Source organism: Musa acuminata, chromosome BXJ1-4 (genome assembly GCF_036884655.1).
Source record: "Musa acuminata AAA Group cultivar baxijiao chromosome BXJ1-4, Cavendish_Baxijiao_AAA, whole genome shotgun sequence".
Lineage (NCBI taxonomy): Eukaryota > Viridiplantae > Streptophyta > Magnoliopsida > Zingiberales > Musaceae > Musa > Musa acuminata.
Window position 1 is genome coordinate 33,784,903 of NC_088330.1, and position 71,436 is coordinate 33,856,338.

Below are 71,436 nucleotides of genomic sequence, written 5' to 3' on the forward strand. Positions count from 1 at the left end.
CTATAAGCTTTCACTCAGGACAAAAAGCTTTGAAACCCACCAAAGCAAGTCCAATCTTGAAATCAACTGATAGTTGCTAATGGTACAGCTCGTTTAGGAGACAATAAGATCCAAACACTGAAACAATTTATACTACAATTTCAATCTAGAATTTCATTATAGGGTTAGCTAAGGTCCAGCTTGACTTTGATAAGAGATCTGATGTATTTGCTTGATACCACTTCTGTTCCCTCTTGGCCTATTCGGAATATTATTTGTGATATTTAATGTTTGCTTCAAGATCATAATATAGTAAACCTAACTAGTATCTTACTTGCAAGGGCAGCAACCATGATTCCTGCAAGCAATCTCCTTGACATCTTACGGTACACCTCTTGGTTCCATATATATGAAGCTACACAATGTATAGTTCATAGGAGTTTATTCTGCCCAGAGAGCTACAACAATCAAACATAGTTTCCAGGGCTCCAAAAATAAAAAGAGATCATGGAACAAACAAAAGACTAATAAGAGTGAAATTGATTGCCCGAACAATGTATGTTATTTACAAAAACCTAACTGTTCCTCAACAATGACCAGATGTTTTATCGCTCAAAAACAGCTAAAAAAAATCTTTAAAATAAACATGCAATTCCTATCAAACGGACTACCGTAGCGTATTATAAAAGCAGGGAACTGACTTTTTGAACACTTTGCTAAGTCTCTTCATTGACACTGATGGGCATCTTCAGCTATCCAGACTGGTGACTTATGTAAGTTGTCCATTGGCATAATATTGACAAGGATCATCTTCTTGTTCCTGTAAATTGGAAGATACTAGCTTATCATCGTGTAAAAGAATTTGTAGATAAATTTTTATACATAAGATTCCCATCACAATTCATAACTATGATGTCACGTAGGTGGAACATCAATAGCAAAAGCAAACAATCACACTGAACAAAATTTACTTTAGAAGCCTCAAGTACTTGTTCTGGGAGAACAGGTAATAGAAAACCAACAGCCACCCTCCCCTTTCGGGGCAAATGAAGAAGATAGCATTTGAAAGTGCAGAGAGAGATTCATAGTCATATAACAACAAAAATATCGTACAAACAAGGATGGACATGCTGCTCACATGATATGTTGCATCCCATGCTGAACATGAAGCCAATTGTCTGTAAGATTTCAAGAACAAGTTGAAAACAAGCTGAATCCATTTTTTAATGTTTTCTATGTTCTGTTATAAATCATCTGATCTTGGCCTTGATACTTGATATTCAGAGTCATGCTTTTAGCTTTGCATCTTAGCAATGATTATTTGTGCATAATTTGCTTTGATTATTCTTTGTACAGGTGGTTTAACCTGTTAACCAAGCTCATAAGCTTTCTAAGAGCTACAGTTTTGAGAAACTAACTTATGATTTGCTATAAGAAACCAAGAAAACCAAGTGAAATGATGGAAACTTTTCCTTCGCAAAACCTACATTTTAACAAGAGACACTTTGGAGGCCCTCTTTTTACAAGTTCACAAAGGTAAATAAATGTGCATCATCACCAAAACAAGCATCAAAAAAGAAATAGGAAGAAATGCTCTAAATCATACTGCAAATTTATTAGTTCTAGTTTTCAAAAAATCCTTTCGAAATTACATGCTTGTGTCTGCTATAACCATCTAATCAAAGAGAACCTTCTGTTAGATCAGAATAAAGGAATCATCATTCTCTACAGATAATTAGACGAGTCACAAGGCCATATTCTTAAAAGATGAAAATTTATGGAGAAAAAATTATTGTATATCTAAAAATTTCATAAGAACCAAAAACGGTAAGCATAGAAATGTTTAGACTTCATTTTATTTTACAGATCTTCTCACAAAGGATTGAAATTTTGTACCATACTGATGTATCGAACTTTGCTCAATACGATACGGTACGGAAGTACCGAGCGATATGCTAGGGCATATCGAGCGATATATATATATATATATATATATATATATATATATATATATATATATATATATATATATATATATATATATATATATATATATATATATATATATATTAAAAAATCTAAAAAGAAGGCGTATGCTGCCTTGGCGATGTCGCCTCCTTCTTTTCTCCTCGTCGCCTCAGACGAGGAGAAGAACGCGATCTTCAGCGAAGAATGCGACAAAGATATCAAAGGCCACAGACATCTCTGGCCTTCGACAAAGAATGCGGCAAAGAAGAAGCCATAGAATCGCAAACAAGGTGATGAAGGAGACCGCTTCTTCCGCTGCTCTAGCCGCTGCTTGGCCGTTACCTCCTGGATTGAGATTGTTGAGGGAGGGCGACGCCGGATCAGGATGCGTCGAGGTTCTCCTGATTCTCCCTCTTCTTCGAATGCTCTCCCTTTCTTCTTCCTTCTCCCTCGACGCTTCTTCTTCCCTCACCGCAGCCAGGCTGATACCGCCTAGTAGCGGGCGGTCTGCGTACCAGTCTGCTGGTAGACCGGTACGTATTTCCCGATACAGGCGGTATCATTTGAAATTTAAAACATTGCTTCTCACTAAGAATGCTTGGTATAGTAATGCTTGTATGCTGAAAAGAACATAAAATTAGAACTTAGGATTGCGCATCAAACATCTACAATCTGAAAAAGGGCCTGCGGCAACAAATGAAATTAAGGAAAACAATGATTCAATGAATTGAATACATTGATCTCCCTTCAGTTTATCTAGCCAGTCAACAACATGAATTTAATTAGTAGAGGAACATACCTGATAAGCCTTTACCATCTTTGGACATTGACTTTCCTGGTCTATTTCCACTCTTAGTCCCATTTGAGCAATTTCAGGTGTAATGACAGGCTCTTTCTGCTCAAGTTCAGCTACCTTGTACTGGTTTTCTAGATTTCCTTCCAGCAAGTATCTTATTGATAAACTTCCCCATTGTCTCAAGGATTGATCACAGTCATCAACAACACACTGTTTCAACAGCAAAGGGATCCCATCTTGCTTCCTGATCTCATCTTGAACCTGCTTCCTTCCATGCAAAAAATTGCATAGGACAGAAACTACATCTCTCCGGAACCCTTTGTAAGGGCAAACTTTTGAGTCTGTGGATGTCTGCATTGCATGGTTCTTAACAATATTTGGCGGCTCAAGTTCTCGAAGATATCTTAAAAGAAGTTGTAGAAGACCTGCAGATAGCAATGAGTCTGCAGGGTCCTCCAACGCTGATGAAGAATGATCCTTCCACGCACATATATCCCTCAAAATGTAGAATGAACACCAAAGAACATTAATTGCAAGATCATCAGTGAGACCAGCAGATATGCTTTGGGAACTAGCATCAACAACTGAGTAAGCTTCTTTTAAGAGTTGCAGAACACCAAGTGCAAAATAGCTGGAAATGGTATCAAGAACATCAGGCCAGGCAATCAGGTGGTAAGAAAGAAGTCTGAGAAGGAACACTTGTTCCTTAGTAAAAAGCTTGTATGTGAAGTTAGCACCAAAGGAATCATCCAAGGTATTCACTGAGCTTAATCTCTGGAACACAAGGTTGAAATAGATGTCCTTGATGCATGCTTTGCCTAAAAGAAAATAGAGGCAAATCTCTTTACGACAACCTGCAAAAAAACAAATCAAATCATGGTGCCAATAATAAATACAAATTAAGCAACTTTGTAAATATTTCTCATAATACAGCAAATAAAGATGCAAAGAACATAATTAAAGCTAGTGACAGGAGGTCCATGATTTGAGGAAAATTAACAACAGCGAAAACGACTAGCTCCGGCAACATCAATTTTGAACTTTGTTTTGCATCAACGCGCTATGGTTAAAGGGCACAGGTCTAAGCAATTTCACGGCATCAAACTTTCTAGACCTAATGACACTCAACAAAGATAAAACACAAAAATGCTTCTAATTAAAACTGTGTTGAACTGTGTCCTCATGCAATTCGGAAAGTTACAATTCTTGAAAGACTTGAAATTATGTACAACAAGATAAAAGGTCATGTTATCTTTCACCGATTACTGATAAACAAGAAACAAGATGTGATCAGCAAGACTTGTAACATTTTTAAGAGATGAGATCGAATCGAAAGATTTTAAGTTTTGAGAAAGAAAGGGTAACAACTGACTTGGTGACATGGTGTTGACAATGTCCAAGAGAATCGGTAACCCCCTCCCTTCCTCACAAAGTTCTCCCAATCTCCGGCGCCCTCCCGTGGCGGAACAGCACATATTCAAAACCTTGCAGAGGCTATTGCACACCACAGGGTTGCGCATCGCGGCAATCTCGCGGAACCAGACGGGGAAGAACCGCGCCCAGACGGCGGCCTTGTGCGCCTCTCCGGCCAAGGCGACATTGCCCAGCACCTGAAGCACCGTCTGTAATATCTCAGCCGAAATCTGGTGGCCGCTGAGCAAGACGGAGGCGATCCGATCGAGGCCGCCGGCCTCGAGGAAGGCGTCCTGGTTAGGTCGCTCGCAGCAGAGGTTGACGGTGATGCACAGGCGGGGGAGGAGGAGGAGCGCGGGGGAGGACGAGAGGCAGCGGAGGACGGCGGGGAGGGCACCTTCAGCGGCCAGGCGGGCGCGGCCGTGTCGGCTCCTCGAAGCGTCCAGGAGGGCTAGCACGACTTCCATACGATCGTCGGCGGCCGGGTTCTCCATGGCGTATCCTCTGCTTCGCTTGCGCTTCCAACTCGTTATGCTATCGTCGCTCAGGTTCGAGTCCAAAGGGCGAGACTTGTCCAGATGGCCACATAATGTCAAGGTTTTATAGTTGATAGGGAAAGAAGTATTTTTGCATCTTCACCCTCGTAGGATTTATTATTCTTATAGATTCTCCAATTAATCTTATTCTTTCTCATATTAATTCCTAAATCTTCACCTCAATAGCAATTAAAGTTTCATTAAATATTAATCTGATTTAATAATATTACGTCCTCAGAAATTATTTTTTTGATTAAATTTTGAGCTCTTTGCATATCAAACCCGAAATGATTTGATCTGATATAGCAAAGGTATTTGAATTTAGATGTATTAACCTTTACTCACCTTGTTATCTTCAAGATCCATTTTGAATTTTGATTTCTTGATTCCTAGTCTTTGCTATTAGCATATAGTCTAGATTAGCATATTAATTTATTTTTGGTTTAATTAAATATTTCATGATCAAAAAATAAATTTTATTTGATCATATATTAATCAATTTTATTTGTGTGATAAATAAAATCAAAATAGACATTTTTTATATATTTTAAAATTTTTATTATGCTTAAAAAATTCAGGAATAGTTTGACATTATAAGTCTCATTTCTCATCTCCCGCACTTCTTATTAAGATTTAATACCCATGAAAGAAAAAGAAAATTATATGATTGAAAATAAAAAAAATTATTAACAATGGTATGAATATATAAAATATGGATGCATTGAACAACAAAAGTATCATTTATTATGTTAAAGATATCTTTGAAATTAAAATATTAAGTAAAATAAATAAATTCAAATCAAAAGAACAAATCTATCAAACCGATGACCTCGAGTTTTTCTCGAAGAATTAAAAGTACTATCATTAGATTTTTTAAAGTCTTTTATATTATATTAATAGGTTCTTACCGGTGGTAAATATTTGTTTTGATCGAACACAAAATATTATATAGTAATGAGATAAAATATTGATAAATATTTTATAATTCTTGTAGTAAATATCCTAGAAATCCTAATAAGAGGAGTTTTGGAGAAAATCCTAGAAATTAAGGTTTGATTCTTTTATAAATATCTCATGTATCTTTTAAGTTTTAGCGTAAAAGAATCGATGTAAGGAACACTTTTAGTGTTCTTAGATTTAGAGAGATACTCTCTAGAGTGTTTAGAGAGATGTTCTCTAGAATTTCTAAATTAGGGTGTTTAGAGAGATATTCTCTAGAGTTTTAAAAACAGTGAGAAAAAATTATAAATTCTTTAAAGTTTATGTGAGATTATATGTAATAAAATTTATGCTTGAATGGAGATAACTTAAGATCTTGTAATTGATCTCACATAGTAAAAGATTTAATTTTTCTCTTATGTAGATTAAAGTTCTCGAACAACATTAAATATCATGTCAACCTTTTTAGTATGCTTTTGATTATTGCTCAATTTCTTTGTTGTTATCGATTTTTCTCCTCTCTATCCCTATTTTTTTATGGTACTTTCATTTTATGCTCTTGTATTATACACAAAGCTTTGACTCCAAGACTTCCTCCTTTCAAAATAAGGGAAGTTAAGATGGTAACATATGGTGAGTTTTTATAATTGATAGGCACAAACTGAAATGTAATTAAGGAAAACAAATTTATTTATATTTACATCTTCACCCCTCTGTTGATGTGTTAATTATACCCATGGGCTCTAACGATAAAGGAATAAATGAAGATGGAGGAGGGGATATAAGGTATTTTTTATTACTCAGTTATGGGGTGAAAAAATAGTACAACACTCCCCCTTTGATATCCATATTAGCATATTAATTTATTTTTAGTTTAATTATGAGTATTTCATGATCAAAAGAATATATTAAATTTGATCATATACTAACCAATTTATTCTATTTGTGATAAGTGAAACCGAAATAAAAATTTATATATTTAAAATATTTTATCTTCTTTACAAAAACATGTTTGAGATACACATTATCATTCCTCATCTCCATCGCCACTTGTTCCTAATCTTCCAAGAAAGAAGATTTAAGACCAATAAAATCAAAAAATATATACATGATTGAAAACATGAAAAAAGGGATATGAATATATAATATATTGATAGATTGGACAACAAAAATATCATTTATTATGATAAAAATATCTTTTGATATTAAAATATTGAGGAAAATAAATAAATTCATATCAAGTAAAGTGACTCAAAACAAATATACTCTATCCTATAACCTCTGAGTTTGGATTAAATTGACGATGAAAATTTTAATTTTTTGTATGGATATAGGGGGAGTTATCAAATAATATTAAATCTTACATTGATTGTTTTTATATTTTTTATTATTATTAATCTTTGGGTGGATTTCCTTTTAACTTATTTTTTCTTCTCTCTCCTCTTAATATTATTATGATATTGATCTATAATTTTAATTTAACATATTAAATTAAATTTTACATTTTAACCTTTTCAATATCTTCATCTTTATCTCTCTTGTCCATTGTTAAATAATTTAATATAAAGTTTTCATCTGACTCTTTCGTTTATATTTTTTATACTATACGTCAGATCTCATTTTTCAGCTTTGTCTCCTTTTTTTTGTTACGCTTTTCTTTTATAGTTCCTCTCTTTTTCTTTAGTCCCCCCCAAAAAAAATCTGATAGAACATTCAAAAATTATTTATTATTCTTTGCATTAGATCGGTCCTATGGTGAATCGGTCATTAATCGATCTATATAGTGAAGCAGTCTAATTATAATATTTAAAATACTATAAATAACACAGAAACTAAACTATTATTATTTTTATTTCTAAAACAATAACAATATATATCTATTTAAAACCCCACTAAGGGTGATAAGTTTATTTTAAATTACTATTTCTCAATTATAATATTTTTTTATAAATTTACACTGTTGTTCTATATGTGTGAGACAAACATTGTGCCCTATTTAAAAATATTATATTTAATAAAAAAAAGTCAAAATCAATAATTTTTATTTTCAAACCAACAAGAATACATACATATTTAACCTTTAATAAATATAGTAAAATCAATAATTAATATATATGCTAATTTAAATTAATTAAGACTAAGTTACAATATTTTTAATGGGGTTACAGTGATTTAAGTTTGATAATAGAAAAATATTGTAAATCTATGCAAACCCACCCGGATTGGTTTCTGGCATAAACTAAAAAAATGAAAGCTATCAGTGTATTTTTATTATTTTTAAAAAGTAAGTAATTTTTCGGTATTTTAAAAACGAGGGATATTATCTTTTTTTAGAAAAAAAAAACTAAAATTTGGGGTGCGTACAAATCACCGCGCGTCGGTTGTTGGCACGTCCAACTTTGATTTTAAACCCTCGATTAAAGAGAATGTACCAACAAAGGCCCGCGGCAACTTCTGAGAGGACCAAAGACTCATCGTACCCATCGGCACACCCACCCGTCCCCCTACCTACTATATGGTCGAGGTATTGGTGGGACCCCAATAACCCCAGCCAGTCACCTCGACGCTGAGAGCGTCCCCCCCAACAGACACTAGCAGCGCTTTGCGTGCACCGAAAACCATGACACGAGGCCTGTCCGAAAGTCACGTGCATCTGGAAAAAAATTAAAATAAGAAACTCTTAGTCACGTGCCACCATCTCCGCTGCAAGCATTCCAAGATATTCTCCCACCTTCCCCCTCGTTTCTCCACGCTCCTCTCTCTCTCCCTCTACCTACCACCGTCCCGTTATCAGCACATGTATCGGGCTACAGCTACCTGAAACCTTACATATCTGATCTCACAGTGTAATGCTGTATGACTAAACAATGAACTATTAGTTATTATACACAACACTCTATTGTAGCTTTCTTCATTTAATTTAACTTTTAGAATTTTCAATTACTTTTTTCATTAAAAAAAGCTTTTAATCTAACAAAAATTGACCAAGGTAGAGTTGAGTTTCATCCAACTTTGACAGTCGTGCAGGCATCTGATTTATACCTTTGTGATCCGTGCTGGTGGATACGGACGACTGGATTTCTATCTCGCTCTACTCTGGTATATGGACGGCTCGATCAATTTTGGACAAAGCTGCCGTATTCACGAGTGACGATATCAACTGCCTTGTAATTGCCACACAAACCCACTGCCCTCACTCTGCCTGCCCTCTCTTCGTTTCATTGTATCCGCAGATCTCGATCTCCTTGGACGGACGGGTGCCGATAGGCTCGATCGATGGGTCTGATGACGGAGAACGGATCCACGGCAGCCGGGCAAGAGGCTTCCAGCCTCAAATTCCTCATCTACGGCCGCACCGGCTGGATCGGCGGCCTGCTGGGCCGCCTCTGCTCCGAGCGCGGCATCCCATTCGCCTATGGCGCTGGCCGCCTCGAGAACCGCGCTCAGCTGGAGGCCGACATCGCCTCGGCTGCCCCCACCCACGTCTTCAACGCTGCCGGCGTCACCGGCCGCCCCAACGTCGACTGGTGCGAGACCCACCGCGTGGAGACCATCCGGGCCAACGTCGTCGGCACCCTCACCCTCGCCGACGTCTGCCGCGAGCGCGGACTCATCCTTGTCAACTATGCCACCGGGTGCATCTTCGAGTACGACGGCGGCCACCCGCTTGGCTCCGGCATAGGGTTCAAGGAGGAGGACACGCCAAACTTCGTCGGGTCCTTCTATTCCAAGACCAAGGCCATGGTACAGTGATGATGCCTTCTTTTTCTTATGCTATATACCACCTTGTCGGCGTTGATTTGGTTGTCTCCATGAGGACGCGTTAGATTTGTGGGAGATTTTGTTGAGCAATTGAATTGAGGCGACGTAAGATCGTACGATGGACATTGTTAGCTTGCAGGTGACTGAAAGGTGCTCTCTAAGGTGCATATTAAGGATGAAAATGACGGTAGATGGTATATGGAAGGCTGGTGCCATTGGAGATTGGATCGGACCATATGGTTATTTGGAATTGCCATGCTTGTGCTACAATTACTGAATGCGTTTTAAGAATTGCTCGGGAGTAATGAGTTGATATGTTTGTGGTGTCGTTGGAGATCTGTTGAAACAATATTATTAGAATTACCATTATTGCACTATAGATTTGGCAGCTCTGAAAATGATTACAAAAATATTGTTTCGGAGTGATGCATTGGCATGCTTGTTTTTGGAGATCTCTCGATAGTCTTAGGCATAACCTAAAGTGTCACAACAGAAGACATTATGCCCATTACATCGATACAAGGAGGACTAAAAATGAACTTTTTGCTATTTTCTCGGATCTAGGGTCGTTGAATACCTCAGATTTGGATCCACTTGTCATTATTTCAGTTGCTTTCAAAATCTTGACAACCAAACTAGGGCTAGTCTGTGTTTGTTCTTTCTATATATTTTTCATGATGCTTGATGGAGGTGAATTTGGTACATGTCACATTCTTTCATTCAATTATTTCCATAGACACATGATTGCTTATTGTTTCTGTCTTGTCTGTTGTGTAATTTTCCATATCAAGTCAATCTACATCTTCATTAATGGGATTGAATATAGTTTTAATTTTCTTGACTATTTGTAGCCTTAAAAAGTCATTTCTTGTTCATGGTATAAAATACTACTCGAACTGGTGCATATTAACCCATATTTATTGGTTTGCTTGCACCCTAGTGGACCATAAACTTTAATAATGCTTGCTAGGTATGCAGTTCAATTTATTTTTTCATTAGCTTATTTAGTGATACTCAGTAGGTATGCCTTGCGAAATCTTGGTATCATACTAATCCAACAGGTTGTTGAAAATCTGTCTTGGACGGACCAGTAATTAAAACCCAAGTCCAGACAAACCTTTACATGAGATGAAATGCTAATAAATAATACTCTCTACCTTCAGACAGGTTCGTAGGTTTAGTGGATTGAAGATAAATTTCTATGCTTTTTGGGGCATGGGGACTGACATAGAAGTAACATATAATGAAGCACACGTACCATTCTCATAGATCGATACATTTTAATACTTCAAGTGCATTTTAATACTTAATGACGTAGGCTGAGCCCCTCCTGAGATTTCATTCCCATGGTGGTCTTTCCCTGCCTCTCATACCTGTTATCTAATGGTTTCTCATTTTTCTACTTCCAAGACTACTTTTATTGTTATTAGCAGTTACAACTTTGAGTCCTTACTAGTGTTTTATCTTGTTTCATAATTGTATTCTCTAACTTATAACTTTAGATGGTCTCTGGTACATTAGAGACTGATATATTCATTTTCTAAGCACGCGCTTTAGAATGCCATGTTTTTTATACATAAGATGAAAATACAGATTACCTGCATGGGGTGATTCCTATTCCCATTTGCATATATTTCATTTATGCTTGATTGTGACATTAGCACCCCAGTATTACCGTTGGTGATAGGAGTAACAAATTGGAAGGACTTAGATTTGAGATGCACACAGACTGCTTAATGCAGACCTTCAACTCTATCCTACCTTAGATGAAGATGGTTCATTTGAAGCTGCTTGGAGGATAGAGCGACATCTTCCATAACAAGGCTGACCATTGTGGTACAAGTTTAGTTCCTCCATCTATATTTTAAACAGGGTGATGCATTTACCTTCGTGTTCTATATTTATTGCAATGTCTGTTTTACTCTGTTTTCTAATACCACCATGTAAACCGTGTTTATAGTTAATCCTATTGCTTTCTTATGGTGAGTTATGCATCCTTGATAGGTTGAAGAGCTGCTGACGAACTATGAGAATGTTTGCACCCTCCGTGTTAGGATGCCCATCTCATCAGATCTAACGAACCCTCGCAACTTCATCACTAAGATCACCCGCTATGAGAAGGTCGTTAACATACCCAACTCCATGACCATCTTGGATGAACTTTTGCCTATATCAATTGAAATGGCAAAGAGGAACCTCACTGGAATATGGAACTTCACCAATCCTGGCGCCGTTAGCCATAATGAGATCTTGGAGATGTATCGAGACTACATTGATCCAAATTTTACATGGAAGAATTTCACACTCGAGGAGCAAGCACAGGTGATAGTTGCCCCTAGGAGCAACAATGAACTGGATACCGCCAAGTTGAAGAAGGAATTTCCAGAGCTTCTGCCGATCAAGGAGTCGCTGATCAAGCATGTCTTCGAGCCAAATCAGAAGACATCCACGACCTAACAAGTTGGCCTCTGGGTTTTCTTTCTTCTTGCTTCAATAAGGTAGTTTTCTTCGAATTGTTCAGTCATGTATTCATCGATGATAAGTGTGCAACTGATATCTAATTATGGTTCTGGTAGCCCTTGTTATGATCAGACTGGGAATGACGAAGAAAAGTGTAGTGGAGAACTGTCCTGTTGCTGTTTATGCATCAAAGAAACCGGCAGGGGCTTTGAAAGCTATGGGCTTGTTGATGATGGAAACTGACTCAGAAATAAATAGGGTTTCAGAGATTCATGAGTTACGATTCATCGTTTTTGTTACCAAAAATAGGAACTATCCGTCCCAAGAAATTCTGGAATTTTCTTTAAAATTTTAAAATTCTAAATAACAGGATTCCATTTTAGACCTTCATACTGCAGTAAGTTTGTTCTAAAAGTCATGACTACCAGTGGAGAAGATTGTGACCCAAAAATTCTTCATCATGAACAGATGAATACAAGTTATTTAGATTGGAAAATACAACCAAGAATTAATGTTCTTCCTTTACGCAGAGATGCAAAAAGGACTGAAAAATAGGTCTCTTTTTGGAAACTATTCTAAAAAATATAAAAATAATAAAAATAAAAATCATCACTCCACGGATCCAAAAAATACTCTCTAAGATTTTTAGACTTGTCTATAAAACATATCGAGATAGCGATATAAGAAATATTCACCTCCAATCAAAACTCGACATATGTCTTTAAAAAAAAGGATAAAAGTTAAATCATCATATGTTAATAAAAAATATATTCTCTGATTACTTTCTAATTGTGAGGATTGCTTCCCCGCCCGTAAGCAATTAGTGAGGACTTGCTTTAAAAGGTTATCACGGGCATGATAATCGAGTTCCGACCCTCTCTTCCCTTAGTCATCTAACTCATCTTGGGAGTATAGCCAGCTTACCGTCCCATAATTTAAATAGAAATGGAATTACTGCAGTCCAAGCTTCGATAGTAGAAATAGCTTTTCTTCTTTTAGACATCATATCCAAATCCCTCTCTTATCTATTTATATCCTCTGCTTGCAAATAAATCCCCTTTCAGTCCCACTCTTCCTAATGCCAACCATTTCATCACCTGACAAGTAAGATGGTCCAGTCTGTAGTTGGAGGTAGATGTCAATCAGTTCTTGTTCTCATCTCGTTACTCCTTTCCAAATTTTGTTGCGTGAGCTGGGAGTCGTGGAAGTATACCTTTGCAGGCGAGTGGGCCTTTCCATGGCTGGGTTTTTCGGCTTCCCACGCTAAGGAGAGCATAAACCAGCTCTTCTCCTTATTCTGTGGCTTGTTAAAGGTGGCAAGGAACTTGCTTCTTCCGCATGCAGGTCCGGATGGACTTTCAATTCCAACCACTGCAGCAGAGCTGAGTGATAGCAGAAAGATGAACTGCCAACCAGTAGTGCAGCAGATCTGAGTTAAATAGAGGAAGAGAAAGCAGCAAATCATACATATTTGTTTATTGAGGATTCCCTGTTGATTAAAGAAGAAAAACCTACTAGTGTAGTTCGTATCTCTACTTATTCTTCTCTGCGTTATCAAGTCAAGCTAAGGCACGGCACGCCACGCCTCCTACCAAAAGCAAGCTATTTATAAGATTCTATTGTGATCGCGAAGCTGATGAATCATGAATGACAACACCACCTATTAAATCGACTTCTTTTCCCGTTCGTGATCATCCCTTGGTATTAGGATTCCCATGTAGATCAATCAGCTTAGGTGGCTGTCCCTGTATCATTATTTTTCTTGTGGTGTTTGTCATACAAATGAATCGCTCTATGATAAGGCAGCCGGTCACTTCATCCAACCCGTGACGACCATATCCTGTGAGATTGCTCACGCTTCCCCTCCCATGCCGTCCTTGAAGACTGTGGGTTGATTAAGAAAGCCTGTGATCGAAGGCAATCTCTCCAACCAAACTTGTATGGCGAAGTGACAAAGCGCTGTCCCTACGCCATTCAATTAGCAACCAGTTTGCTTTACTCGGTCACGAGACATTAATAGAAGGAAGCCCAGTTTGCATCGAGAAAGAGATACTGAACTAAATAGTTTATGTGTACGTAGACGTGTATATTTATATGTACGTGAGACGATCACGGTGCTCTCATGACAGATAGACATGGGAATCGTGCATCTACATAGGGTTGGAGGGGGTGATCTTGATGACGAGGCCGGGGAAGACGTCGTCGGGGTCGTGGATGTGCGGGTTGCGCTCGACGATGAACGGGTCGCGGCACTTGTCGCTGATGGTGTGCAGCGTCTCCCCCTCGCCCACCACGTAGATCTCGTCGCACGGGCGGGCGACGAGCCGCCCGCCGCTGGCCGGCTCGTCCAGCTCCGCCGTCGCCGGGCCCTCCCGCAGCGAGCTCAGCAGCACGACCGCCACCAGGGCCAGCGCGACGTACCACGACGCGGCGTCCAAGACGGACACGACGGCGGCCAGGGGTCTCCTTGCCGGTGATGCCATCCTCTCCTTTTCCTTTTTCTTGGGGTGGGGATGAGTTAGGACCGTAGGGAAGGGATTTATAGGGAGTAGAAGGTTTTAGAGAGAGGGAGATATATGGGGCGGGAGGGGTTCGCGTGGGGGCCACACCAAGATGGGTCCCACACAGGAGTCGTGGCCGGAGAAGGGGGGGATTTGGTGAAGTCTATTCTCCTAACTAGTGCTTGCTTTCGTCGGGTCAAACCAATGGGTGATGGATATGGAGGCAAGCGAGATGGATATGGAAACCATTATTCTGAAAAGGCATCTTGGATGGTGGATCAAAGAATCTTTGCCTCTTTAGAGTTCGTGATAATATATGTGGGTGATGGGAGGATCCTGCTACTGCATGCCCCACACCTTCTTCTCTCCTCCTCCTCCTGCAAAAGGGAGTTTGTTTGTGGATCAAAGAATTAGGGTTTTATCTGCTTTGCAGAGATCATATATAATTCTAATGTTTAAAGCACAGTAGTTTATTTTCTATTATTATTAAATATAAATAAAATTAACTAAATATTGTTTTCCCTATAAGAGATAAGGTAAGTTTATTGGAAGACGATCGGTGACTTATTAAGTTTTTAAAATTAATAATGATAAATCATTATTCTAAATTTAGAATATGTGTGGTTCTTATTTTTGATTTCTGTATCACATCAATTTATTTTTATGTGAAAGTTAGAAGCATGTGATTCAATTTTAGAATTTGAAGGAATATTAATCATTTTCATAGGCTGACATAAATGATTGTTGATCGTTCATCTTCGTCGATCGGAATGAATCGGCAACCCGTGAACCAAAAACAACAAAGTGGAGAGAAGCAGCAGCAGAGAAAACAGCTAAAATCTACCACCAAATAGTCACACTTCACAGGAGATGATTGGAAGACAGATTGCTACCTAGTGGACATCACTTTCAATCACCAAGGCTTCAGCCTTCAGCCTTGGCGAGGCAGGCCGACTTACCCTCACACGTAACTGTTCCACTTTAGTGCATGTTACTGGTGCTGCTAATTCACTTTCCATGGTTTTTCCGACGTGGTAACTTGTCACCTCCATAAAGAGATATCCAAGAACTTCTCTCTCTCCCATATATATATAGTGAGAGAGAGAGAGAGAGAGAGAGATCATAATATATCACATCATTGGTAAAAAAACATAGAGATGCAACTACATCAGTTTGATAGGGGATCTAATATGTATAGGAGAATTAGAATCTTTGGTAGGGGTAACACCATATATGATAAACTCTATAAGGTAGCATCTTGAATTGAAGCAGATCGGACAGTGCTGGTAACTGGAACAGGTGGAAGCTGGACAGCCACCGATGGAGGAGGGCAAGAACAATCGATGCTTGACTTGCAAAGTAAAAGGATGTCGACATCCATCGTCGCCATGATCAAGGGGTGCATGCATGAGTGCGCCCGACGCCGACGGCGTCGAACGCCACCCGCTCGTTCTGGCCATCGGATGCGAAGTGGGGAGAGGAATGGTGGAATGGGCGAAGTTGTGCTGTACCGCTGATGTGAAGTTGAGGGATTTGCGCACCAACATACATAAAAGACTTTCGGTGCGTAATGGAGTCATCATCACCGCACCACACCGTCGTGGCCCCATCCATTTGTTCCGTCTTTCGACCTCTGGCTTTTCATCGATCATCACGTGTGGCCTTTCCTGTTCATCTTTCCTTATTTATTTATAACATGAGGTTATTAATCCATCATTTAGAACGAGGATAAGCCCTTTTAAGTTATAAACAACTAAGGCTTCGTTAAAGTCATAGGTATTATAATTATTCATTTGTTCAACCAAAAAAATTAAGACCCAAAGGATCGTCTCATATCGTCCTTAACTGAAAGAGTCAGAATATATATATATATATATATATATATATATATATTGAAATATGTAAAATGCTTATTTAAAAGCAATTAAATAGAATGACATGTAGGATTTATCAGTACCGAAAAATCGAACTAATTTGTCCCAAAAATACATGCATCACTATGTAAATTACATACTTTTGAACCATTCATAGCTATGGGTCTTCCAACCGGTTTCAACCTAATCATTAAGGACCAAATTGAATTGAATCAATTTTTAATATCATTCAGTAGGGCCAAAGTAAGGAAGGGAACCAATTCAGGCCTATTTAATTAAATTAGTTCAAAATCAGTTGATCTGATTCAGTTAATGGTTTATAATTACTAATAAACTGGTTCGATTCGATTAAAGTAAGGTAAGTTTAAAATCATTTAATCTGATTTGATTAATCGATTAATCGATTTATAATTTTAAATGAACTGATTTTGTTTAGTGAATTAATTAAACTGAATCAAAATCTTAATCTAATTTGATCGACACAATAAAATTTATAAAATTAGACTCGTGTCATTTGTAAAATTATAATATTAAAATTAGACTAACATCATTATTGTACACTTAGTTTGATCATTAATTTATAAAACCTAAACATCTAAAAATATATAAAATTGATTTGATTCGATGGATTAATTGAATAAAAAATCATAAATAAGAACTGCTTATATCCTGATTCAATTTTAGTTTCAGTTCGATTTTGTTTTATTTTTTGGTTTGAACATCCCTACACATAGTTCTATCTCGTAGAATGTTAATAATGTGTGTGTGTGTGCTATGTGTGTCCATATGCACGGTGATATGTAGATAACACATGTGTAGACGAAGGTGTATGTGTACGCGTTTGTACATGCGTACCTACGCATAAGAATAAAAATATTTTTTTAAGTTAGATAATAAGAAAACAACTTTCTAAATAAAAATATGTTTTCTAAACTATTGTTTTGGTAAGTGATTGTATTACTAGGCTTATAGATATTTATTTATATGCATGCATACATCTACTCAAGACTATCGAGTCCAAACTCGAGCCTTTTGAATCATGGACTTTAATTACCCCAAAAACAAAAAAATCTTTACTTATTACTATATTAAATTAATGTCATGTCTCCTTATTCAAATTTTTTTTTCCTATACAGCATATGGAACATGTGATGTTTCAAAATAAATAAGTTAAATATTATTGACATTTTGATCGACTCAATGTGATCGGAACCTGTATATTCAGGATTATTCAAAATATATTCGAGATGAAAAAGTTACACTCTTTACATGTCTCCAAGATTTAAGATTGAAAAAAAAAAATCGATCCGATTCTTTATATATTTAAATTAATAACTCAAAGTGTACGAGATGAACTTAATAGTTCCCGTAACTCTCTTTCTCGCTGGCCACCGGTGGAAAACATGGTATGGTATGGGCCCACGAGACAGTAACACCGACGATACCAAGTGAAACGATTGATAGTACAAAGTTAACACCAAAAGAGTAATTTCCTTTGTTCATCCACACGTTTACTTTTATCTTATCTGCATTGTAGAGTGAGAGTTTGGGTGGCTGGTGGTAGTTTCCAAATTAACGGTGAGAAGGTAGAATCATGCTTATAACCGGTGTCTCGTAGATATCAATCTAAAATAATATAGACAGTAATATTCAATCTATATCTCAAAATTAATGATATTTTATTCGTATCACAAAATATTTTTTCTGATTAATTCACTATAAATAGTTACCTTAGGATATGATAATCCAAATAAGATACTATTTACTAAAATTATTCGGTTATTAACTTAAGCATTAAAAAAAATATTTGACTTTGATATTCATGCAAGTTGACTAAATGTTCAAACTCCTTAACTATCAAAGCGAGCACTTGAGCCTTCCTCTTTGATCATATCACATTTCTATATATATACATACGGTTGGTTTTGAATAAGATCGAGTTCATTCAAACATAATGGATATTACCACCATTACAAATAAAATAACACTTCTAAAAAGATAATTTTGATGGATTTAAAAAAATATATTTAAGATTAATAATTTTAAAATTATTTTCTTTAATCATTTGTGGAGGGTAAGTAATTGTACATCTACATAACCCATAAGCCATAAGATAATAGTCGATTAAAAAAAATAAAATTAAGTATACAAAGAGGTATAGTTTGTAAATGTGAGTTTGAGAGAAATTTGTACGGTAATATTAATATAGACAAGAGTATTTGCAAGAATAAAAGAGTTGGGATTGATGTGAGATAAGTGACTAGTTAAAGAGGTATCATCGATCATGTTAAAAATTGAGAAAAAAAAGAGACCTGTAATAGAGTTCGAGAGTATATATATATATATATACCATAAGATTATCTTTAGCCAAAAATCATAACTAGTTGACTCACACTCTTTGTTATTTGATTTTTTAAATTAATCTTATGGTATTAAGGATTTGAATGAATTAGTTTATATATTGGATTTGACTTACAATTTAAGACTTTAAGATTTTATGCCGCCTCATTATCATAGTTAAATTCAAACTTGAATTCTTAAAAATATTTTGCCAAACTTTGTTGGATGTAATTTTAAGCCTTAAAAATGATAGAATATGGCTGATTTAGATCATCGATCAGGTCCTCATCAAATGTAATTTCAGACCATATATATATATATATATAATCAATTTATTGAAATACGTAAAATGCTTGTTTAAAAGCAATTAAATAGAATGACATGTAGGATTTATCACTACTGAAAAATCATACTAATTTATCCCCAAAAGACGTGTATCACTATGTAATATAATAAATTACATACTTCTGAACCATCCATAGGTACGGATCTTCGGTTTCAACCTAACCATCAAGAGCCAAATTAAATTGAATCAGTTTTTTATGCCATTCAATTAGAGTAAGAAAGGCTTGAATCGATACCAATTTAGACCTATCTAATTAAATTAGTTACATTTATAATTATATATATATATATATATATATATATATATATATATATATATATATATATATATATATTGTAATGAATTAGTATGATTCGATTAAAGTAAGGTAGGTTGAAACTGAAAACGAATTAGTTTAGAACCTGTTAATCCGGTTTGATTAATCAATTAAGTAATTAACTGGTTCACTTTAATTTTTCAGATTTATATCACATGCTTTAACGGAGAACATGGTTGAGGCCCACGACACAGTCGAGTGAAACAATTGACGGTACAAAGATAACACCAAAGCAGTCATTTCCTTTGTTCTTCCACACCAAAAGAGTGAGCGTTGTTTAGGCTTCCAAATTATCAAGGAGTGAGAATGAAGATTCATGTTTATAACCAAGACCAAAATAACATAGCAAGTAATATTCCATCTATATCTTGGACATTATCGAACATTTTCAAGATCAAATATTACTTGTCGACATGATCAATCATTAAAAATAAATATTCATCACATTTTCGTCTATATCTCGTAGACATTGAACATTTTACTTGTGCAACGTCTGATTAACACATAATAAATAATTATCTAGGATTTGATAATCGAGATCAAATATTGTTCATTAAAATTATTTTATCTTTATCGATTGCTGATCAGGTATCTCCGATATATTTCTTATGCATATGCATATGCATATAATCCTAAATCGAGTCAATACATTACGGATATTAGCACCATAATGCAATAAACCAGGGCAGATAATGAAATCGGATTGAGATGGAATCATCTCCATCTATACCTCATTCCTCTTTCCAGAATTCACATCAGCAGTTACATTTGCATATGCTCGCATGTCTGCTGCTGCCAATGCAGGGGACGGTCCGCTGCACGTGCCATGTCAGCCAACCAGAACTGAGAAGAGTTTCGACGAGTCGAGTCAATGCGACCAGTAGCGTTGCTTCTTCATAGCTCCATCGTACGTCCTCCATCATCGAACACTGCCGACAGTACTGCTGTCCAACGACGTGTACTAAGTTGCGACGTCCAACAGCCTCCACGGTTAAAATGTGTGCAGCGAAAGAGCTTCATAATTCACAATACCACGTCTCACTGCATCGCATACGTGTGTGCGCACTCGCTAAATCTCACAGCAGCTCCGGAATTTTAAATCACAAGACAACATGCCAACGTGGGTAGGGCTCGGAATTCGATACGTGACAATGAGACAACAGGAATTCGGCCTGACCTCGAGCCACCCAAGACCTATGTGTAAATTAATAAGATACTCGTATCTATTTTTTTGCTGACCAAATAATTTAATGGGGATGAAGGAAGATGCTTTGCACGAGGCAGCACAACGTCGGCGACTGTCGTACACGTACCTTCTCGAACCCCATCACTGTCCATCGAGACCGTGGGTTCTTATCGTGACTCGCACATGATGTTGATGGTGGCCCGGATGCGTCTTGTACCTCCGAGCGTAGGAGATGAACGTGTACTCCAAAGAACACGAGGAGAAACACGGCCATGACTTCCCGTTTACCTTGCCAATAATTGTGCAGGATTCATGAAATTACTGAGGTTGGGACCCACTCAGACTCATTCATTGACCACCAATTACCCTGTCTCCAATCCCCCCACGTGTCTATATAGGTCAACGGTGAAAACAAAACCCCTCAAGAGTCGTCACACTCTTAGATACGACTCGAAGGAGTAATTTAATTTCCACTTGGAATTTTACTTTTTCTTTGCTTAATCCCACTGTTGTATATTGATCATGGTGATATCTCTTAGAATAAATGGCAGACAACGCGATCTATTCCTCAGTGGCTTGCCTTGCATGAATCTTACAAGCATTCCGAGACAAAGGAAGGTACCAGCTTTACAGTTCTCTCCTGAAACCCATACATTGGCAATCCTGTTGCTCCGTCGTACCAGCTTTGGACGCATGTATCTTCTTACCTTCCGGTATCAGATGCATACCTACCATTCTCCCCTTCTCTCCGGGAGATGCTGCGAGGTATCTCCATGATTGGAAAGCACTGTTCAACAGTCTAGCGAAAGCACCAGTTGGCACCCATTAAAGCATGTGTCGATTTCACCGATAAATAGCTTCGTCCATCACGGTATGCATGACAAAATATAAGCATCAGCTTTCGCAGCCATCGGTGCTTTGTGGACAGGTCCATGACAAAGTATAGGTTGATGGTCGACTCGATCGATCGATCTTATACGAATGGAGTCAGACCAGTCTTATTAATCTATAGTCTGATCCATCCCAAATCGACCAAGTCCTGATGATCGTACAAAATTCTGGTTCTCGCCTTGTTCTTTTCACGTAAAGACAACTTTGTCCTTCACTGATTCGTGCGGTACGGCCGCACTACCGTGGGTCGTGACTCATCGATCCCCGGCCACGTCACATGGTTCGGCTCGTGTCAGTGGTTTCCGCCGATCAGCGCGAAGTGCGCGGATCCGTCCACGTCGGTCGCATCCGTGCGTCCGCGAGCCGTACGTGATGAGGCCAACTCGTCACCTGCTCGCCCCCGCATCTGATCAATCTCCGCCGTCGAAGCTGGCTACTGGTTGGTTCGGGAGAGATCCGAGCAACGAGCCCAATCCCCCACACGATCGCGCCAAGTGGCTGAAAACATCGGATCCCCCCCGTGGTCACGGGAACACCACTCGTTCTGTGGGCCCGTCGCCTCTTGCCACGCGTCCCGCTGCAGCTGGCAAAGCGACGAGTTTAAATATCTTGGAATCTCCCCCCATCCCCTGCAGCGTTTGCCTCTCCCTCGATCTCCTTCTCGCTGCTGCGGCTCTATTTTAATTTATTCTTATAAATAACGAATAGTTATTAACCTGAGTTCTTTTGGGACAATTGTTAATGCATGGAGGGTAGTCTTGATTTTAAAGATTTTTTTTATATTGATCATCGTCTATGAAACATATATTATCTATGTGACCACTTGTCTACCCCAATGTGCAACCTTCCCACATTAATTTCAGACCACAATAAAACACGTATATTTCTCTCGGAACTTGGACTCGAAATTAGTTTGCATTAGCTACCGTTACTCACGCGGAACTCAACCTATCCTTCCAATTGGAGGAGATAACGGGACCCACCAGAAGTCCCTACTCGCGGGGTCGTTTCAAGTCCAATAACAAGTGTGGGTAGGTCGAGAATGCATATGCGCATAAAGATTCGGTCGTATACGCTTGCCCACCGACTATGAATAAACTCCGTGCCGAGCGGAGGGGGATAGGCAAGAGAAGCGGCGAACGTGCTCTCTGCTCTGCTTCCCTCCTGTGCGTTTTGTTTAGGTTTTGTGCGTATTTGTTCTGCTACGTTATAAGCTTGCGAATGGATTCCTTCTACTCTCTGTGTCGCTCTGGTTTTTCTTCATCAGGAGACCTCCGCCTCCGAAGCTGCGGCTCTCCTTCGCTTTCCACTTCCGCCCGATAAATACTCGTATCGCACTCCCTCCTTCCACATCCCCAATCTCTCTCCTTCCACCAAAGAACAAAGAAGAGAGAAGAAAAAGATTTGTTTTTTTTCTTCGTGAGTGTGGTTAGAATTGGAGATAAATGATGTCTCGGAAGCCGCTAATGCTCAAGGACTACCTTGAGCTGGACTGGAATTCCGAGACCAGCAGCGCCGGGTTCCGGTGCGTCCCTCGTCGGGCCGAAGACGCCGCCACCGTGCGGTGCCTGCTGGACGCGGAACTCCGTGGCGGCGCTGGACGGGAGCTGCCGCGGACGCGATCCATGAGCCCCCTGATCTCTGCCATGTTCAACGCTGTCAGGCTGCTGCACGTAGCCGCTTCCGGAGGAGGGCGCCGGTCTGGGGATGAGGGATTGCGGTCGAGCAGCTTTTCGAAGAGGCTGAGGGGAAGCTTTTGGAGGCGGAGAGGGAATGAGGAGGAGAACAGGGTGAATCTGAGGAACATCGTACGGCTCAGGTCGTTTCAGGAGGATGAGGTCGGCGACGAACGAAGGTCGTTCGACTTCCCGTCACCAGTCGTCAGCAGCTGCAGCAGCGACAAGGAATCCGACTCCTTTAGCTCGGACTTCGTTCCGTCCTCCAATGCCAGTTCCGGCGACACAGAAGCCGCCACCGGCTCTACCACCACCGCCGCCATAGACGTCAAGGATGATTCTCCGCTGGCGAGCCCAAATCGCAGCCCCAAGGGGCGGAACAGCGTCCAAGAGGATGCCGCAGCGAGCGCCGCCGGAACCAAGGTGAGCGTTGGTTTTATTTAATGCCCTTAAATTATTCGAGGGGCCACCCATCTCACCTCCGTGGGCCGACCTCGTGGGCCGACCGCATGGGCGGTTACGATGGTTGATTAGACCTGGGACCCATCCCTTAGCTTTCCACATCACCGTCTGGCCGATGGTCCCGACCTTGTCGCATCCTTTTTACCACTGTTTGAACTTGCCAACCCATTACTTTACATCCGCGAAAGCCTCTTCCCTCCCTACCGCCGGAGGAACAACAAAATAGGCAGTGGAGGTTGAGAACCACAAACAAAACGGTACGTGAAATATAGATTAAAGCAAAAGCTGGGGAAAAGCAATGGCCGGTGTCTTTTGTGGTAGCCTGATTTGTCGTCTACTTGAGAAAGAAACAGGAATTACATGGAAGTGGTCAGTGGGTGAGGAATCGAACCTAGCTAGAGAGGTGCAGTTAAAAAAGGCTGTAATTCCTCCCCTTGTTCTACTGCGAGTCCGTGATCAGGACATGTTGTTGGCACACCTAATTGGTTTCCTGGCTCGGTGGGGATATTCTTTTAATTCCAAAAGCTACGATAAAGCTCCCATTGGAGGTGACCTCGACCACGCGTGCTCCACTTTTTTGGCCTTGCCTTGGCAGTCGCTCCACGCCTTCGCCTCCCCTTTTTTTTTTTGGAACCAAATGAGTTTTTGTCTTTTACTCATCGGCATTTCTTTTACACGAAAAAATAGGCAACGGAAGGCCAGGGTGAGGAGTCTCCGGCATGCCACTCCGAGGAGGAGGAGAAGGAACAGCTGAGTCCGGTGTCAGTGATGGACTTCCCCTCCGAAGAGGATGAGGAGGAGGACGACGATGATGATGACACCGCGTCTCCTTCGTTCCACCACAGCCTCGCCAAACTAGAAAGTATGTGACTTAAATTTCTCATTTATGATCTCTTCTATTTTCGTGCCTGACTTAAAAGTTTCAGAAGCAAGTCGTCCTCCATTAATCCATATCAAAAAGCGGCCACATCATGCGGATATAATGTGTTGGTGGTTGAGGTGGAGCAGTTAGGCTCTGTCTCTCTACGTTCTTGCTGCTGAGCTCAAGGCATCAAGGGTTCTTGTGTTCCGCCATCATCCCCTTCCCTAGTCTTTTTGCATGTGGATGCGAGCCCAGACTGGGACTCGCCACCCTTAGCCACAGATACATTGGCACCCTCACCCTGTTCGAGTCTTCTTTATAGTCCTATTATTGATCCCTCGTTAGTAGGCTTTGTTCCACATGTTTCTGCTACTACAGTGAGACGTCCGCCTCTGTACCATGTGTATATTGGTAAGATATGAATAGGAAGAAGAATCCAGCTAACGTGGATGAATCGTCTGTGGGCACAGGAACGAAGCTGCAGCTGCTGCAGAACATCAGACGGTTCGAGTCCCTCGCTAATCTGGACTCGATCGATCTCGACCGTCGCTTGGCCAACTCTGATGACCTCTACGACTCCACTAACCACCTGGCTTCATTGGACACGGACGAGGAGGAGGAGGAGCGGGATCGACGAGAAAGGAAGGCGTGGGGCCTACTCGGAGAGCTAAAGGACGTCTGCCACGTGGGCGCCCATGGCAGCATCGAGAAGCTGCTGCTGGACTTCTTCATCCAAGGGCTGCCCTGCTCCGGCGATGACGCTCAGCCGATGAACCCCACCGCGCACCATGGTCCGGCCGAGCGACCACTGTTGGACACCGCGAGGGGCTGGATCGAGGGCGCCGGGTGCCGGGACCTGGACGACTACCACGGGGAGGCGACGCTGAGGGAAATGGAGAGGAACCGGCGGTGGCGATGCTTCCAAGAGCAGGAGGAGGAGGTAGGGTCGGAGATGGAGGGACTGGTGCTGGTGTCGCTGATGGAGGAGCTTGTGGGGGACCTACTGCCGTATTGAACCACGATCTCGTTGTCGCTGTGATGGATGGTTGGTGTAATAAATTAGACGGTGAGTTCGTTGCGGAAGTCGTTGTACATGAAGAGGGCGTTGCAAAGCCAACCAATTTTGGCTGTCGGGATGAGACTGCAATGGCAGGCGGTATTTTTCCTTCACAATGCGTGTCGTCAGGTGTTACGCGCTTGGAATCAGATACTGCCACCATCAACGCAGTGCCTCGTACGCATCTTAAAGCCTGTCAGATTCAAATGAACCAGGGACGGCGGGGATCCGAAACCCAATTTATGTTGGGCCATATGAGATTTACGTGCCACGTTGGCCCATTTATGTTTGGATCGATTAGAGTTAGGTCAGGGGTCAACATTAACCCAACCCAAGTCCAAAATACATTCAGGGCTAATGGAAACACATTGGTTTGTACCATTTGCCGTTGATAATCATGAAGTAAATCAACCAGATGAATCGTGGACACCACACAATATAGTTTGGTGTGCAGGTCCCTACCAAAAATATGTCATTGCTTTCCTCCACCACCAGATTCTGCACTCATTCTAATGTCCAAAGCAAATCTTCCACCAACCACGCCGAACCATGAAAGCGTAGGCGGGTCTTGGCTTGTCTCCTCGCCTCTTCAATCCTCCACGGAGCTGCTGATACCTCCCTTTCAAAAGCTCGGCGCTAAATTAAGCATCAAGGCCTTTCGGCTTCACGTCGCAAACCCCACCGCGTCTTCTTTGACGGCTCCCACTACCCAACCCTACCGCCTCTTCAAAGTCTCCTCCCATTCTTTGGTTCCCTGAACCGGCCCTGACACAGACGGAGAACATGCACTGTTCCTCCAACCGCTGCTACAGTAGTCCATCTCTTTCAGCTTCCATTGTTTGCTCCCATGGGACCACCTGCAGCTCCTCGTCTAGAAATGTTGCCATCATTATTGAATGCTCCAGAAACCATTTCACACGTGAATTCCGTTAAGGGAGGTTGGACGCTGCGTAGATCAGAAATGTCCCGTATGGCAAGTGAGGAAAGAAACATGGAGTCGATCGAAACATATTCTGCTCCGCAATGATCCACAAGCCATTTTGATTTCAGCCTCTCAGTTCTGCGTTGCTTGTCTAGGAAATATATGAGACAAGGCTATAGATGTAATGCGCAAGGCCATACTTGAAGGTCAAGCAATGGATTCGCAAGAAGGAAGAGACAACTTCAGGCCAAAGACAGGGACAAGTCCCAACATAAAGCGTGGTGGAAAGTCTGATGTGATATGTTCATAGGTATCGGCATATTAAGGTTAATATGATGGTGCTATTACATGCCTGCATTTGTCCCATTCAGAGAACGCCCCGAAGAGAGCCACAGAAACAGCTGCTTGAGCTCAAGCAGAAGCCGAGCTGGTTGAGGATACAGTGGAGCATCTCTGGCTAGAACATACCAACGGAACGATCCACTCCTGTTTTACCTGAACAGGATTTTGGTTTTCTATTATAGGAAGCTTTTTTAGAGTATAGTGGATGTATTAGTGAAATTGCATATAGATCTTTTACACTGCAATTATGTGTATAAAAGAAGTAGATATGATGGAGAACAACTCTGGGGACCAGAAGGTAAAAATTATCGTGGAGGATCACATCATAAGGTCAGATCAAAACAAGGACCAGTACTTAAGTTAGTCAAGAAAATAATAATGGTAGTCCTACATAATTCAGTGTGCGTACTGCAGGTCTAATATTTTGTTCTAGGAGTATTCTCAATCCGGTGCACACCAAAAAACCATGCAGACTCGGTCACTGGTCTAATGGACTTACTCATTCAGTCATCTTATATCGCCAACTATATGTGAAGTTATCATGTGATGGTCACTCCCCTCTCGTCTTCTGACTATTAAGTTATGGAGGCCCCTCTTGGCAGTGAAGGAAGCAGCTTCGTCGTTTTGCTTCGACGCTCTGTAAAAAGCAACTGTATATACTAAAGATAACTGAAGTAATAAGCTTCTGTGTGATGTGTAAGTCTTCGCTAAGAATCTTTTATTTCCGATAGATCGGCCAAGATGAGGACACACAGGTTAGCTGCAGGCATTTTGCGTCGACGGGGATGATGCGGAGCCCATGTCTTCAACTCTGACCGGTCTTTTGTTTGTTGTCTATCCCATGATTCGGCGGTGGCTTCCAAAACACATCTCCGTAAGCTTCCTGTTTGGCTTACCTTTGCGGACGAGCTTATTTCCATATGCTTTTGTCAACCACAAATCTCAATATTGGGTTCCCTCTTTCACTTGGTGTGCGTGTGTGGGGCCCGCAGGCTTTGTCTCTTTGCCAACGTACGTAAAAGCCGAACAGAGAGTCGTTTCGAGGGACCCAATGGGCGGGGAACATCTTTAACGTACTGAGTCGTGTAATTACGCGCGTCTATTGAGTTACCAGAGCTTTGATGACCGGTACGCCCCGCCGCCCCAACCCCCACACGCCGGGGAAAGAACTAGCAACCGCGTTTCTACACCGTTCGGGGCATCAGCACCCTACCGCTGCAACCATTTGTTCGCTTCCCGTACCTCGCAGTCACCCTACTGCAGCTTTTACAACTGGGGCAAACCGGTGAAGCATATGTTTTACCTCACTGACTTCTATAAGCATGTAAGGACTGTATGCGCACGCAACTAAGAAGGTTGACAGTGTATGAATTTCCATATGCAGGCTGGTGTGAGGAAACGAAAAAGAATACTCATTCTTTTCCGAGGTCATGGAAAGGGCAAAAAGATTTTGAAGTCAAAGTCAGAGTTGCTAAATTTCCTGCATGCTTTATGATTTGTTTTATGAATAGAGTCCTCTACCTAGGCTTTCAGTTACATCGGTTATCTTTTCTTTATGTAGGATGTGATCTTAAATTTAGTTCACAGCAATACCTTAGTATCGACGTTTTCACGCATAATATAAACTGGTTATTGTATATACCAACTCCAGCAAGTTACATAATACCAAAATCTACACGCTAGTATTGCATGATATCCTCAAATAGCAAAATAGCTGCTGATAAAAATGGAAGTCTCCCTCTTCGTACTATCCAACATATCCCTAACGATAGCTCCACAAGCTCTCACCCTCCGAAACCTCCGGCGAGTCATCAGAACCGTGCGGACTCAACCTAGGTGGGCTCATGAGCATCCCCTCCGCCATGTTCACCAACAACTGCGGCATGTCGAATATCTCTTCCTCATCTATATAACTCCCTGGCTGTTGTTGCGAAGCAACGGTGGCGACGGCGGCGGCGGCGGCGGCAGCAGCGCCATCGCTTTCGTCGCCCGCTCCGGAACTCGGCATCAGGGAAGCGGCAGCCTCCGCCGCCGCCACACGGATATGGGTCGGAGAGGACGAGAGCGGCGACGGACGCGAGGCAATTTGGTCCGGAAAGTTCAGCTGGGCGTCCGTGCCGCGGAGTGCATGCGCTGCGACGTCGTAGGCCACGGCCGCCATCTCCGCGGTTGTGTACGTGCCGAGCCAGATGCGGGTGGACTTTCGCGGCTCGCGGATCTCCGACACCCACTTGCCGCTCCGGTACCGTATGCCGCGGTAGCTCGGGTGCCTCCGTGAGGCGCCTGCCCTCACGCGTGGCTCCATCTCCGGCTGCGGCGCATTAGCTCCTTGATCATAAGAACGGGTCATCTGCTCGGCGAGTTGAGAAGATGGGAATGCTCGGCTGCTCTCCCCCGCATGACCCTGCAAGTCCCAAGGGCGTTCAGCCATACATCTACAGAGAGGAGGAAAGAAGTCCCACAATATGACAGCAGAGGTGTATGCAATCGGCAAAGCAGTGACGACGACGGTTCACATGATCATGTCGAGAAGTCGCCGTTTGCTGTTTGCTACGGGAGTCTGCTGCTGGGGGAAGGGGGAATGGTGAACGATGTGAAGCATTTAAGGTGTAAAGAAAGAAGGCGTTGCAAGTGTAAGCGTGGGGTTTTCGCGGGAAGGTCAGCGTTCATGGTGAGCCGAGGGTAAGAATTGGGCGGCACGCGCTTTGGTGTTGGAAGGCTCTCCTTGCACTTAATCACCTGTTCTCCCCGGCGTTAAGCTTAATCATAATGTCAGATTACCCCCACCCTCAACTATCTAACCACACTAATCTGGTTCATTATTAAGTGCCACTTGTGATGGTTACGAAGTTGCTTACGGGCGAAGCCACTTCACAGGATGTGGTTTGGGAAAGAGGTCAAGCCGTCTTCCTCTCCTACGTGGAAGCGGGTGGATCTTTTATCTGTTGCTTCGGGGCTGGCTTAACAGCATATAATACACCGTTGGGTCATTTATATCTGAACATGTGTAGACACGTGTAGAAAAGTTTGACACGCTTTGCATAAGTGTGACCTTGTTTTTCATATTATTATTATTATTATTATTATTATTATTATTATTATTGTATTTGGCACCTTAAAAGACATTATGTGTCTATCAAAATAATTATGTCCTCTAATTATTATTTTTTAAAATGAAATCACAGCTCACCTTTTACAAGGAATTATGATTTTCGCATACTGCTATCATAAAAGCGATATGACCATCAGAGGTTTGGTGTTGATATATCCATATTCCACATGACGTAAACATTACATGCGTTGACCACTCGTTGACCATCTCCCATATCTTGGACCCTAATCTTGTAGGTCCATCTTTGCCTTGTGAATCTTTTAATTGTATCAAGTTTCACAAGCAAATCTTGAATTCATACACTTTTTAAGTTTATGCACCTATGTAACTTTATTATGATGCCATAAATAGTAAAACCAAGCTAAATGTTGGATACATGTTATTACTGATGAATTCCCTGCGGAGTGTCGATTCTTAATATCTCTGTACGTTGTGTCCATGATTATGTGGACCCATCGGGTCAGGTTTGTAAGGCAGCCATATGGAAGAAGAGAAGGTTTGACATGGCATACCCGAGACGGCCCTATCTGAGTTCCTTCTTAGATTCACATCGGGCTCCACTCCTGAGATCGAATTAAGATAGCAAGCGTCGATCTCACAGGCCACCGAGCTCGCGCGACATCGGATCCGCGTAGCCGACACAAAACCCCCAGCTGGCCAAATCACGATGAGCCAACGCGGTGCGAACGCACCACCGGGAAACGAGATGTTCACTCTCGTCCACAAGCGGAACCGCTCATCTGTCTCGATCGGAACAAGGTCCAGGAAACAGATTCGAGGTGCTCGTCAAAGCTGTATTCCCCCACTGCAGTGTGCCCAACAACTCTCATGCATGCACTTCTTTTGCATCTTATACATCATTTACTTTTTCTAAAAATCTTATCTTGACCGAAATAAAGCAGCCGGCCGCACGATAATTCTGACATTTGGAACGTACGACTTGGACCGCTTAACACGTGTGTGTTCGGTGCATGCATTCAAATCCAACCTTTGAGGCCAAAGATCGAGCTAAATCTCCGGATCAGATTGACCGCAGGTTAGTTTGTCGCTTACCAAAGTCATGTCACGTCATGTCAAGGGAAAAATTGTTTCTATGGAGGACGGCAAAAGGGCGAGACAACCGAGGTTTCCATGTGGAGCAAACGCTTTTGATGGCTTCGAACCTCGCCATCAGTTTTACATGCAGGTGGGCTGCGTCGAAGTTTGATTCGATCGCAGCTACGCGTGCTGTGAAACGAGCGCGACAATGGCACGAGCTGCGTCATGCAGGTGGCCCCATGAAAAGAAGTCAATACTGATAAGAGACATGAGGGCCGGCGTCGACATCAAAGCTATTACGCGGAGCAAAAAGATGGTCGACAAACAAAGATCACATTTACTGTGTCCCTCCCAAAAGAGTTCCTTCGGGTGCCGCAGTCCGTCGACAGATAGAAAGCATCGACATGTCCTCGTAGGCATGGCGGTGTGGGCGGAAGTCGAGGTCACGACGTGGCCCATTGCATCAGGTGGACGGCGGAGAAACATCCAGTCCACAGGCACACTCGCCGAGGTCGACGTTGCCTTATCGTCGTCAGCACCAGATTCCAACTGTCGCCGTGTGGCCCCTTCGGTTCGCCTTCCCGCAGCTTCCTCGACGCTCTTGGCCATCCGAGGAGCGACGGCGACGCCGAACACGGAAGACTACGCGTCACGCCCCCGCTAGCTGCCCGCGCTCCGTCCGTCGCTCGAGCCACCGCCTGCATCTTCTCGCAGGACGGTTACGGCTCGTGCGGTGTCTGACGAGGGATAGCGAGACATGAATGCGTGACGGGACGAGAGGGAGAAGACGCGGGGGTGGGGGGTGGGGCGTGGTGGGTGTCATGTGGAGGGCACGGCACGGCACGATCGAGAGCGAGGTCGGGGAGGGTTGGGCGAGATGTCGGCAGGACTAAGAATGACATGTGGTGCGGTTGTGGCCAGGGTGAGGACGGGGGGGCGTTGTCATGGAGCACAAATGGAGCAAGGACGGCGAGTTGTCGGCCAAAGGACGTCAGGTCTCGTTAAGGTGATGGGGGCCCGCCGTGTTTCTCGTCTACCCTCGGACGAGTTCATATCAGCAGGACATGATCTTTGTACATCAAGCAAGAAAGAAGAGCCTCTTTTGTTTTATTTCATTTCTTTTTTAATTATTTTTTTTATGTAGGCAAATTTAAATTATCTAAATATATGTATTGCATATATTTTTTTCATCTAAATTAAAATTTAGCACATATAAATATTCATTCAAACCCTTAAAAGAGTTATGTACATCATTATAGTTAATTTTTGTAAATTGACTATTATTGAGCCACTGATTTTAAGCTAACTAATGTGCTTTATATGGAGATTTTAGGATGGAATTAACAATACCTTCTAAAGGGTATATGATATAAATATAAGACGAAAATTGTGACCACCTCACCATCACATTATCAATACCATCACTCCTCGAATAATATAGTAACCAATTCAACCTTACGAAAATTAGCACACGATCTAGTAAATCGTAATGTTAAAGATAATGAGTAAACTATTCCCGAGGCCCCTCAAGTGCTAAACTCTCTTGGTGCATTTGCTCTTATACAAACTTGGCATTTAATTGAATTCGAGTTAAGACTACCTTAAGTATTATTGAAGAGTTTTTTTAAAATACCCCTAATTTACTTTTGTAAAATTTGATTCGGAGATTTTTTCGCCTATCACCACCTCACATTAGGATAGACGAAGAGTAGGTACCCAATTGAATCACTTTAATATTTAAAAGGATATATATGTTGTATTATGTGATAGTAAGTATTTCACTTCAATACTACTCAATACGTATGTAAATAAATAAATATATATATATATTTATCTCACTAAATTGAAGTTAAATTTTTGTAAATCTCAAGCCATTCCACTGTTTGAGTGACATCATTACGGCCTCACAAGCTTCATTATGAGTGTAAACAGAAAGTAATGTTAAGTAATGAGTAGCAATTACGTAATGGAAATTTCATCATTTGCCCGAGATCTGAATCAATGGAGAAACTAATACAAAAAGATGGAGAAATGGTCATGAACAAGTTGTGTCGGGTAATTATTCAGCGTGGTCACGATTCCATCTCTGGCAGCCCACGAATTAGCATTAATAGCAAGTACATTAAGAGCAATCATACTCGTTTAGTTTGTGCTTCCATTCTTTTCTTGATGACTGTAATGATTGTGCCAAGTTCATATAGAAAGATGCAAGGCAGCGAAGTTAAGAAAGATGTTGACGGACAAGAACAAGAAATGGGCTCTCGAGGGTGGCCCAAACCCCAAAAACGAATAGTTTAAGATGTTTAACACCTTTGATTAAGGAAATAAAGGTAAATAAAAAAAAGTTTACTATTCACAGCCCCCTCTTTACTATTAATAACCCCCTTACTATTGACATCCCTATTAAAAAATAATACAAATATTATTTTACTATTTATAACCCTTGTATTACCGATTTTATCTTTATCTTTTTTTCTTCTCTCACAATCTCTTATTTTCATACTCATCGATGTCATTTGATGTTGCCCAACCCTGCTCATCACCTTGTTGATATTGCCTTTTGAGAAAGAAAAAGAAGAGGAGGACGAGGAGAAAGAAGAAAGAGAGTATTTACATTCATTTGTAGTGATGTAGTTTATAAATACTAATCTTTTTTTAAAATAAGGTTATAAATAGTAATTAAAAAAGAGATTATTATTTTCAATCCCTTATTATTATTTACTATCTTATTTTTGAAAAAAAAATTAATATTTTTAAATTATCCATTTGTAGATAGACATAAATATTCTCTTCTTCTTTCTCCTAAAGAACTACATCAAAAAAGCGACAAGTGAGGTTGAAAAATGTCAAGTGGTAACGATAAGTAATAACGCCTTTAACGATACAAGCGATAAACATCGAGGGGTCATTGACGACATTAGCAACGAGCAGAGAGGCATCGAAGGGGACAACAAGCACTATCCACGACTAGCAAGGTCAACGATAATGACATCAGGATCAACAAGGAATGATATCAGTAGCGAGGATAAAATAATGTGTTATGAGAAAGAAAAATTTTAAAAAAGATAAAATCAATAATATAAGGGTTGTAAATAGTATATTAATATTTTTATTATTTATAAGGATTATTAGTAGTAAGGGGTTACCAATAATAAAGTGTGGGATCTGAATAATAAACTTAGAGAAAATAACTTATTTTCACTTTTACATCGTTAGCGTCTCATTTTTCATTTATTCCTATAAAGCATCCTTTATTTTCTAAAAAAATAATATTACCTCCGCTCTCCACCCTCACCTCTCCTCCTTGCTTCCTCCACCCTCCCCTCTCCTCTACTCTTATTTTCCTTGGATTACTTCTTCTCCATCATTGTGGTAGCTATCACTTGTGCTTTCCCCTCTCATCTTCGTTTATAGCTACTACTTTGATGGTGTCTAGATTTCGCAAAGAAGAGGATGCATAGAGGATAAGAAGATGTATAGATAGAGAGAGAGAGAGAGAGAGAGCAAGGGTGGGGTGAACGGGGTGGAGGTGGCGGTCGATGATAGGTTAGGGGCAATCTCATCCATTAAAAAATAAAGAGTGCTCCACGAGAATAATTGAAAAAAAAGGAGATGCTAATCGTAAAAATACGAAGGTAAGGATTTTTTTAGATTATTATTTTTAATCCTTATTTTACTATTTATAATCTCATATTAATTTTTTAAAATATTTCTAAAATATCTCTTTGTAAATGTATATAAATAGCCTTCTATTTTCCTCCTTTTCTTCCGCTTGCTCCCTCTTTTCTTTTTTTCTTCTCAAAAATAATGTTAAGAGGGTGATGAGTGAGATCAAACGATATCCAACTATGTTGGGGGCAACAATGATTAATAAAGGGTTGAGATTATAGATAATAATATAATATTTATATTATTTTAATAAATTATTAATAAATAAGATATTATCAATATTAAAAAGGGATTGTGAATAGTAAATTTTTTTACAAAATTTTCTCAAGGAATAATAATAATAATAAATAAATTTGAATAATTAAAAATAATAAATAGAAACAACCACTAGAATTGAATCCACAAGATCGGCGGTCAGTCTCTTGAGCCAATGGACTCGCGCCGCGTAATGCTTGCGATTGATCGGAGAGCCGGACAATTATTGCTCGTCCTCGAATCAGATCCGTGATCTTGCTGTCCCTGTACGACGATCCACACACCACGTAGAATGTGCGTCGTCCGACCCAGGTTCCTATTCAATAATTGCAGTACTTACGCACGAGACGTGTTTGCTGTAATGCCATGTCCGACCTAACTGCCGCTCGCGGTGCTTGTGTTTGTGAAGGGACACGTCCCGTCGAAGGACTGGAGGAGGACGAAGTGAAGTCTTGACCTGTGGCCAACTGCCGGGATAGTGGCAGCGGAGATGATGGAGTGGTATCATCACAGTCGCTGGTCCTTGCGCCGGGCATTCTCTCGTGGACAAAAGCACGCAGCATATGATGGGCTACCTTAAATCTTCCTTGGAGAGAATAATGGGAGGAGCTCCAGGAGAATCTCCATTCAGGGTTTTGATGTTGTTGGATGATGATTCTATGCACAAATCACGATGATTATTTTAAGATGAGATATTGGTATTACACATTTAGATAGGGAGACTTAATCCATAGGAGTAGAATTCGAGAGTATATATATATATATATATATATATATATATATATATATATATATATATATATATATATATATATATATATATAGTTCTGCTCATTTTTATTGAGCTAGATGTTATCGTGTTACAAAAACAAATAATGATGAGTGTGAGTGAAATTAATCAAAGTCAAAGTTCATTTTTATTGAATCAAACCCATAGTTTGAGTTTAGTTGAATTTTTTTTTTGGCTCAATCCTTTTGACCACTTATTTAGATCAAAATTTATTATATCGAATAATAATGAATGTGATCTTAACTCAACCTATAAACTTAATTTTTTGGTTTATGGATCAAATTTAGTGTATCTAATACAACTTTTAATTTTTTTCGATGTGAGATTATTCTCGCCGTCTATCTTTTATTTTACACACATGAATATTTTTTCATATTTATCAAATAATAAAATTAAATTTCTAATAGACAAATAAGTATATTTCCTCATAAGTATAATATTCACAATTATAGACCTAAAATGCCACACCACGTTCTAAGAGGACGATTTTGAGCTTGTTATATGTATGGGAATCCTCTATCACTTTGTCTTCAAACTTTAATCTATCATTCCAACAACAACTCTTTTGGGTGGTACCATTCCCACAACATTGATAATAAAGCTCCACTTATTCTTGGTGGGCCAATCACCATATTTATTATGCACGACACAATCACATCCGTGCAATAATCGGAGAGATCATGATTCTGACAAAACCCTTTTTTTTCAAACTGTAAGTGGGAATCAAACCAAAGTCTTTGTCGCAGGTAATGATAAGTCAAAAAAGAAGCAATTAAGTTTTGTGAAAGTGAAACAAAAAAAACAAAAATAAGGTGAAGAATAAAATATTGTGAAGAAAGATATTGCCTATAATATATTAGAGAATAATTGTTAGGAAATAATATTATTAATATCCTTGTTAGCATGATGTGATTTTGATTCGTGTGCATAGTCATTTGAGATGAAAAGTATTTTCTCTCAACGTGTTACTTGTACAAAGTCTAGAGAGACTTCTTAAGTCGATTTCTCTGATGCTCAAGTTAGTTCCGAGGTTCACATCCCTAAGTTTAAGTTCATATTTTTTTTTCTTCTCTTCCTATCTAGAGTTGAACGTATGTTTTTGTACTTGATCTTGAGGAGATAGAATATTTCTATTTTGTAAAGATTCTGTAGGTAATGTAGTTAGTAATCGACTCGAGCTAACTCATGTACTTCTATTCACGTTGACAAGCGGGTCAGATCATCCAGGCTTTTTTCTTCATAGGTCCTACATAATGCTTATATAACGGGTGATGATCGACTAATTTAAGTAGATTTATCTAATCAACTTAAATTAGATACAATGCAAAAATATATATTTAAATCGGGATCATTCTAGTGTTGTTATTTCGAATTAGACCATGCTCTATGCTAGCCTAAATATATCCAATTTCTTGAGTCAAACACACATTGGATTGAATTATGTATGTCCCAATTTGAACCTATATCACATAAAATGGGATAACTTGTGTTTTGTGCTAAATCCAAACCTAGGGCGGACTCACATTAGGAGGGCCCACGTCCTCTATTTCATAAATGATATATATATCAAAGAGGACTATGCTCAACTATGATGGGTAAGCCTTTGAGATGCAAAACTCACGTTATTTTTATTCATGATAGGGGAGTTGTCATGTAAATAGATTTGGTCAAATTTAAGACATCGATCGAGAGATTTATGTTTAATTCGATATTGATTTTCAATCATTTAATATCATATTCAATTGTCCAATAATATGTTAGAGCAATGATTGATAAATTTATGAACTATCCCATGAAGGTGTGATAATTATAACGTTTGACTGATATGTAATGATTGATAAATTTTTGAACCATCCCATGAAGTATTTTTCAATTAATTCAAACGGTTGTGGGAACTCTCCTATAAAAATATCCTAGGTATTTTTGTACGTTTCTATTGGGCTATTGAAGTTTAGAACATCTTTACTTTACAAATATATTAAGTTCTCTTAGTAACTTTAAGTATGGAAAAGACATTTGTCAAGAACACACTTTAATATAATCTTTGAAGGATAACCCATCAAACTATATTGTTATCTTTGATTCTCAAAATTTAAGACAACCTTGGATGTTAGATTTAAATTAATTATTAACTCTCATACGTTAGACAATTAAAATTTATCATAATAGCTTTTTATCCTATAAATACTCATTGTGGCACACTATATATATATATATATATATATATATATATATATATATATATATGTATATATATATATATATATATATATATATGTATATATATATATATATGTATATATATATATGTATATATATATATATATATGTATATATATATATATATGTATATATATATATATATGTATATATATATATATATATGTATATATATATATTTATTTATATTTAACTTATCATCCATTCTCTTATCATTATTATCATCATAACCACCATCATTGTCATCCATACTTACACTATTAATTAGCATAAATTTTTTTTTGTGTATGAAGTCTATTTAGTATTTGATAGGGAATATACTATCAATATATTCCATATCAAATATACAATCGTTATGGAAGTTATCGTGGAAGTAAAAGATATATGTAACATTCCACCCATCTGTTTGTGTGGATAAAAGTCAAAGATAGACAGTTTGGGGCTTTCCCCCCCTCCCCTATTTCCTATATGAACAAAACATCACGAGGGAACATTGAGGCGATTGCAGATTGTCCCCTCTATGGTCACGTATAAAAGCTAATCCCTGGTGCTATGCTAAGAGAGCTCTGCTAAAAAAAAAAAAATGACATACTAAGTCCTCGGTGACTAACTTAAGCACCACAGGGATCGAGTCAGGAAATTTCCCCCGATACCGATCTTGGTGCAGTTGGCACCTCGGGAGCTCAACACTTCCACCTCGAAGCTACATTGAACACTCCTACGCCCTTAGGTTTGGACCACATCAGGTTGACTCAAATGTCGACAATAATTTCCCTTAATATTTTCAGACTAGAAAGAGAGTTTGATGTCACAAGAACATCTGCTTGCTAATCCTCCTAACGAACACTCCAACAAGGAGGCCCCACCTTCGACTCATTGTACTTTTATTCAACATTGGCAGCTGTCATCCTTCCCACATGTAGATGCATCCACTTTAGTGTAAATACTGACGTGGTACTGGTGTCTGTTTAATGACCTAGGCCTTTCGACACTAGGGATGACTTCAAGTCACATACTTGTCCTTACTGAGATGTTCTTGAATCTCACCCAGTAGTTACAAATACTAATGAGCATAATGTAGTACTAGTCATCGATGCCCTACAAGCTAATCATGTGAGTGATGACATGTGTAACATGACACATAGTCTTTTTGCTTATTATTATTATGATATTTTCTCACTTTATGTTGCTTGATACATAAGTATATTGTGATATCTATGGATCTGTACAATGAGAATTAGATCGTGATGTGATCATGATAATGAGATCGTTTTACCTTTAAACACATACCCTAAATAATCCTGCTCATAGGTTACTAGAGAGGGACATTGAGATAATCAGACAAATTGGTATGTTGTATACTCGTCCATATAATGGAGGTGGCTGGTCTCATAGCTGCTCGTGTGGGGACATTAGCTGCTCATTAAAGAATGAGTTCACTAATTGATTTGCTTACGGAATGTTGAATGATTGATGATACCTCATTGTCAGATAGCGATTTCGTCATCCCGGTGGTATACCTGGTCCTTAGACTTGAGACACCAAGGATGTCCTGTATGAGTACTCCACTTTTTGATACTAGACTTATAGGTTTGGAAGTTCCAGATCTTATACAATCGATCATCAAGAGTGGCAGCCAATCTTACGATAACTATTGAGTGTCGATAGAGGATCATCCACTCTCAATATCATGAAAGAAATATCCTATGTATTTTTGTTGAGACAAATCCTTAACTGTTTGTGTGGGGACACTAGAGTTGTAATGTATATGCTCATTGGAGAATGAGTTTATTGATTGATCCGCTCACGGAATATTGGATGGTTGATGATACCTCATTGTTAGATAACAATTTCGTCATCCCGATGGTATATTTGGTCCTTAGACTTAAGACACCAATGATGTCTTATATGAGTACTCTACTCTTTAATATCAAACTAATATGTTTGGAAGTTACAGATCTAGTACAACCGATCATTAGGGGTGACAACCAACCTTACAAGGGCTATTAAATGTTGATAGAGAATCATTCGCTCTTAGTATGATAAGAGAAATATCCTACGTATTCTTGTTTAGACAAATCCTCGGTCAATGTCATTAAGATTGAGAGAGAAAAAGTTCTTCGGGAGAATCCGATTAGAGCGAGACTCGAGGAGAAACCGTATGAGCTTGGTAGCACCATGCCCGGTATATAGTCTATAGGATATTAGATGAATGAGAGACTATATGTATATGGTAATTGAAGACAAATGTGTTCTAAGGACTGGATTCCCCTGTATCGTTTGGGGATTGCGGCATAGTGGCTTAGTACATCCATAGTTGATGAGTCGAGTGATAATAATTCACTGAGCCAAAATGAGTTCTGACAGGTATGACTTACGACTAGCTCAATATTGGGCCTAGTGGGGTCACATACATATTGTAGGTGTTATGACAAGTAAAGGTTCATATATGAGATATCTGCTGGAGCTTCTATCTTATTGGATATCTAATAACCCAATGCATAATTTGATCCTATGTATGAAATCCAATAAGAGCCCATGAGAGATTATTGGATAGAGATTCGTTAATTTAAGAGGTTTGGGTAGTTGAATGAGGATCCAATACCCTAGGGCAGGATCCATTAGAGTTAAGATTGACAAGGGATTTTTATAAATAAAAGAGAACTAAAGGGTCATAGCTAGGCTTCTTGGTTGCCACATCTTATTCTCGTCTTCCTTTCCCCTCCTCAAATAGTAAATGTGGAGATTTAGACAATGATTCGAGGAGTATTTTCGCAGTCTCTACCATGTGGATCTCCGCTAGAGAGGAGAACGCTTGACCTCCTTCATCCTCGCACATAGATCTACAATAATTCAAGGATATACAATCTCCCTAGGTAACACAACTATTTCACACGTGGTTTTTAGTTTCATAGATTTTTGCGCACCAATCTTCGTATAACGATGAATACCTTTTTTTAGAAAATTTAAGATTATTATTTTTTGTTCTTCCACTACGCATGTGATATCGCCCTTATATTTCCCTATATATAGGCTATCATCCTACTCTTGCCTTCGTTAGCTAACAAGCAACACCATTGTCTCAATTGCGATCAATACCTCAATCGCCACTAGCATGGTGCTCGTCGAGATCCCTCCGCCCAACGTGGTGTTAACATCTCAGGATCGCGTAAGGCCCATGAAATTGCCGACCAATGGAGTGCCCCCCTGCTCTCAAACTATGGAATTTAGCACACCATTGCACCCTTGTCCAGGGCCAATTAGATTGAGAGAGGATGAGTTCTTTGAGAAAATATGATAAGAGTGAGATTTGGATAGATTCTGTATGGACCTTACAGCACCATGCCCTATATACGGTCTTTTAGATATTAGATAGATAAGGAACTATAGATGCACGATAATTGAGGACAAATAGGTCTAATGCATTAGAACCTCTTATACCATTTAAGGAATATGGTGCAGTGGCGTAATTTGTCTATAGTTGATGAGTTGAGTGAATTATTATGACGATAATAATTCACGGAATCAGAAAGGGTTTTGATCGGTACAACTCACGGCAAACTCAATATTAGGCTTAGAGGATCATAAATATAAGATTGACAACACGACAAATAAAGGATTAGATATGAGATATCCAATAAGTCTTCTTAGTCTTTTAATGGATCCAATGGGTGAGACCCAATGAAATATGAAGCTTTGAGTGGTTATTATTTGGGGATCCAATACCCATTAAACTAATATATAGGGTCTATTACAGTCAGTAAGAGGGACTTTCTATAAATAAGAGTGGTTCTCCAAGGATTATAGGCTCCCTTTTGGAGAAGCATGCCTCCATCTCCTCTCCATCTCTCTCAACCAATACCTCCCTTGTGTGAGAGGAATGCAAGAGGACCACTCCCTTCCTTACTCGTTACTATTGCCACCATGCTGTATGGTGGAGTGTCATCACGAGAAGAGAGTTCACTGCGAGAATGAGGAGCATCGCCATTGCCATCCACAATGTGGACTACTGCTAAAGAGGAGTTCATGATAGCTTCTTCATTCGGTAGCCCAAGATATGCATTTATGAGGATATCTAAGTTCTCTTAGGTGAGAATGTCTCACCCCATGATACAGTTTTGTGGTTTCAAGTTTTTATGCTCTTGGTAATCTCCTGGCAAGCGGGTTCGAGCTACCTCTTAGACTACTATTTACATGGGCAAGCGGGTGTCGAGTCGTCGGACCTTTTCTCTCATGGGTCCTACGTGGTATTTATATGATGAGTGATGGTTGACTAATTTAAGTGGATCTATATGATCAAACTTAAATTAGATTCGATGCAAAAAGAGATTTAAATCAAGATCATTCTTGTGTTGTTATTCCAAATTAGACCACGTTATATACTAACCTAAATTTATCCAATTTCTTGAGTCAAACACGTGTTGGACTGAATCATGTATGTCCCAATTTGAAACTATATCACATTAAATGGGATGACTTGTGTTGTGTGCTAAATCTAAACTTAGGCCAGACCCACATTAGGGGAGCCCCACATCTTCTAATTCACAATTGACAAGGACTATGCTCAATGACGATAGGTGAGACTTTGAGATGCAAAACTCTATGTTCTTTTTATTCATAATAGGGGAGTTGTCACGTAAATAAATTAGATCAAATTTATAACATCAATCGAGATTTACGTTCACATAAATGCTAATTCGATACCGATATTCAATTAGCCTGACATGTCACATTCACATCGATTTAATCACAACAATATCATATGTTGTAATTGTAATGTTTGACTGTTTGATAATATGATAGAGCAATGATCGACGAATCTACAAACTATTGTATGAAGGTGTGGCAACTATAATGTTCGACTGCTCAATAATAAGATAAATAATGATCGATAAATTTATAAAATATCTCGTGAAGTATTTTTTAATTAATTCAAACGATCATAGGAGCTCTCCAGTAAAAATATCCTTAGTTTTTTACAAAGCTAGAACATCTTTACTTAAGAAAATCTATCAAGTTATTTTACTAAAAGTACCGAAAAGATTTTTGTCAAGAACACTCAATAATCTTGGAGGATAATATGTTGAACCATGTTATCTTTGATTCTTGAAACTTATGATAAACTCGAATATTAGATTTAAATTGATTATTAACACTAACACATTGGACAATTAATATTTATTATAATAACTTTTTAATCCTATAAATCTCCTTACATACACTCATTATGCCACACAAATAATAATTGTAACTATGTTTAACTAATCATCCATTCTCTTATTATTATTATCATAATTATCATCATTCTTATTTGTTATATTATTAATTAGTATAAATATTATTATGTGTAATAGAAAATATATTATTGACTAATCATTATTTATCCGGTTAGATATAAATACTAGGATAAAAGTGGATAAATTTATCTTTCTAAAGAGTTAACTTTTGTTGACTGCGCGATTGTACTATTGGAATTGGAGTCACTCAGTATCGAAGAGAATGGGTCGAAAAATATCTTTGACCTCGTTCTTTATCCAAGTGGTACCTTCACATATTAATATTTTTAGCTCAAAAGTATCTTGCATAACCTTACAGATCGAATAACTTTTTTCTCTCAAATTGTGCACCCAATCTATTTAGTACACCATCTAGAAGGCGGAGCTGTGTCACCGATTGAAGTGCGAAGCGAATGGTGGTGGGGAAGAAATTTGAAACACGACAAATTTATAATTAAATCATAAAGTTGGGAGATATCCATTTCTTGTGTTTTTTTAATCGTGTCGGCCAATTAGGCAGCACAAATTATATAAGATATCTGCGTGAGATGTGGCACGAGCCCACTTTGGATGGAACCACACAGCGGACATTTTTAAGTGCCTCCAACTATCTATATTAATATAAGAAGACCACTAAGTCATGTTAATTATTTACTTGTGTAAGAGTGGATGCTTGTGCTGTTCTTATCAGATCAGCAACGGATTGGTACCGTCTCAGAAATTTTTGCTGTGACAAACAATGTATATTAATATAAGAAGACCACTAAGTCATGTCAATTGTTTCCTTGGGAAGAGTGGATGCAATGTAATGTGTTCTTCTTATCAGAAGAGGAACAGATTGGAGCCGTCTCAGAAATTGGGAATAAAACTCTTAATTAATTATAAAACCATCTGGTGCGTAATTAAGAAATTTTGCTAAAAATCATATGCATATTCTTGCAGAGTTTAGTTATTATGACTCGGGCCTGATGGGCTAACTGGCCTATCAACTTCGTTTGGTCTAAACCACTGATCAAAATGCTTAAGCTGAAGTTGATAATAGTACACTCATCAGACCCTTATAAGCCAATCTTAATCAGGGATGTTATAATCACCCCCACTCAAAGGCTTGACGTCCTCGTCAAGCCCCAACATAACCCAGATCAGGCCCTAGCATAGTGCATGTGAGGCGCAGCTTAGTGGTGGCTTCACGCCGTGACGAGTCCTCTGACTCCGTCTACGGGTAGCCCTTTCCTACTCGAGCCTCATCTCACTATGTCCAAATGCTAGGTCGGCTCTGATACCAAATATTATGACTCGGGCCTGATGGGCTAACTGGCCTATCAACTTCGTTTGGTCTAAACCACTGACCAAAATGCTTAAGCTGAAGTTGATAATAGTACACTCATCAGACCCTTATAAGCCAATCTTAATCTAATCAGGGATGTTATATTAGTACATATAATATAATATATCTGTCAACATGCAAGCTTATAAAAAACAAAAATGCAAATGGCTCTGCTTTAAAGAGCAAAACCTCACTCGATGATTAATTCGATCATGTTTTAAAGATTACAAACAAATGTAGCATCTATTTGCTTTATTCGTCGATTATGATTATCTACAGTCTATATAATTAGTGGGGTCGGAGCTAAACCTAATCCAACTTAGAGACTATGGTAAGCCTTGAAGTTAGTGCTTGAAGTTAGTGCTAAAGTGGTCCGATGAGGTTTATTATTCAAGATTATCAAATGCTATCCGATTGTGAGAAGGTCCACTTAGGGTTCTCGCCAACATAGTCACATCGATGATATAAGGATTTTGATCGATATTAGACTCCTTATCAATATCTTATTTTATATCTAGTAAATCCTTTATCACGAGAGAGATGTGCTTATTTATTTTGAAACTTTATAAATTTATATCCAAAAGAAAAAATAATAAATGAAATGTATGGATCGTATTAGAATAAATAATCTCCTTTTGTGTGGCACTTGAGTTTACGAGTAATATAAAATATTTGGATTGATTTCTTTTTGCGAAAGATGATAATATTATTAAATGGCAAACAACTACACCCGATGACAGCATGTGTTTTCTTTTAGATACCTATATGTATCCGAACTATTTAATCTTAGTTAGAATATAATATGCTCCGACATAGATTTAAATAGAAAAATAAGTATCGGAGTTTGCTCTTTCTTCAATAAATTAAATAATTAACTAATCTCAATTCAAGTTCGAGTATTCTAAAATTCTAACCTCCAACTCATTATTGAATGACAATGACATCAACTCGTTCTCGATATCAACATCGATTCCATCAGTTTAATATGGTTCTAATTAGATTTGAATAAAACAGTAAATACTCAAATGAAGTTCGAATATAGATTTAGATTTAGCTTCTTCTTCAAGAATTTCTTTCCTAATTAATGTTACTTTAATTGATATTATTTCACATACCGACATTCGAAAATAATACCACTAGTCGTGAAGTAAATTAATATATAATTTATGTTAAATCAGATCGAATCAGAGCTTAAACATCGAATTAAATTATTAGAAATATGTATGTGTCATGAAATGAAAAGATTAACTAAGAAGATGGTCTCATTTTATTTTATTTATTAAAGATTAAATGAGTCCGATTATATATATATATATATATATATATAATTAAATTGATATCTAGATATATGATAAACAAATTGATCCACGTTAGATTTGTAAGGACAATATCAATAGATGTCAATCGTGCCGGACCCTACGCCCATTAAACACAATCACTTCTATGGCCTACCAAAACAAATTAGAGCCAAACCGGTCTTTGTCTTGTAATCGAACAAGTTGTGCATGTCCTTTTCTTAGGCACTATTTAGAGGACATGCCGATCGTTGTCGCAGGGGATTAAAATTGCAAGCAATAATTGTTGGGTCGTTGTGATTCGGAAAGACGGAGGCAATAATTACATAAGTCCCAATTTAGATGCCACGTTGATGTTTCTTGGAATCTAATCAAATAATTTAGTGAACACGGTTGTTTATTCGAAGGTGACAGCGGTGAATTCCACAGCTTTTAATACTTTTTTTATGTTCCATTTTCTCAATGTGACATAATTATATAGAAAATCCGATTCATGATATAGAAAGTTGGGCGAATTAAAAAAAAAACTTTTATTTCGAGATTCTTTTCGGGAAGTATCTCATTTTTAAAATCTTATCTATTTTCTTTTTCTTTTATCGACCAATTCATTGAATAATATTTTTAATAATACCAAGAAAACACTATAACATATTTACTATATTATAATATTTTTGATTTTATTAAAATATTATATTTTTAATTTAATATTACTAAAAGTACTATAGCCGGATCGATTCACATGACAGGTGGTTGGTTGCAGAAGATGCTAAAAGGAATCTTCCAATACCCACGTCCCAAGTGTTGGGGTGTTGATTCCTCTCAGATTCTTATGTCGCCAACTTTGACTATTCGTTGATTTAAGATTCCACATCCCAATTTCGTTCAACTTTGACTATTCATTGATTGAAGATGGCAGGTGATCACACCCACACACGAGAAGAATGAAATTTCTATTTATCATACCTTTTAAAGTCATATCGAATATTTAAATCTACATCAAGTGTCGTATACATCAAATATTTGATGTAACAAATAGATAATCGATTGAGATGAAAGGATTTGTTTTTCCTCTAAATTTCATATGAGAAATTACTAAGTGGATTTTTTTTTTTGGCGAGTAAACTATGTATACATTTAGAATAAAGATTTAGCGCATACGAGTGGAAAGAGACTTGTTAGATGTGAGACCTCTCGATAGGGTCATGATTACTAGAGCAATCATTTCAAGATACTTCCACATCAGTTAGTTTGAGTTACTTTGACTTGAAAGATTAAAATGAAGTTGTTCAACTTTCATAAATTAAGACCAAATAAAATTCTCGGGGAAAATGTATCAAAGTTGATTATTGTGGTTCTTTTTCTCATTGATTTTAAATATACTGTACTTGAATTAATGATAAACGATACTTGGTTTCTATTCTTATGAGAAAACAATGTGATTTTTTTATTTAGTTATTCAAAGTCATTTCATTTGAATCTTAAATGTCATTCTAAATTCAAGATTATTTTTTTCTCTAAAAGATATTATAATTCGCATAAGTTAATCAAGATTTGTCGATGTTTATATTTGATGTTGATGGTGTTATGAGTATCGTCGATTGATAAATCAGTCCGGTTGGTCCATCGTCGAAGGTGCAAGAATCTTATGGAAGATTTGGTGATGTGAGACCATATAGGCTGCTTGGTTATGAGTCGTTCTATCGATGAGGATCTACTTCGAGATGATCAGATAAACATATTAGGATATTCTTCGTTGTAAGGTTCCCTCCTAAGGGTTGGATCGTTCGGGTATCTTCGAGCGACCGATAATCTTGCATGACAAGTTGGAGAGTTGCCCGACATGATTCTTTTGATGCTTAAGTTAACGAAAAGAAGAAGACAATAGAGTAAGCTATATGACTAAGTTAGTCTGTAAAAAGCCCTCCCCCCACCCCCCAGCATGAATTAATGGATTCGTTGTTATATTTGAACCTGGGCATTTTTATAGACTAGCTTAGGATAAGATTAGGTCAATAATTTGATTATTTTGGCCTTTGATTATGATAAGATAGAACAATTATTGTCAATCATTTATGCGAGGCATATTGGGACATACTACAACACCATTTTCCATTTTGAGGCTCTACTTAGGTATTGACCTTTGTGACATATGAGCTGACATAAGACAACATCGTTCCTATCACATGCCAATTTCATATTTGGAATCTCTTCCTGAACTTTGTCCATTCTTTAAACCACAAACCACTTAAAAGATCATATCATCAAATAATTTAAAAAATAAATTTAATTTATAAATTCTTAGAAAAAAAATATATATTTTTATTTAGTTTATTTTTTTTCTCAACCTCTCTCGTTAGTTTGCACATCTTTACAATCTTTTTTGAAAAAAAAATAATCTTTATTGATGAATTAGAAAGGAAACGAATCAATTCGTATTTATCCCTTGAAGGTATAATTTTTTGTCTTATATCTATATTATATGCATAATTTTGTTTTGTCTTTAATCACTCCGCTCGTATAGGATCTAACGTATCCTATACATAACAACAATGATGATAGTAGAAACCGACTACCATAATAATAACATCATAATGCACACCTTTCATGTAACAGTAACCGAATCAATCTACATCAAACAAAAACAAAAATTATAATTAGGATGAATATATGGATTCAAGCTGATTATTATTGTTTCAAATTCAAAAGTATCAAAAAATTTGTAGATATACTCCATCTATATATCCGTGATTTCTTACTTTGGCTTCAATTAGTCCATTAGTTCAAAACAATACATATGATTTATTAACTCTAATATTGCGAAATACTACAAAATATTTATGGGTGAATCTTAGAAAAACTTAATTTTGGACCTTTTCCATGAAGTACCTATTTTTTTTATATTTTCCAAAGGACATCCTTCATTTGTTGTAATCCTTGAAATGTTGTCCTTATGACAAGAAAACTAGACCAATACACACCCTATGGAATAGTTGGTAGGATGAAACAGTCTAATTTTTTAGTTGTTATTTTTGAATAAATTTTAGGGAAGATGTAGAAGTCATCATAATAAACCAGATAACTATTTAAAAATCTTATTTTTATCCATAATATAATTTTTATGGAGTCCATTTATCTCAATTACAGTGTTTTGGTGGAGGTACTATAACTAAGATAAGTCTATTCAAAACATTGTAATTGATACCATAAATTTTATGCATGAGAGCCTGAGGATCATTTTAAGGATTATACTAAACAAGAGACGATAGTCCCTCACCAAATGATAGTAAGTCATTTGGGAAATATAAAATAGGAAAGTACTTTTCAAGCAAAAATTAATATTTGTATCATGTACAAGTCGAAAAAATATTTCTTTTTGGGCTTTTCCTGAAAATACTCTCTTGTTTTAATTTTTCTTAGTAGCACCTTCTTTTTTGCCTAATTATCGATTCTAAATTACAGTGTTCTTTTTTTACGACATTATAATTTTTTTGGTATCACTAGAAACATTATAATTCAGTCTAATTGGATAGATTGATCGGAGATCGGTCTATAGAAAAAGTAATAAAAACAAAACAAAATAGATAGATGATGGATTGTCAAATCAGAGTTATCTTTAGAATTAATTAAAGAAAGGTACACGTTGGAAAATATGAAGAGGGATATCTTTCGAAAAAGCTGAGAAGAAAGGGTTTTTTCCGATAAATCGACCCTTACACAATTTACAATCGAACCTGTTATCTAGTTGATCACAACCGTGTGTTTGTTCGTCCCGATTCGAGCTCACCTACTCATAGACGGTTAGGATTGAGCCAAATTTGTCAGTAACGTCTCCCGTAGTCTTAAACTACCAAGACTACCCTCAACTATACCGCCCCCCGTCCAGCACAAAGTAACTCCGTTGCAAAGTCCACCTACCACCGGGAACGGTGGGTCTTCCCAAATAGACCACACCACCAATGATGTCTTACATCCGTTGAAAGCCGCTAGCAAAGACACAAAAGACGTCCTCCTCTCTCTTTTCCTCCACCTACTCTTTATATACAGGATACCCCCATCGCCCACCCAAAGTTTCCTCAACCCTTCGCTATTCACATCTCAGTTCTTAGATCCTCCTCCCATCCATGGCATTCGCAACCTCCCTCAAACTCCACAACCCCTTTTCCCCCACCTCCGCTGCCACCGAAAGGCGCGACCTTGATTTCCCCGCCGCCGTCTACCTCAACCGACGGCTGCGCAACCCCCCGCGCACTGTCGCCATGGCCACCGTGCCTACCAACGACGGCGTCCCCCGGATCAACGGCCATCCCCACATCAACGGTCATGCCCACTCCTACGCCCCCGCACTCGCACCCCGCGTCGCCTTCCAGGGCGCCCCTGGCGCCTACTCTGAGTTCGCGGCCAAGACGGCGGTGCCGGGCTGCGCCACCGTGCCCTGCCGCACCTTCGCGGACGCCATCGCGGCCGTGCAGGCCGGCCAAGCTGACCGCGCCATCCTCCCCGTGGAGAGCACCATGGAAGGCACCGCCCTTCGCAACTATGACCTCCTCCTCCGCCACGACCTCGTCATCTCCCAGGAGGTCAACTTGTTCGTCCACTATTGCCTCCTCGCCATGCCCGGCGTCCGCCCCGCCGAGCTCCGCCGCGTCATCAGCCACCCCATGGCCCTTGCTCACTGCGGCCGCGCACTCGCCCAGCTCGGCCTCCACCGTCGCGAGCCCGTCGAGGACACCGCCGGCGCTGTCGAGATGCTCCGATCCCACCGTCTCCTCGACACCGCCGCCATCGCCTCCCCCCGCGCTGCCCTCCTATACGGCCTCGATGTTCTCGCCGACGGCCTCCAGGACGAATCCTGGAACGTCACCCGCTTCCTCCTCCTCTCCCCCAAGTCCTCCACTTCCTCCGCCACTCCCCCCTTGCCGCCTCCCAACCCCAAGACATCCATGGTGATCGCCCACCGAGGCGGCTCGATGGTGGTGCTCCTCAAGGTCCTCTCCGCCTTCTCCAGGAGGAACATCAATCTCACAAAGCTGGAGATCATCAACTCCTCGGCGGCGGAGAACAAGGCACCGGTGATGATACTGGACATCAGGGGGAAGGGCTCGCTGCGGGCGTTCCCTCACGTCCTGTACGTCGACTTCGAGGGGTCAAAGGAGGATCCCAGGGCGAAGGAGGCCATCGACGAGATCTCCCAGTTCTCCGTCTTCGTCAGGATCTTGGGATGCTACGCCGCTAATCCCAACGTCTATGACCTCCAATGATGACACCTCTACTCCATGGCTTCGCCTTACCTTGAGAATCCAAGCTCAGCTCAGCTCAGCTTGCATGGTATTATTATGGCCTGGGTAAAACTTCTGCTTCCACTCTCCTTCTTAGTTGTATATAACCACATCCTATTAGCTCGCCTGTACTCGTAATTCTTGCTGAAGTTGAATTAGGAGAGTGGAAAATGATCACGAATTCTGAGATCTACATGAGAATGGAAGTTTGCTTCGTGATGCAGTTGTTCTACTGCTACTCATGTATTAGACTCTAGAAATCAGCAATAAGGAATATCCATCAATCATTCATTGTGTCTGATGCCGCTTGCCACTCTCTTGGAATGGTGTGGTCTGTCGTTGGGCACTGTATCCGTCCATCTACCTTTCCCGGATGCGAACGTCAATATTATCAGACGTTGAACAGGACACAGTAACCCATCAATCGCTTCCCACCTACCCTTTCTTTTTTGTTTGGAGGACCGACCAAATTTGTTTTCGCTTGGCAGGTTGCATGCCACAAAGTGAAGAGCTGTAGGAATTGAAGTGGAAAGCTCGTTCCTTTTTTTTTTGCACGTTACAGTATTTTTAACCTCTACAATCTATCTGAAGAGATGATAGCAAATCTAGAAAGGAAGAAAGATGACCAATGAGCAACAGTCGTAATCTAGTCCCATTTTTAGGCAGGCATTGATTGATGATCATTCCTCAGTAGATCACCTAGCATCGTCTACTGAATCCTTGCTCTGTTTCCCGAACATTGAGGGAAGGGACATCACTGCTGTTCTCTTCAATTCCAGCAGATCCGTAGGCCGTAATGTAACGCAGAGTTAGGAGGCGATGTCCAATGACCATAATTCTTAACTAAACGATAGCAGATTCTTCTCATGAAATGAAGCAATTAACATGTGATCGGAGAAGGCCGTATGCACGTACTAAGTCTCCCCTACCAATGTGGTTCCTTCCTCGAGGGACGAGAAATGTGGATAAAATATTTGCAGCTCTCCAATCTCCAACTTTTTCATTCTTTTTTATGGAGAAGATTGAAGCAACGGTTGAATCTTTGCAACAGGTACCAGCTGTGACGATCATTCATCGCTGTTCAGCTGAAAGCAGCAACCCAACCAACCAAATTGATTCTCCACACCGGAACCACTGATAGAACAAGCACGTGCCATCACGCTCATTCCAGTGTTCCGCCAATGGCAGTGGCGAAGCAGAGACCAACCATGTGGAGGAGGGTTAGGTGGGCATCGGTGGCCCAGCCAACTCCATCCATGGCTTGCTAGATTCCTGACGCCATGGCCTTTTTCGGGAAACGTTATATATATATATATATATATATATATATATATATATATATATATATATATATATGTGTATATATATATATATATATGTATATATATATATGTATATATATATATATATATATGTATATGTATATATATATGTGCTGGAAGCTATGGCTGTGTGTGCATCCCCACACCATATCTTTGCAGATGCTGAAACCATCTTCTCAAATTGACAAAAGTTAAATGGAAATGTATTCCTTGATGTGAAAAGTGTTTTAAGTTTCGTTCACAAGAGCAAGGAAACAAGCGGCGAAAGAGGGAAAAGATCTAACATACGTGAAACACTGCAAGTATCATTCAGTCGACAAACTCTGCGCACTTATCACAAGGAGACAAAAGATCGGTTGGCACAACATGATCAAAAGCAGCAGCAGCACCGAGACACAGTGGTCGCCGTAGCAGTGACTTTGTGGTTTGTAGCCGGCATCAACAGGTGCTGCGTTCATTCTTCCTGTAAGCAAGTGCATGCACGTCGTAGCAATAGATCAGTGGGGATGTTTGGTCGATTGCACCCATCACAGCACGTCCACCGACAAGAGTACAGCACAAGAAAAAGAAGGGAAAAAGGAAAACCCCAAGAACAAGCAGTTCAGCCGGGGAATCACGTTGAAGGTACGATGATCACGAACGAATAGGTCTCGCATCTGCTGCTCTTCCTTCTCCAGCAGGTGCTGATTTTAATGGAGAATGTCCGTTAAGTCAATTACGACTACCTCCATCAAGAAACTAAAGTCACAGAAGAAATAAACAATGAAGGGAAGAAACTTGCTTCAAGGAGAAGCACATGTTAATGGAGAACAAGAACAGATTGAACGAGGAAGAGGCGTGGAGTCTGCTATGAAAATACCAAGGAACGAGGTCCGGCGGCTTCTTTCATAATGCCCATCTCGTGGAGCTCTCAAGTGATGTCTGCACATGTCTGGTTCGTGAATAAAGGTGACATTTAAGCAAACGGTTGAGATGCACTTGTAGGACATAAAATGTCACCTTTAGTACATTAAATAGTTACCTCAAAAATATATATATATATATATATATATATATATAATAATAATAATAATAATAATGTTACTGATATATGTAAAGGATTCAAATATATGTGCATATACACGCAAGTTGAAAGAGTAATTTTTTATATGTGAAAGTTCTTTTTTTAGAAAGCATGAGGTACTGACATGGTAGGGAGAATTTGATGCTCATAATTCTTTAACTTTCTTTATTTAATCATATACTATTAAAGAAAATAAATATTATGGAAGATTATTGATAATAGATAGTAGTTTATGATTATTTTTTATTTAATATTTTTTTAATATAAGAATAATAATGTAAGGAGGATTGTCAATATCTCAACATCATATATCAAACACCTTAACGTCGCGTGACTGACATCTAATGTTAGTTTGGCAAGTCCCATAGTCCCACATCGGGAAAATTAGATTTGTTGTCTCGTCTTGGAACTATAAATAAGGGCCTGAGCTTTGAAGTTAGACACATCACGAGAAGTACCACAGACACCACAAGAAGTACAGCAGGCATCATAAGAAAACTTGCTTATGGTTTGAAGTCTTCTTGTTTAGGGAGCTGAAGGTGTTTTATGGCCTAGGAATATTTCCTAAGGCATTTGTAAGTGTCCCTCTTTTATAATAGTAATTTGCTCCTCTTTCTTCCGTGGATGTAGGTCAAAGTCAATTGACCGAACCACGTATATCTGGTGTTCTGGTGTTTTGTTTGTTCTTATCGCTTTATTCTTTCCGCTTTATTGTCTTTGTTGTGTTGCCAAAATTATCCTGGCATGTGGCAACTCAAGATGGAGGCCATTCTGGTTCAAGACGGAGTTGATTTGGTACTTCAGGGTGCTGAGAACATTCCAGATGGTACGTCAAAGGAAGATCTTGCGGGTATGGATAAGAAGGCCCGATCCAGCATCATTCTAAACCTCTCTGACGAGGTTTTACGGGAGGTAGCTACGGAGACTACGGCTAAGAGCATGTGGGACAAGCTTAAAGCTTTGTACATGAAGAGGACAGTGGAGAATCGTCTCTACTTGAAGCAGAGACTGTATATGTTTCGGATGATTGAAGGTACTTCTATACTCTCGCATCTTGATAAGTTTGATTCTTTGGTTATGGATTTGGAGAATATAGATGCAAAAATTGATGATGAGGATAAGGCTTTGTTACTCTTGTGTTCTCTTCCCCAATCTTTTAAGCATTTCCGTGATACTTTGATTTATGGAAAAGAAACAGTTTCTTATCAAGAAATTAAATCTGCACTAAAATCTAAGGAGCAAATAGACAGAGATATCACTGGGGAAAGTAGAGGAAATCAGGCCGAGGGTCTGGTTGTCAGGGATAAAATGGATAAAAGAGAATTTGACAGTAGTAGATCTAAATCTAGATCTAAATCCAGACATAGAAATTTGGAATGCAGATATTGTCATAAAATGGGGCACATTAAATCTGATTGCTTTAAATTGAAAAATAAATTAAAGCAAAAGGAAAAATTTGTTGAAAAAACTACTGAATCCGCTGAAGCTAGTGTAGCATCTGATGAGAATTTTGGAAATATTTTCTTTGCTACTGATGACATGACAAAGTCTAAAAATGAATGGATTTTAGATTCAAGTTGTTCTTATCACATGTGTCCCAATAGGGATTTGTTTTCCACATACGAATCTTGTAATGGTGGAATTGTTTTGATGGGCAATAATGCTGCATGTGATGTTGTTGGTAGAGGAACAATCCGAATTAAAATGCATGATGGTATTGTGAGAACGCTCACTAATGTTAGACATGTTCCTGATTTGAAAAAGAATCTCATCTCTTTAGGCACCCTAGAGGCCCTTGGGTGTAAATACACAGCTGAAGGTGGAGTTATGAAAGTTTCTAGAAGTGCTCTTATTGTTATGAAAGCTTGTAGGTCTAGTAGCTTGTATATTCTGCAGGGAACTATTGTCACAGGTTCAGTTGCAGTCTCGTCATCATCATTGTCTGATTCTGACATCACCAAATTATGGCATATGCGTTTGGGTCATATGAGAGATATTCGACCACCACAAAGGTATGCAAATTTGGTTGCATATGCTTTGTCTGTTGCAGAAGAAACAAGTGAAGTTGGTGAGCCTACTACCTATTCAGATGCAGTTTCTTTTGATAATTCCGCTAAGTGGTTGATTGCTGAGGGAAAGGTCCTTGTTCAGAAAATTTATACGAAGGACAATCCAGCTGATATGTTTACGAAGCCTCTTCCGGTTTACAAGTTCAAGCAGTGCTTGGACTTGGTTGGTGTTCATTGTTGGTGATTGCCCGTTGGGGCTTTTGTGAAGAAGGTGGAGCAAGTTTTGTTGGGACATGCCAAGGTGGAGATTTGTTAGTTTGGCAAGTCTCATAGTCCCACATCGGGAAAATTAGACTTGTTGTCTCGTCTTGGAACTATAAATAAGGGCCTGAGCTTTGAAGTTAGACACACCACGAGAAGTACCACAGACACCACAAGAAGTACAGCAGGCATCACAAGAAAACCTGCTTATGGTTTATGGTTTGAAGTCTTCTTGTTTAGGGAGCTGAAGGTGTTTTATGGCCTAGGAACATTTCCTAAGGCATTTGTAAGTGTCCCTCTTTTATAATAGTAATTTGCTCCTCTTTCTTCCGTGGATGTAGGTCAAAGTCAATTGACCGAACCACGTATATCTGGTGTTCTGGTGTTTTGTTTGTTCTTGTCGCTTTATTCTTTCCGCTTTATTGTCTTTGTTGTGTTGCCAAAATTATCCTTTGGTAAATATCCTGGGGCTAGCTCTAACATCTAACACCAATGTGATCATTATCTTAATATTATACAACTAACATCTTAGTATCATATGATCAATACCTTGACGTCAGATGATTTTATTAAATAGAAATTGATGACTAACTATTATTTTATATTTCTTGAATTTGATGCTATATGATTATGCATGAAATCAAAGGAAGCATATAATCATTTTAGGTATTAAACATGACCTCAACCTAATAGTCAAATATAATATTATAAAAAATCCATAGGTATATTCTTAAGAAGTTCCTCCTCTATAATGAATTATACTATTCATATTCCATAATTAATCAAATCCTCTAAACTTTTTATTGGTTCAAGCATCGAAGATGCCTTGTTAGGTATACCCATAGTATAATTCTTTTTTATAAAATCCTTTATCGAATATATTTATCTCGACTTAAACAAGAGTTGGCTCTGAACTCTCTCCACACGACGAATAATCAAATTCTACTTTAACAAAATATTATTAGAAAGAAAGGCTATAAAATAATGTCACAAACTACCTACACACGAGCTACCATTGGCGTTGAGCAACAATACAAAGAGTTGTAGTTGTATCGTACCACTCTTTTGCTGGGACAAAGTGATAGTTCAATATAATTGAGCAACAATAACAAGGTCAAAACCCCCGAAAAGATGGTTCCCCCCTCTCGAAAAAATATTTTCTAATATCAACGTAACAAAACCCTAGAAGAGGTGGCTCCTGATATTAACATGATCAAAGCCCTGAAGGGATGGTTCCTGACACCAATTTGATCAAACGCTCGAAGAGGTGATAATACCAATATGATTGAACCTCCTAAAAAGGTGGTTCTTAATACTAACATGACTGAACCCTCTGAGAAGATAGTTTTCAACACCAATATGGTTGAACCCTTGGAAAGATAGCTTTGTACACTAAAATTATTAAACCTCCAAAGTGATGGTTCTTGACACCTACATGATCGAACCTCTCTCTCTTTACACCAAGATAGTTGAACCCCTGAAGAGATAGTTTCTGACAACAACATAATTAAACCATTGAAGAGGTGGTTTTTGATACCAATACAACCAAACTATCTAAAAAGGTGCTCTCACACTAAGACAATCAAACCACTTGAAGAGACAACTCCTAACAATGATGTGACCATATCCAACCGTATATTGTCCCTCTATAATAATGTGACTAAATCAGTTAAGAAACACTTCTACAATGATGTGATCGAACTTACCAAAAACTTTCCTCGGCGATAACATAACCATATCCAACCATGAAGTATTCTTCTATAATGATATGATTGAATTTGACATTAAAGCATCCTTCACGATAGAGTGATCGAAATGGCCCAAAGCACTTCCTTCGATGGTAACATGACCAAAATGGCCCAAAGTGCTCATTCAACAATAGCATATTCAAATCGACTCAAAGTGTTCTATTCGATGATAGCATGACTGAAATGGTCCAAAGTACTTCCTTTGACATCGCTGAAATAACCCAAAGCCTCCATTCGATGATATCATGACCAAAATGACTCAAAGTGCTCTATTCGACAATAGCATGACCAAAATTATCCAAAATACTCCATTCGATGATAGTACGGTGAAAAAAGCTCAAAGTACCCTTTGATAATAGTATACTAAAAAAAGCTCAAAGTACCCTTTGATGATAGTATGGTCGAAAAAGCTAAAAGTGTGATAAGATCATCAAACTATTTTTCCAAGGTCAATTATTAAATGAAAGTCTTATCATATCTTGACTCCACTACATTTGTCGAGGCAAGAAAAAGGAATAAATAATATCAGAATAATGATGTAAGGAGGATCATTGACACATCAACGTCATGTGTCAAATACTTTAGCACCACATGACTAACATCCAACACCGTGTGGTCGACACCTCATTACCACATTATCGACGTCTTGATGTCGGATGACTTAACTTTACGATAATTGATAGCTAATTATTCATGTTTGTCAGATTCGACACTATATGATAGTCGGAGGAAGTACACAACTATTTCGGGTATTAACCATGACTTCAATCCAATGATGCATCATAAAAAGCTTCAATCCAATGTTGAATTATACTTTTATTCAGCACTTACCAAATCCTCATAATTTTTTTTTTGATTAAGCATTAGAGGGGCCTTGTTAAATACGTTCCATGTATTTTTTTTTCGTAAGTACACTTGTCAAAATCACTTATTTTTTAATATTAATTTTTTTTTATTATAAACTTAGACTAATGAAGATTAGCTTCTAACTCTCTCAACATACATCCAACCATATTTTTCTAAAAAAAAATTTATATCTTAAATATTATTTGATGAGCCGTTCCTAATAAAGTGGAGTTCCAAATATTCCTACCAACAAATTTACTTCCAAAAACATTTTGCTCGTATATAAAATAGGTCTTTCACAATATTCCATGCATCAAGTCATTCCGATTTGAAATGTGGTCACTGTACATTATGTTTAGGTTGTTGAGAGAACTATACCCACGACAAATTTTTTTTGGTATTCGACATCAAACTAGAAAAGGAATATGACAATTGACATTTAATTGATTCGATTTCCATATCCCCATATAATTACATCAGAATTACATGTCTATTTCCACCATACCTCCATATTTCTATCAGAATTTTGATAGTTGAAATCTTAATTAAGAATTCGATTTTGTCTACACCCCCAAATATCCTAATAACTAAATATCTGAATATGTTAAATACGCATATTTCAGTACAGAAATATGATCTGATTATTTCTTTCCTCCCAATTTTTGCTGTAAAATCCTCTTATTATTCGTCACGTATCTGATTAATCTAATTTTCATATCTATCATCTCTCCATCTTTGATCCATTTCAAATCGGGATCACTGTCACATCGGATTCATGTTTCTATTGACGGTTGAAGATAGGTCAATAGCAACTAAGGTTACACCTGGGGAATGGTATCTGCCAATTAATACTTGCCACGTACGTCGTTTGTCCACAATCCGGATTGGTTTCCGGTGACCAGTTACTGAGGGCCAAGTGGACCCCGCGTTGCTTCTCCAATCGTCACCCTCGGCAAAGTAAAAAAGCAGATTCGGATCCTCTGCACTGTACTGGTCAGCGTGTAGTGTAGAGACAAGATCCATGCCACTGATCGGTTGGTGCACCGATCTAAAAGATAGATTCTATGTTAGTGGACGGTCCTTCCCCTGCACCGCAGGAGCGCAGCAAGACGGAGGATGAGAATTCAAGCAAGACAGGGAACAGGTAATCAAAAAAGGCCTTTGGGTTGGACGTGGGCGCCACTAGATGAGATGCTTTTACTGGCGGAAACAAACGGAGCGCGCTGTGTTCCGTGCACTGAACCAACGAAGCCGTCATCTATGTTTTCGCTTGTTGACCTGCCCCCCTTCGGCCGCGATGACTTGTTTTGAATCGGTCTAGGGTTTCGTCGTCGCTCTGCGGATCAGGAACTTCGGGGATCGCAGGTGAGAATTTCCTCGAAAATCATTGGATGATTTGGTTGCGCGCTATACTTTCTTCCGTTAGCTTCTATTTCTTTGTCGTATTTGTAGATCGAGTAAGTTCTTTCCTTGTGATTCCCCTGTTCGTCGATTATTCGCGTTTTCTTTTGCCTGCGATTGATTTTTTGACCCGGTTGTTCCTGTTCTTTTATGTAACAATATTTTTTCTTCCTCCTTGGCCTCTTATGATCAGTTTTGGCAGTGAGGTTCGCCAGCGGATAATTCCGAAACCTAAAATGTAACGTGTTGCATTTGAGAGTGTTGGTATCCAAATTTATTCTTTTATTACTCATTTACCACGAGATTTTCGTTCTAAGGGAGGTTATTATCCTTGAGGTTGTTACTAGAGATTCTCTTTTCCTAGTGGTTGGTTTGAGATTAACCTACGTAGACTATCGAGCAATGGGCCATATCTTATTGTAAGAAGTATTTTTCTGCCATTGATTTTTGAACTTGATTGGAGTAGAATGTGCAATGCTTCGTCTGCGGGTTTGTGTTTCCCTCTTAGCTTTTGGTTTCGTTTGTGAGGAGTGTACCAGACGACAGAAAAAGGAGAAAATAGAAAAGAAGAGGCGCGGGGTGTTATAGTTGGATACATAGATAATTATGAAAATTAGAAAATCAGAAGGTGGGAACAATATCCGCATAACTAAGCAATTATCTGAGTTGTGGATGGCTTAAATTACATTTTTTTTAGGTGCCGCTTGGGCCTGTCAGATGCCATTTGGTGTTGGTATATTGTCACGGAAGACAAAAGGACAATGGGTGCGCAAGGCACCATAGCCAGGGTTCAAACCCTCCACCTGTGGGAAAGGGATCATCCGACACACCACCAGACTATCAGCGGACATGCCTTTGGTCATGTGTTCCCTCACTGCATTCTTTCATCATCCACTGTGCATAACAATATTTTGTGGCACTACTTCCTTGGAACTTGCCTGTGTTGATGCCATAGTTAGGTGGATGAAGCTTGACATGCCGAACAGATTCTGCTTGACATTTTGTTGAGATTATCATATCACCATCAAGATAAGTGGGAATCATCCATAACTCTGCTGACCTCAGCTGGAATTGTCTGATTTTCTTGGTTTACTTTCTCTTCATCTTAAATTTCTTCTGGGCATTATTATGTGACTTCAAATTTCTATATGGGGCTATAATTCATAATAATTTGTTAGCAAAGTGGATACATGATTTTCTCCTTTTTATGTACTTGAATTTCGTAGCCTATGTTATTTTGCCTTTTCTTTTACATGGCTAGATTGATCTCATGTTGTAGGTGAGGATTTTATTGGTTTAATATTTTAATAAAATTGCATTGTTGTCATGCTTGGCTTTGATATTGTAAATCCTGTATTTATTTTTTTTCCTTTGCAGATTGAGGTGTGATCGTGCTTATTTGCTTTAACCAGAATGTCAAGGTCTATTTTCTGTGGCAACTTGGATTATGATGCTCGCCATTCTGAGCTTGAGCGACTATTTAGCAGATATGGGAAGGTTGACAGGGTGGATATGAAGTCAGGTAACTTGCTATATTATTGTGGTAAGACCCTTTGATTTGATGGCTATCTGAGTTTGCACTCTCTGAGGTTCTTTTCTCAGACAATGTTGTTTTAGTTGTGTTGTGGGAGTAGAAACTCTTTTTAGATTCTAGGATCTTTAAACTATAATCTTTTGGTGGTAAACTAGCACAACCACATGTGTGCATGAGGGAAATCGTGCTCTTTTTGTTTTTAGTTCTGGTTTTGTTAGTTGATCAAGATAGAGTTAATATCATTTACAATTCGGCTTCCCGTGTCAAGTGGGTTTGCATTGAAGTGAACCTCCTTCTCTCTCATGCTCAGACTTCCATTGCAGTTTCCTGGATGTGTTGTACAAAGTATTTAATATGCATATAGGCTTTCAGCAGCATTAATTTTTTTCTCTTGAAATATTTTTTGAATTGAACCTTTGTGCGACTCATGTATGATTGGCCATGCACATAATGACATGTTCAATAGAACTTTTTAATTACATCACAATTTTTTTCCAAAATTTAAAAAAAATGTTGACAGCTGCATATGCTGTCGATTTGATATTTTGGCCAATATGATCATAAGCACGACAGACCATCACAAAGTTGATAAACTATTAACTGTGATTCCTAAATTGCATATTATGCATTTTTAAAACTTTCCACACAGATTGACTTGATGGCAGGACTTTCATGAACAATTCAACACAGCCTGTGCAGTGTGGCAGGAGTCTACTTTTGAGATTTCCTAGGGTTTTGGAATCAGGATAAGTTTAACAAATCAGTTTGTTTTCGGAAGATGACCCTCCATACTCAGCAATTTTTTTGCTGCAGGAATATATTGGAGAATACATGCTCTTCCTTGCTTGTTGGGCTAAGCATTCGACTTTCCTTCCAATGCCTGAGTTCATATTGCCTCTTTCCAGAGAGCTGATCCATTCTGCAATTCAGTCGCATTTCATTCACATGGAAACATTCTCCACAAGACTATTGCCTTTAGTTTCTTGTGAACTTAGCCCTGCCTTCCATCCCAACCATGTTTCCATCCTGAACCGCCTGGCTGGAGAATGTATGGAGGAGGCCCTCTATGTACCATGGCCTACCACAATTCCTGCCTTTTCCCTGACGTCATTAGTTCAACATTTTACAAGGTCTGTTTCTTATTTTTGTGGTCATTTTCTAACTCTCTAGGTGATAGCTAGAGACCGAATTTCTGAATGGTCTACTGGAGGCCATTATGACTGATCCTGTATGAAAAGAATTATTATGTAAAGGTAATATTCAGTCAGATATCTTCATGATAAATAATTCTATTACCATACTACCAACTATTTTGCAGGGTTTGCTTTTATTTATATGGATGATGAGCGTGATGCTGAAGATGCAATACGTGGACTTGATCGGTTAGAGTTTGGCAGACATGGGCGGCGGCTTCGTGTCGAGTGGACAAAGGCAGAGTGCTAGCAAAGCCTATATTATTCATTGATGATTAAGTATGCTGAGCTTGTAGGCAATAGTATCTAAGTTAATGGAACTTCTTTTTGCAGCAAGAACGAAACAGCAGAAGGTCTGGTGGTTCAAGAAAACCATCAGCTAACACAAGACCTTCAAAGACTTTGTTTGTCATAAACTTTGACCCAATTGACACCAGGACACGGGATTTGGAGCGGCATTTTGAGCCATATGGAAAAATTTTGAATGTTAGGATTAGAAGGAACTTTGGCTTTGTCCAGTTTGACTTACAGGAGGATGCTACAAAAGCTTTGGAAGCCACCCACATGAGGTAAAGTGACATCATTAGATTCAAATTCATCCATTTTAGCAGTTTAAACCAAAAGAATTTGTATTGATATATCTTTTTGTTCACTTAATATGTTTCTTAAATATCCTTTTTAAAGGTCTCTTGCATGTATTTGTAATTGGAGCATGGTTTTCTTTCTGCAAATACTGGTAACCTGGACAATATAGCTGTTAAAAATATGTTTATAAATTCGATGCCTTCCTGGCATCATACACAATAGAAGTGGTAAACTATAGACACCATTCATTTTTCACTTACATCTACTATGATTAAGATGTATACAACCATTGTCACCAAAAGTCATCATGGATTAATTACAACCACCTATGGTTTGAAACCCCTTCACTGTGTAATGTACTGAAGATCATGAAAGTGTTTTCTGGATTCATGTGGCCGACTTTGGGCCAACTTTCTGGATTCATGAAAGTTCTTAATGTTTGCTTCAGTCCATTATGTTCACTTCAATTTGAACATTTGCTTATCGTGTGTAATAATCTCTACCATTTGCTATTTCTTATTTTTTTATCAACTATCCCACTAGTAATTGGACTGGCTTTCTAAGCTGACATTGACAACTGCAGCACTTGTAGAGCTTATGTACTCATTTTAGTGAATCTAACATGCAAAATTACTTATCTCAATTAAATTAAATAAAGCTCATGTTTTCCCAAACTCTTTCAATTGCACTTATTTTAGAATGATACGAGGCAGTTCTTCTGAGTTTAACGTCGGATTTTCTTTATGTTCTCATTAATTGGACAACCAGCAAGTTGATGGATCGGGTGATCTCTGTGGAGTATGCTGTCCGTGATGACGATGAAAGAAGAAATGGCTATAGCCCTGACCGTAGAGGCCGGGAAAGGTCAAGAAGCCGTGATCGTGGGCGATCTTTAAGTCCTTATGGCAGACGTGTGGAGAGGGCTAGCCCTGATTATGGTCGTGGTCCCAGTCCATATACCAAGGCCGACGAGAGGGTTAGTCCTAACTATGAAAGAGCTCGGAGTCCTGCTCATGACAGGGACTATAGGTGAGGAGTGCTTAGTACCTAGTCTTTTCAAAATCTCACCAGTTTGAGGTTTGTTTGTTATTTGACACTGTCAAACTATTATTTTGTTGGTGCAGTCGCTCGCCATGAAGGCACCAAAGATCTTGGGACAAAGTTCTGGTACCTGCGAAAGCAAAAAACTATGATGCAGTGTAGCTTATATTATTTAGATGTTTTGTTCTCTCTGCATTTAGCAGTGTTCACCGTTCCATTCTATGCAAGGACTTTAGCTTTTCTGTTTCTTATTAGAAATTAGGCTTTGGAATGTGCTTCTGCACTTATCTTTATTTTTGACTATTGTAGAACTCTTCAGTTTTATTTCAAGCACATTCCTTAGTTCCACAGGAGGCTTTGACTTGCCAGTAATGGTACGTTAACTTGGTTGCACAGGAGGATTTGACTTTCTAGTTTAGTTGGTATGGCAAATCCGATGCTGCAGGCCCGAATCACAACAAACAAAATTTGTCGCTCTGGTCTTTCACGTAGTTCTACCAGTACAAGGCATTATCGGGAGTTTTCGTTCCTAAGTTTATGATTTAATATAATTATTATTTAATATATATACATCATGTAAAAGTTATAAAAAGGAAGAAAGTTATAAAATGTTATTTAATATATATAGGTCATTTAGGGTTGTCTATCCTATGTTATCCACTCTCAGGTTTGGTATAAAAAGGTAATCATCGATACTATATCGAATCATACTAAAAAAAAGATCTTGGTGATTAACTTGAGTGTTGGAAAAATCAGGTCAAAAAATTTCTCTCAACATCGGTCTTAGTGGATGTATCACATCGGGAGCTTGACACTTTCTTCTCCGAGTCGTCATCTTAGAGCCACATTGGACACTCCTATGCCCATGAGTTTAGACTATATCAGGTTGATTCAGACGTCGATGATGATTTCCCCGAATAATTTTTTACGTCAGGAGGGCCTGATATCGTAGGAATATCTACCCTTCAATCCCCTCAACGAATACTCCAACGAGAAGGCCCTGCCTCGAACCCATAGCACCTTTACTCAAGAGGGACAGCTTTTATCCTTCCCTCATGTGGATGTGTCCACTTCAATGCAAATATCGACACAGTATTGACATCTATTCAATTACCTAGGCTTTTCACCCTCAAGGACAACCTTAAGCCACTTATCCATCCCAATTAAGGTGTTTCTGAGTCTCACCTGTGTAGACACTAACAAGTTTGATGCATGTTATTGCCTTCCTTTTGGCTCAGCTAACCCAACAAGCAACACCACTATCTCAATCGTGATCAATACCTCAACCAACACTAGCTCTGGCACCCGATGTGGTGCCAACATCTCAAGATCACCCAAATCTTGTGGAACTACTGGTCAAGGGAGCACCTTGCTCCCCAACTGTGGAATTCAATGCACCACTGCTCTGTTCTGTCCGAATCTGAGATCCAGTCAACGGATTCGATGGATAACTCCCTAAGGATCTAACTATGGCAAATGGACCATCATCTTGAAGAGATACGACAAGAGTTCGAGCAATCCCAAGTGAAAACATCAGACGATCCCGAGGAGCCAATCTTGACGAACTTTCACCTCATGTCATTGGAGGCATTTGATGATAATACTGACTCGATAGAGAACACTATCGCCTTCTGCGCCCAGATGTTGCTATACGGTACCTTGGATGCCTTGATGTGCCACACCTTCTCGACAATATTAAGAGGTTTGTCATAAGAATGGTACGCTCGCTTGAAGCCTCTCTCAATAGGCTCTTTTGCTCAACTCGCAAAGGATTTCGAGCTCAACTTCCGCGAGAATGTGCCTGAGGCCATCGTTGGTGATGTTTCTCGGACTTAGGTAAAGGGAGGAAGAAGCAGTCTCTGACTTTATCGCTCGATTTACTAACGAGATTTGAGGCATGCAAGAAGTTTATCCATCACTTGTAATACAAGCCTTCATGATGGGGCTTAAGCCCTTTTGCTTTTTCTAGTTGTTGGTGGAGAGGCCATCGTACCCGAGATACTCCAAATGGCCAACAAATGCATTGCTGCAAAGGCAATCGTCTCGAATAACATGAGAAGATACGCAAAAGGCCAAGACAAGAGCGACCATCATCAACGCAACCCCGAGATCACCACAACGAAGAAGAAATGATTGACTTGAGCTACCTTGGCTGAGGTTCAAGTCAACTCCTTTGAACATGACTAAAAAATACCAAAGTCTTTTTACAGATAAAGGGAAAATAACTCTTAAAAGACCCTAAACCAATATAGACATTCCTAGAGAGGAGAAATAAATCTAAGTATTGCCACTTCCACTATGATTATATCCAGGACACAAAGGACTATCACGATTTGTAGGAGCAAATCAAATAACTCATTTGTAGGGGACACTTCAGGAGGTTCGTCCGGAGGCACTAGAAACCCTCACCCAAACCTTAGGGGTTAGTGGAGAGGTAGATCGATGTCACCATTGGTGGACCTGCCTCGAGAGGAGATAGCTCTTCGAGTCACAAGGCCTATGCCCGAGTTACCATCAAAAAGCACCCAAGGTCTAAAGATGACTCGGAAATAACCTTTAAGAAGAGATAGAGTACCTCGATCCAAACCATGATGATACCTTGGTGGGCTCTATAAGGATGGTTAATGCCCAAATGAAGAGAGTCATAATCGACACAAGTAGCTATATCAATATCCTCTACTTTGACACTATTCAAAAACTTGGGCTCTCAGCTAACAATCTTATCCCTATGACTTCTTTACTAACATGGTTCATTGGCAACTCCATCTATCTTCTTGGACTATGAGACTGCACATTTCGTTCAGCGATGAGCCCTACTCCAAAATGATGAGGGCAAAATTTATGATGGTCAACATCCTCTCGATATACAATGCATTCATAGGTCGACTCACACTCAATAAGCTAAAGGTGTCGACCCATCATATGTTGATGAAATTTTAAATAAGGATTAGTGTTGGAGAGTTGAGAAACAACCCGAGAGAGTCACACCAGTGCTATCTAATAACAATCTCCCTATTGAAGAGAGCTTGGCTTAAGGCATCGTCGATGGACCCTCGTAATTTTGCTAAGTCCCTCCCACATCGAAAGCCAATGAAGTCCCTAATTGAGGCACCCCTAGACAAGGCTCATCCTGATCATATTGTCAAGGACGATGCTACACTTCCTAAGGAGAAGCAAGTGCAACTCATTAATTTTCTCAAAGAGAATATCGATGTGTTTGTATGGTTACTGAGAGACATATTGAAAATCGACCCAAACGTGGCCTAACACCACTTGAACATCTCTCTCGAGGCTCGATTGATGAAGCAAAAGTCTTGCAAGTTTGCTCATGATTGCTAGCAAGCGATTAGCGATGAAATAGACAAGCTATTAGGAGTATGGTTTATTACTAAGGTGCAGTATCCCTAGTGGCTAGCTAATATTGCATCGATTAAAAAGTCTAGCAAAAATTAAAGGTTGTGTACTGATTATACCGATTTCAACAAGGTGTGTTTGAAGGACAACTGTCCTCTCCCCAAATTGATAAATTGGTTAATGCTACCTTGAGCCATGAGCTTTTTACCTTCATGGATGTAATTTTGGGATATAATAAAAAAAGGATGGCACCACAGAAACACACCTCCTTTATTATCGATCGAGGTATATATTGTTACCAAGTTATACCATTTCGGTTGAAAAATACAGACGTAACATACCAAAGGATGATGAACAAGATGTTTAAGCATTAGATAGACTTCTATGTAGATGACATTATAGAAAAAGAAAAAACAACGAACTCACATTTAGTGGACTTGTCAAGACATTTCAAGTTATGAAAAAGTTTAACATGCGCCTTAACTCATCTAAATGTGCTTTCGAAGTTAGCTTGGGAGAAATCCTCGAATTCATTATTCACTAGAGAGGAATATATGTCAACCCCAAAAAGGTGTGAGCTATATTGATGATCAGCCCACCTCAATTGGTAAATGAAGTACAATAATTAATAGGGCAAATAGTTATGCTTAACTAGTTCCTATCTTGATTCGGTGATAAATATCTATCCTTCTTCCAAGCATTGAAGAATCCAAAGAGTTTCCTATAGATTGATGAGTGTTAGAAGGCATTTAAAGATTTAAAATATCACCTTGCCTAGTTACCACAGCTCTCCTCTACCTCGGGTAAAGCTTTAAGCCTCTATCTCGTCACCACCGAGCAAGCTGTCAGCTTGGTGTTGTGTAAGACAACTTGGGAATTTAGAAGTCTATTTATTATGTCAATCATGTCATAAGTAGACTTGATGAGTGATACCCCCTATCGAGGGACTGACATTTGCGTTAGTACTGGTAGTAAGGAAGCTCCATCTCTTCCAAGCACATGTCATATAGGTGATCACTGACCAACCACTCAAGCAAGCTATTTTATGATTTGATGTCTCGAGGTGGTTGTTAAGGTGATCAGTAGAGCTGGGTGAATTCGACATTTAATACGTACCGAGGACTATTATAAAGGCTCAAGCTTTGATAGATTTTATTTCAGAGTTGACTCTCTCATCCAGCGTCAATGCCGACAATCACACCCCCTCAACATGGACCTTATTCATGGATGGTTCCAGCACCTCGAAAATGAGTAGTGCTAGACTTGTCCTAAAGGACCTGAACAAGTAGTTGTATGAACAAGCTCTCCAGTTCAAATTTAAAATCTCCAACAATGAGGCCAAATACTTCTCGTCGAGGTCACCAACCAAGCCATTCTCGAAGGATTAAAAAAGTGGATCATTAGAACAAATGGTACATAAGAGGATGAAATGCAAAGCATTCTATGGACCTCTCAAATGACACTCAAGAATGACTTGAGAGAATTATCATTTAGCCTTACATTTAGCACCAAAACTATCCTGCCACCCAAGATAGTTTTCTCGAGATCTTAGATTGAGAGCTTTGATAAAGTAACTTCCGAGGGATTTTAAGTTGGGTTTGACTTGATTAGTGAAATTAGAGCCGAAACACACCTACGAGCGCTAAGATACACCTATGATCGAGGAGTTCACCCTCTAGAGGTTGGACTAGGGAACCTGGTTATCTGAAAAGTCAAGGTCAATTAGGAGAGAATGACACTCTAAGTATCAAATATTGGCATGTCAAGCCTAGGGTGTTGATTGTATAATGTACCTTTAAAGTGCTAGTTGCAAATAAAAAAGAAAAAAAATTATTACTAAAAGGATTACATTAACTAGGACAAGCTTCTACATCCAAGATAAAGCCCTAATCTATCAAAATAAAGCATTAGTGGGGCGGATAAAAGGAAAAGTCAAATAGATTGACCCGACAACCAAAAAAGAGATCAAGTTGAATATGACATATCAAGTGGCAAGGTGAGGTGACGAGTTAAGACTATCGTCGAAGGGCATCTTGATCGACATTGAGATGTTCTAGTCCTTGGGGTGACTATGAATTGATCCTCCTCAAGCTCTAGCTTAGGATACCTCGTATTGAAATGAGACAAAATGATTTTGTACCAGAATCGGTATAAGGTGACCCTGTCCTCTCCAAACCCTTCTTGAACTCGACGAATGCCTTATAGTCAGCAATTGCTTTCTTGTGATACTTTGATATCCTATTCCACTTGGCCTCCTTTAATGTGTGAGCCTCCTCATTGGCCGGCATGACCTCCTCGGTAAGCTTCGAGTTGCACATTCGCTGGACCTCCAATGCTTCCCTTAACTAGCGAGCCTTCCCAATAGTCGATGTGACCTCATTGGTAATCTCCGAGTTGTGTATCCTCATCAAGTCTAACTCCTGGGTGAGTCACAATAATTCATCCTCCATGGCTTGATTATCACTCTGAACCTCTTTCAGCTATTTGGTTAGGCTAGCCAGGTGCTGCTCGGCATCTAATTAATATGCTAGCTTAGCCGCCTAAGCCTTCACCTCAGCGATTGTAGAAGGGGCTCCTCTCCCCTTCAACTCTTCGACCACAACTTGGACGTCATTAACTATAAGAGACTGCCAGTGAATAATAGTGCTAGTGTTTCAAACATGATCAATAAGAGACGATCAATGAGGGTCGTCACGTAGTGGTGGTATTGTGAGTAAAAAAAAAAAAAGTCAACAAGGTGAAACTAAAGGAGCTAGCCACCACCTAACTTACCACCACTTAATTTTGGTAGCAAGTGTTAATTAGGACCTCCGAGGGGGAGCAGTAGATCTGCTTCACCATCCCCGAGCACAAGGACTCGTGGTAATATTGCTTCGTAGCCACGCCCTTGTCCCGCACCTTATGCATATCCTTTAAGCCTTCCCACCTTAGTTGCAGTGGCACATCTAGAGCTGAGTCTAATAGATTGGTCAACTGTAAAACTATAAAGGGTAGGGGCTTTCCTTTGCACAAGTCTAACATCAACCTCGGCACGCTCTTCTTTTTCTCCAAGGAAGACCTGGAACTTCAACCTCCGGGTGGCGTAGGCATATCGTGGAAGACCTAGAAGACCTGTAGTGGTTGGAGGCTCCCTTTCCTAGGATAACTTTTTGGGTGCATCATCCCTTTGAGGGCGTGAGACCTTCCTTACAAAGATTTTATATTTCTTCATCGATTTATTAGTACTACCGTGACAATTAGACTAAGGTGGGTTTAATGCCTCTACCGACGGTTTCGTGAGTGGCAACCTAGGCCAAACAGGACTCCACCATGCCTGACGAGAAATCAGGCACCTTCCTCTTTGAAGAGTGCAGATCCATGCCTATAAGAGATCCAAATTACAAGGTTGAGGACTAAAAAAGATGAAGTGAAGTGATGGGAAGTTCAGGTCATACCTCGAGGAGCTGAGTTAAGACTCACATCGATCAGCTATTCCTCATCCATCTTTTGGACTACCTTGGAAGAAGAGAATATGTCCCTCAATTGAAGCACTTGACTCGTCTCCACGTTTGACAAGAAGGGATAAGTATTATTAATGCAATGTGTCGACTCAACAAAGTTGAATTCTCAATCTCAACTTGAACTCACGATGAATAAGCACTCTTTCCAACTTTTGTGGTTGGAAAGGACACCATTAACCTTGAAACCTCCTTGAGTAGCTAGGTCATAGCTACTTATCCCCTTGCATAACAAAACATAAGTGACAAGAAGGGTTCGGGTTAGAGTAATATTTGCACATCGACATTCTTCGATGAACACTATTATGTAGTGTCATGAGTTTAGTGTCATTTGAGAAGGGCAGGCCACTATTATCAAGTAGAGGGGAAGATGAAGTCCTACCTCGAGAGTGTTGCAAGATAAGCAGAAAGGCCCGAGCATGGTGTCGAAAGGGCATTGACCAGGTCGGGAGACTTGTAGATTAAACTCGGCCAAATTATAATACCTAGTTTGCAAGCGATCCAAGAAAGGCATGCTTACCATTGAGTCATAGTCATATGAACTTTTTATAAGCTCCAAGTCCTGAAGAACCTTCAGGTTCATAGGAGATGACTCCTCTGATAAAGGGGAGGACACAACCTCCTCCACCCTTTAAATGTCTAAAGACGAAGCACATACCTCGATCAACTAGCAACTAGAGGATCAAGAGAAACTTG

General features: G+C 39.3%; 7 protein-coding genes across 11 annotated transcripts; 4 read left to right on the forward strand and 3 right to left on the reverse strand.

The window, feature by feature from the left end:
• Nucleotides 1-507: 507 nt before the first annotated feature.
• Nucleotides 508-4,711, reverse strand: LOC135672539 (uncharacterized). Its single transcript, XM_065181031.1, has 3 exons — nucleotides 4,116-4,711; nucleotides 2,747-3,597; nucleotides 508-799 (listed from the first exon to the last, which is right to left on the reverse strand). The coding sequence occupies exons 1-3, from the start codon at nucleotides 4,648-4,650 to the stop codon at nucleotides 749-751; spliced, it is 1,437 nt and encodes a 478-aa protein (XP_065037103.1). The 5' UTR covers nucleotides 4,651-4,711; the 3' UTR covers nucleotides 508-748.
• A 4,101-nt stretch (nucleotides 4,712-8,812) lies between these two features.
• On the forward strand, nucleotides 8,813-12,071 carry LOC135655798 (bifunctional dTDP-4-dehydrorhamnose 3,5-epimerase/dTDP-4-dehydrorhamnose reductase-like). Of its 3 annotated transcripts, none has more exons than XM_065175782.1 (3): nucleotides 8,813-9,375; nucleotides 11,398-11,891; nucleotides 11,970-12,071. In XM_065175782.1, the coding sequence occupies exons 1-2, from the start codon at nucleotides 8,908-8,910 to the stop codon at nucleotides 11,848-11,850; spliced, it is 921 nt and encodes a 306-aa protein (XP_065031854.1). In that variant the 5' UTR covers nucleotides 8,813-8,907; the 3' UTR covers nucleotides 11,851-11,891; nucleotides 11,970-12,071. The 3 variants fall into 3 exon arrangements, with proteins under 3 accessions (XP_065031854.1, XP_065031855.1, XP_065031853.1); XM_065175783.1 differs by having other exon boundaries at nucleotides 11,986-12,071; XM_065175781.1 differs by having other exon boundaries at nucleotides 11,398-12,071.
• Nucleotides 12,072-13,906: 1,835 nt separating this feature from the next.
• Nucleotides 13,907-14,392, reverse strand: LOC103976101 (uncharacterized). Its single transcript, XM_009391293.3, has one exon. The coding sequence runs from the start codon at nucleotides 14,334-14,336 to the stop codon at nucleotides 14,004-14,006; it is 333 nt and encodes a 110-aa protein (XP_009389568.1). The 5' UTR covers nucleotides 14,337-14,392; the 3' UTR covers nucleotides 13,907-14,003.
• Nucleotides 14,393-22,398: 8,006 nt separating this feature from the next.
• Nucleotides 22,399-25,745, forward strand: LOC135655834 (uncharacterized). Its single transcript, XM_065175784.1, has 3 exons — nucleotides 22,399-23,406; nucleotides 24,133-24,307; nucleotides 24,778-25,745. The coding sequence occupies exons 1-3, from the start codon at nucleotides 22,753-22,755 to the stop codon at nucleotides 25,320-25,322; spliced, it is 1,374 nt and encodes a 457-aa protein (XP_065031856.1). The 5' UTR covers nucleotides 22,399-22,752; the 3' UTR covers nucleotides 25,323-25,745.
• Nucleotides 25,746-28,234: 2,489 nt separating this feature from the next.
• On the reverse strand, nucleotides 28,235-29,292 carry LOC103976080 (ethylene-responsive transcription factor ERF026-like). The gene is made up of 2 exons (XM_065181032.1): nucleotides 29,145-29,292; nucleotides 28,235-29,032 (listed from the first exon to the last, which is right to left on the reverse strand). Exon 2 carries the CDS (start codon nucleotides 28,976-28,978, stop codon nucleotides 28,391-28,393), a length of 588 nt encoding a protein of 195 aa, XP_065037104.1. The 5' UTR covers nucleotides 28,979-29,032; nucleotides 29,145-29,292; the 3' UTR covers nucleotides 28,235-28,390.
• Nucleotides 29,293-49,635: 20,343 nt separating this feature from the next.
• Nucleotides 49,636-51,184, forward strand: LOC135655850 (arogenate dehydratase/prephenate dehydratase 6, chloroplastic-like). Its single transcript, XM_065175785.1, has one exon. It carries the CDS (start codon nucleotides 49,732-49,734, stop codon nucleotides 50,866-50,868), a length of 1,137 nt encoding a protein of 378 aa, XP_065031857.1. The 5' UTR covers nucleotides 49,636-49,731; the 3' UTR covers nucleotides 50,869-51,184.
• Nucleotides 51,185-59,359: 8,175 nt separating this feature from the next.
• Nucleotides 59,360-64,237, forward strand: LOC135655866 (serine/arginine-rich splicing factor RS41-like). 3 transcript variants are annotated; one of them, XM_065175786.1, is made up of 6 exons: nucleotides 59,360-59,500; nucleotides 60,914-61,079; nucleotides 62,389-62,501; nucleotides 62,597-62,832; nucleotides 63,617-63,877; nucleotides 63,973-64,237. In XM_065175786.1, exons 2-6 carry the CDS (start codon nucleotides 60,950-60,952, stop codon nucleotides 63,983-63,985), a joined length of 753 nt encoding a protein of 250 aa, XP_065031858.1. In that variant the 5' UTR covers nucleotides 59,360-59,500; nucleotides 60,914-60,949; the 3' UTR covers nucleotides 63,986-64,237. The 3 variants fall into 3 exon arrangements, with proteins under 3 accessions (XP_065031858.1, XP_065031859.1, XP_065031860.1); XM_065175787.1 differs by having other exon boundaries at nucleotides 60,914-61,058; XM_065175788.1 differs by lacking the exon at nucleotides 59,360-59,500 and adding an exon at nucleotides 61,884-62,200 and having other exon boundaries at nucleotides 60,919-61,058.
• The last annotated feature ends 7,199 nt before the right edge of the window (nucleotides 64,238-71,436 follow it).

Excerpts from the sequence above, each read along its gene's own strand:
- LOC135655798 (XM_065175781.1), top strand. The coding sequence starts at position 8,908 with ATGGGTCTGATGACGGAGAACGGATCCACGGCAGCCGGGCAAGAGGCT. Across the intron at positions 9,376-11,397 it reads ATTCCAAGACCAAGGCCATG|GTTGAAGAGCTGCTGACGAA; the intron begins GTACAGTGATGA and ends CATCCTTGATAG.
- LOC135655866 (XM_065175786.1), top strand. The coding sequence starts at position 60,950 with ATGTCAAGGTCTATTTTCTGTGGCAACTTGGATTATGATGCTCGCCAT. Across the intron at positions 61,080-62,388 it reads TAACTTGCTATATTATTGTG|GGTTTGCTTTTATTTATATG; the intron begins GTAAGACCCTTT and ends ACTATTTTGCAG. Across the intron at positions 62,833-63,616 it reads TTGGAAGCCACCCACATGAG|CAAGTTGATGGATCGGGTGA; the intron begins GTAAAGTGACAT and ends TTGGACAACCAG.
- LOC135655850 (XM_065175785.1), top strand. The coding sequence starts at position 49,732 with ATGGCATTCGCAACCTCCCTCAAACTCCACAACCCCTTTTCCCCCACC.
- LOC103976080 (XM_065181032.1), bottom strand. The coding sequence starts at position 28,978 with ATGACCCGTTCTTATGATCAAGGAGCTAATGCGCCGCAGCCGGAGATG.
- LOC103976101 (XM_009391293.3), bottom strand. The coding sequence starts at position 14,336 with ATGGCATCACCGGCAAGGAGACCCCTGGCCGCCGTCGTGTCCGTCTTG.
- LOC135672539 (XM_065181031.1), bottom strand. The coding sequence starts at position 4,650 with ATGGAGAACCCGGCCGCCGACGATCGTATGGAAGTCGTGCTAGCCCTC. Across the intron at positions 3,598-4,115 it reads TGTCAACACCATGTCACCAA|GTTGTCGTAAAGAGATTTGC; the intron begins GTCAGTTGTTAC and ends GTTTTTTTGCAG. Across the intron at positions 800-2,746 it reads AGATGGTAAAGGCTTATCAG|GAACAAGAAGATGATCCTTG; the intron begins GTATGTTCCTCT and ends TCCAATTTACAG.
- LOC135655834 (XM_065175784.1), top strand. The coding sequence starts at position 22,753 with ATGATGTCTCGGAAGCCGCTAATGCTCAAGGACTACCTTGAGCTGGAC. Across the intron at positions 23,407-24,132 it reads CGAGCGCCGCCGGAACCAAG|GCAACGGAAGGCCAGGGTGA; the intron begins GTGAGCGTTGGT and ends ACGAAAAAATAG. Across the intron at positions 24,308-24,777 it reads CAGCCTCGCCAAACTAGAAA|GAACGAAGCTGCAGCTGCTG; the intron begins GTATGTGACTTA and ends CTGTGGGCACAG.